This window comes from Rattus norvegicus, chromosome 17, assembly GCF_036323735.1.
Source record: "Rattus norvegicus strain BN/NHsdMcwi chromosome 17, GRCr8, whole genome shotgun sequence".
Taxonomy (NCBI): Eukaryota; Metazoa; Chordata; class Mammalia; order Rodentia; family Muridae; genus Rattus; species Rattus norvegicus.
Genome location: NC_086035.1, coordinates 7,327,494 through 7,399,582, shown reverse-complemented (window position 1 = coordinate 7,399,582; position 72,089 = coordinate 7,327,494). Strand labels below are relative to the sequence as shown.

At 45.9% G+C, this 72,089-nt stretch overlaps 1 long non-coding RNA gene and 1 pseudogene across 2 annotated transcripts; one reads left to right on the top strand and one right to left on the bottom strand.

Moving 5' to 3' along the window:
* The first annotated feature begins 13,253 nt into the window (after nucleotides 1-13,253).
* On the top strand, nucleotides 13,254-19,746 carry Ap3s1-ps3 (adaptor related protein complex 3 subunit sigma 1, pseudogene 3; annotated as a pseudogene).
* Nucleotides 19,747-35,737: 15,991 nt separating this feature from the next.
* On the bottom strand, nucleotides 35,738-36,216 carry LOC134482766 (uncharacterized). Of its 2 annotated transcripts, none has more exons than XR_010059312.1 (2): nucleotides 36,128-36,216; nucleotides 35,738-35,993 (listed from the first exon to the last, which is right to left on the bottom strand). It is a non-coding gene; the product is annotated as an uncharacterized LOC134482766 (long non-coding RNA). The 2 variants fall into 2 exon arrangements; XR_010059311.1 differs by having other exon boundaries at nucleotides 36,137-36,216.
* Nucleotides 36,217-72,089: the final 35,873 nt, after the last annotated feature.

Genomic DNA, 72,089 nt, shown 5'->3' with positions numbered 1-72,089 from the left:
AGACAGGACCCTTTGGACCTGCAGTCATGATAGCTACTGTGTGTGTGCTGGAAACCAAGTCTGGGGCCTCTATGACGGCACCCTGTGCTCTTTACTGCTGAGCCAGCTTCTCCAGCCCTGAGATAAAGATGTTCGGTAGCTGAAACAACCCTGAGTAATAAAAGAACCACTGGAGTTATCACCTCAAATTGTACTACAGGAATATCATAATAAAAATAGCACAGTGTTAGCACAGAAACAGACATGCCAATCACTGGAATTAAACTGAAGTCACAGACACAAGTCCACAGAGTTGTGAACGTCTGAGTTTTGATATTAAAAAGAAAAAAAGAGAGCCAGAAATATATACTGGGGGGAAAAAAAAGACAACATCTTTAACAAATGGTGCTGGGCTAAGTTGATAGCTGCATGTAGCGGGATCCAAACAGATCCGTACTCATCACCCTGCACAGAGCTCCAAAGGCCTGGACTCTGAACCTGGAGGACGAGAACTCGCAGAGCAGCCTTGAGCTCACTGGCACAGGAGAGGACTTTCTGAACAGAACACGCCATTCGTACAGGCACTAAGACCAATGATAAATGGGACCTTGTGAAACTGGAAAGCTCGTGTACGGCAAAGAGACAAGCAGCCATTGGACAAGCAGCCAGCAGCCTACAGAATTAAAAAAAAAAAAAAAGACGTTTAGCAACTACACATCTGGAAAAGGACTGATACACAAAAAATATATGAAGGACTCGGAACAAAAACCCTAGATATCAAGAAAACAATCCAATCATTAAAACGTGAGTTACAGATCTAGACAGAGAATTCTCAAAAGAGAAAATTCAGATGGCTGAGGAGAAGTGTTCGTCACTCCTAGCCACTAGGGAACGCAGATGGAAACAGCCTTGAGCCTCATCTAACACCCAGCAGAAGGCTGCGGTCAGTCTCACGGGGATAGGCCATGCTGGTGAGGCAGCGGAAGACATGGTATCCATTGCTGGCGGTAACTCGAACTTGAACAGTCACTGTGGAAATCAGTGTGGCAGTTCTTCAGGAAGATGGGAGCTGATCTATTGCCAGATCCAGCTGTCCCACTCTCGGGCGCGCTCCTAAAGGAAGCTCCATCCCACCACAGAGACGCTTACCCGACCATGTCACTGCTGCTCTGTTCATAACAGCCAGAAATTGGAAACGGCTCAGACGCCCCTGGGTAGACACATGGGGGAAGACAATGCGGTACATCTAGACAGTAGAGTATTACTCATAAGTTAAAAAGCGAAATTAGTGGGTAAATGGACGGAATTAGGGGAAAAAATCATACTAAGTGATATAACCCAGACCCAGAAAGAGAAATGTGACATTACCCACTCATATGTGAATGTTAGCTGTTAAAGCAAGGATAAACAAGCTACAATCTGTAGAACCAGAGAGGTTTGGTGTAGAGTAAGTGACAGGCGGTGGCATATAGGTCTCCCTGGGAAATGGAATTATCATCTACAGCTTTAGATGGGATTCAGTGGAGAGGAGGGAAGAGGGGACAGGAGGGTGTATGAATGCTGAGAGAGGCAGATTGACATCATTATGCAGGTAAAGGCAGGTACAGGATAGAACGCAGCCTGTCATTGGACAAGAAGGAAGGACAGGCGAGAGAAAAGTTTTAGAGAGGAGAGGAGACTGGAGCAAGAGGAGAGAGCGGCCGAGAGAACATGGCAGCGGATGTTAAGATTCCTCTCTGCACATTTACAGGTCGTTATGACTGTTCTTAAGGGGTGGCCGTGTACAGGATTTTATATGTCTAGATGAGCAAATTATATTTTATCTAGGTGGGCGGTTTATATCTTGATCGATTGGTTGTAAGTTAGTTGTGTGGATGGATTGTACATTGAGCATGTAACACACCAATCTGGTTTTTGGGTTCCAGTTTGCTGAGTAATGACTTCACTGGGTTGTTGGGAGTGTGAACAGAGTCCGTGACAGAAAGCCCTGCTAAGCTATAGAGTGCTTGGGCTAGTGTGGCATGGGGCCATGCTAGTTCGGCCTGTGGAACAGGATGTGAGTCTCAGGCGTGGTAACAACCCGCCAAGGGGATAGTGTGTGGAAGCGGCTGACAGAGAAACAACTAGAGCCAGCAGGGAACTAGGACACGCATGCTTTTTTCTATTATACCGTAACAGGGAGACAGCTAGCATTGGGGCCATTTGAGGGGTGGTATGGAAACCCAACATAGTAGAAGCTTCCTCAAATATAAACAGAAATGAGGTCTCCAGTTACTAAACAAAATCTCTAAACAATGCGAAGATCACCCCCCTCAACCCCCACTGGACATCTCTTGTCACCAAAGGAAGCTCCCAGTACCAGAATTTGGGTTTGTATCTCATTGAGTTATTAACCAGGGTGGTCCAGTGGAGCCCCCAAACAACTGATGCAAGGTCCTATTGCTGACGAGAACCCCTGTACAACTCATTGATCATGGAGAAGCCGGTCTGGTGGCTACACAGTGCCTCTGTTTCCCATGCGTTAGCTTCGTCGTTGGTCCAAGGAGGCACTCTGTGTGCCACCAAAGGAGAAATATCAGCCCAGCCACAAACTCTTTGATCTACAATGGCATCCTGTGTTCAAGAGACGCTAGGGCAATGGTAACACTGTGAGAGTAACCAGCCCGTATCTGATTTGACTTAAGGCCCACATCACAAGACGGAAGCCAGACCAGATACTGCTTGGACGACTAGAAAGCTCAGGAACCGATGTCAAAACCAAACACCGCAGAAGCAATACAATGACTCCGAACGACATTCTGCTATAATCACACATCAGTGCCTTTGTCACCCGTCGTTAGAGAAGCTTCCTTCTGTGTGGCTTGATGTCTAGATGCAGGTGAGGGCTGGCACCAGTTAGGTCAAGGCCATGATTGGACAGTAATAATGTGGGGCGGTGGACTGTGCCGCCAGACAGAACTGGTAAGGTAGTAGCAATGTTCAGAATCCCGATACAACTCACGACTGAGAACAGCAGGAGTTTGAACTAGCTAGGGCCAGGTTCCTGTCCTGGAACACGTGATCACGACATCTGACTAAGAGGAGAACCATGACAACCAGAACTTAAGAGTTCTCCATGCTAATGAGGTACCTAGATAGGCCCTGACGTTTTAGCTAATGCGCCCTCTTTCTAAGCATCCCTTCCTACAGAGGGTATCCAATCTCTGGTTCACCCTGAGTTCGCATCCTCATGTGCTGTGGGTAATTTGGACAAGCAAGGACTGTCTCCTTCATCAAGGACCGCCATCAGGGGAGACCTCTGACATACAGAGCCACTCCTAAGTCTCCTGCAGAAGATTCTTCCAGCCCCTCTAAGCTTCTGGCACTTACTCAGAGCTAAGCTGGTTCCCCTTGCCCCAGGCTCACCGTAGGCCCACGGGCCTGTTCCCAACTCTTCACAGGAGTGAGAAACACAGCCTCCATCCCAGTCCCGGTCAGAGAAACAAGGGCTGGGACCCCTCTCTTAGACTGTGTGCCTCCTTTGAGCAGTGTGCTAGATGGCCTGCACTGCACGGGCAAGGAAGAAACGCAGCCTAGCGCCTCCCTCAGGAGTGAGGTGGAAATGCAGACCCACAGGGATGGAGATAAGGAAATAAGGCCTTTTAAATCAGGGCCAACGCGGGGCTGGGGATTTAGCTCAGTGGTAGAGCGCTTACCGAGGAAGCGCAAGGCCCTGGGTTCGGTCCCCAGCTCCGAAAAAAAAAGAACCAAAAAAAAAAAAAAAAAATCAGGGCCAACGCACACATGATCTAACGGACCTGGGACAGCATGCTCAGTGCCTATACCAGTCTGCAGCAGTTGGGGCCCTAGAGCTGAAGGGAGAAGTGGGCACATACCCCCCATCCCTAAACCAGAAGCAATCTCTCATTGAGAATCACTCGCAAATAAAAATTTAGCTTCCTCCAAGGGAGATTTGCTGGGGAAATAAGCTACCATTAAGGGTGGGCTGCAGGCCTAGCAGTAGACTGCAACAGAGAAAAAACTCAAGAACATCTTCGGAAGGTCCTTGTCACATGACGTTGGATCAGAGCTCTTCCTATTAGAAATGTTTACTTTATTATTTATTATTTTTATTTTATTATATTTGTTCTCTCTTTTTACCCTACAGGTCCTTTGCATATATCTTATAGCTTCCAGTTCAATGTTTTTTTAAATGAGATATCTGAGCTTGAGAATGAACAGGTCTCTGTTTCTTGTGCCTTCTCCTGGGTTCTTCTCCTTCTGTCAGTTTGTTTTGTCCAACTCCAATGGATTTTGCTTTGTATGTTACACATTACGTTATATATTATGTTACATTATATTATCACTATTCCATAGAGCTGTTTGGTTTCTAATGAGAGGCAGAAATGGGGCAGGTAGAACTGGGAGGAGTAGAGGGAAGCGAAACTGTAATCAGGATATATTGTATAAGGGGAAAAATCTATTTTCAATAAAAGGAAAAGGGTTTCTTTTTCAAGATTTAAATTAGGGAATAACTAGATAAAGTGTCCAAGAGAGATGTAACCATGCCTGACTCTGTCTGTTCTGCCTTACCCTTAACTCACATGTGGGGTTTAATGGTCTCCCCAAGAGCTCAAGACTTTGGAAATGCTTGGGTTTCAGTCTGTGCCGTGTTCTTTCCATAGGAGAAGAATGGAAGGAATCTCGGGCCACAAGGAGGCTCAGGATAGAAGGAAGCCCAGGGCACAAGGAGCCACTAGGCGAGGCTAGGATCCGGGTCACAGTCACAAGGGTAGATGACTGGTGCCCATGAGTAACACCAGTGTGTAGATTTGGTTTTACAAGTTATTTGGCTAAATGAAACAAGAGTCACACAGGCAAGTGTCATTCAGTTTCCTGCCAAATTAGAGTCTCCCCAGAGTCCCCAAGTATAGCCCAATGTGGCTACCCCTCCCTTCTCAATGTTGACTCGAAGGCTTCGTGTACCAAATGCCTTAAACTCATCCTTAAGAAGAGCCGTTTTCCTGTCGTGAACATGGGGAAAATGTCTTCTGGGATTTCCACTTTCGCATTTCCTTCCTTCTGGGAAGTGATAAAGCCAAATCACATTATACGCAGGTTCACACAGACATAGCCCAATCTCGAGACAGCACGTTTCCTGTTTTCTCGGATACCTGCAAGGGAAATAAAACTGGTAAAATGCTCTATAAAGCACGGCATCATGCAACATTGGGATCCAATATTACTAAACCAGCATGCCTCTGGTTTACAACTCTGACTTTCCTGAATTCACATTATGGAGTCTAACTAAGCTTTCCCATCATAAGGATGTGCTGTCCGGCCCCTTTGCCTTGGGTTCTCTGTAAATTGATACCCAGCTTCCGTGATCAAAGTCTCCATTGCGTTCGGAGAAAAGTAGATGTTGGAATTGGAACACATCTGGTTTGGAATTCTGGGGCATCGAAGCTTAGTGTTCTTTGTTCTGAAGCCCATCTTAACGCCGTGTTTCTTCAACTGTATAATTAGAGAGATTAACTCTCTAATTATTTCTGAGGACTGACCAGTCTTGTGCACAAAGTGGCTCCCTTACTGTCCGATTTGTGGCGAATGTAAGATCCGCCGTTTCCTTTGTATTTCTCTGGTTGACTCGGGTAGCTGAAAAGCTGAAAACCATATTCCCTTGGTTAGGGCAGGAGGTGGGGATATTGCCTGGGCTTAGATGCTAATTGGCAAACACTGAGAGGCAGTTGCATGGGGGAAGGAAGAAGGGAATGAGTGGCCATAAACCAAACCCTGTTCTGGGAGAGCAGCAATACTACATGTCTCAGAACCATAGCCACCCTGGACTTAAAGCAAACTGGATCTGGATGGATGGCTTGACCACATTACAGGAATAACGCTAAGAACAATACAGAAGCCAGTTGGTCTTAAATCATCTTCCAGCAAACCCAGAATCTCCGTTTAAAAAGTTAGACAGAGGGTTCGCAGTGGGTAAATCTTGACGCAGGCTTGTCATGAGACATACATGTGTTTATATCTTTAAAAGTTTTACTTTATTTTTAATTATGCTTATGTATGCGTCTCCCCTTGAGCCCAGGAGCCCTTGAAACCAGACGAGGGGATTAGAGATAGTTGTGCCACCTGACTTGGATGCTGGGAACCCAACTTGGTCCTCTGTAAGAGCTGGAAACACTCTTAACTGTTGAGCCTTCTCTCCAGCTCCGGTCCTGAGACTTTTACACACCCATCTGTAACTATGTATCCACTAAGTAGTTAACCCCTCACATAGGTCAAGGGGCCCTGTCAATCCCTTGTAAGTCTTCATCCATAGCACCTCTTGCACATGAATCAGCCATCGCTCCTGCGTTTGAAGTCTGCTCTGTCTTATCTCTTTTATAGTGGTGAGGGAATGTGGACACTTCTAGAACCTTCCTTCTTGTAGCTGCACTGAGGTATCTAGTTTCAGAATCTCTGCAGGCACAGGGGCGGGGCTGGGTGGGGGCGTTAGCTGTCAGTACAAGGGATGTCGGGTCTTCCTGGCATCGGGAAAAGAGGTTTTAGTCTAGGCTTTCTTCCTGTCAGCGCCACACAAATAAACACCCAGTGTGCTTGTTTGCTCCCTGCCTTGGTACACGAATCGATTCAGAAGGGGCTTTGATCAGACACCAAAGGCTCTTGCTTGTAACAAGCCCACACCGAGGATTCCCCACCAACCTCGGTGTCAAACATTACCTCAGGTTTTCACGGCAGGAGTTCCGGATTTCAGCTGTGGAAACAGTCGCCGTGGTTTCGCCCTGGTTGGGGTGAAGGGCAAGGAAGTGGCTGCAAAACTGACCCGGGTCGGAGGTGTTGAGGTCTTGGTACAGAACAGAACCAACCTGGGCAGAAAGAAAGGTCATTGAGTCTGAACAGGAAGTGCACCATGCGTGTGACTCTTCTGCCCTCTAGCGTCTCTGGGTGAAATTGAACCTGAGACGTTTCTTCTTATCCACTCAGGGTCACGGCTGACACACAACACTACCTCAGCCACAGCAACCAAAACGCAGGTAGACAAAATTCAGTGAGCGCCATTAGCGGCTGGACAGGAGGGAAACTGATTACCAGAAAGAAAGAAACTACATCATTCTGCCAAAATTAGCCACAGCAAGTATTAATCAGTTTACCCACTCATTTCCTGGGGGCCTGTGGGTAAAATTCACTACATGCTCTATTCTTCCCTCAGATTGTTTTCTCTGAGGTTCCTGAGGAGACGTACGAGCCGGTTCTCTATTGGGTCATTGTTCCCACGCCCTTCGAATCCCCCAGGGGCAAACGGAGATTCCCCCCTTCACTTCCTCTGCCCACTTCCGCTCATCTGTGCTTCCTAAGCGCTCTGCAGAAAGTGGTCTGGTTTTGTCCTAAATCAATATTTGTTGGATACAAGACTCAATGAGTGAGCGGCACAGTGGTTTGTTGGAATATTTATTCAACAATCATAGTTCATTGCTAATTAATTAACGACTTATTCATTAGCCGTGCCTGCTATTTCCAGTGCTATGGGTCTCAAGCTTGTTCAGATGGCACAGTTCAGGCAAGGATGGTTTCGGAGAAATTCTCTTCCAGCTTCTACCACTTGAAGCCTGCTCGATGGTTTAGTTTAGTTTCCAGTTGCGTTCTTTGCAGAGTGTGGTCACTTTTTTTATACAGCGTGTAACTGTCAGTCACTCCGGGTTGGATCTCACAGTCCTGGGGTCACTCCTGAACACAGGGAGGGGCTTTTTTCCTGTAATCTCATTGGATGGAAGAGATCAGGTTTCAGAGACTCCCAAGAAAGAAGAGGGGCCTAACAAATGACCCTGAATTTGCGGCTGACCCCTCCACCCCCACCCAGTCCCATATAGCTTTGTACTGTTAGGCCAACCTTCAAAAAGGAAGAAATGAAGCCGGCGCCTGTCTGCACTGTGGTGATGTGCCTTCCAGAAGTTATCTTCAAACCCCTGCTGGAGGAAAATAATGTACCCAGAACTTCAAACGATCTTCAAAGTTTTAAGAACATGAGCCTCGTAATCAACCAAACTGTACAATTGTGATCTTATCTCCCCAGCCACCGGGTGTAGACAGCAGGGGTAGATCTTGGGGGATCTGAATACACAGCTCCTGTCCTACCAGGAGCACAGGGACGGGCATGTTAATAGTATTTAAATATCTATTTAGCATATCTAGCAATATCAAGACTTCAAGTAAATATATACTGTGAGTACATAAAAATTTCAAAGTGAAAAAAAAAGTGAAATAAACCCTGAAGTTTGTAGTGAACTAAACCAGAATTTTATTTAACTTTGGGAGAGTAAGAGGCAAAAGTGTCCTTAAGCTGAAAGGAGATCGTGTTTAATAATACTATGTCGGGGAATTTAAATGTACACAAATAAGTCCATACATACTTATGAAATTTTATATTAAAATGGCACTTTAGTACACTTACCATGGTCTTTGATATGTTATGTTAAATTAAAATAAGTAATAAAAAGATCATTAGGGAATTTTAATGTAGGTAGAAATTTGGCAATATTCTAAAATTTCATTAGAAAAAGGAATTTGAATAAAAATAAAAACAAACAAGTGATAAAATACTATATTAAAGCTTTTGAGATATGGCTGGTGATTTAGAGGTTTGAGTGTCATTCTGAGTGTGTATTTTAGTAAAAGGGAGCCTAAAGTGTTTATAATTTAGCTATTTCAAGCAGCGGTGGAAAAGGGCAATTGAACCCCAGAGAAAGAAGAAAAAAATGAAACAATAAAAATAAAAGCAGAATGATTGAATTAGAGAGAGGAACAGACTGAGCAAAGTCAGTATTGTTTCCTCTGATATTAACAACACAGTACTGTTACCAGTGACCCAGGAAAGGAAGAGAAAGATACACTATCATCAGAGGTCAGATGGATGCCAAACTTCAGTAAGGATCAAGAGTAAGAATGTATCGCCAACAGTTTTACATCCATCTTCCCTCCAGAAAGAGCTACAGTAGCCTTACTTTTGGTTTTGAATGAGTGAGCTTGCTAAGCAGACAGCAAACAGACCTAGAATACACAGCAAGCAGCAGGTAGAGCGTGAACACCAAGCAGATGCTTACAACATCCACCAGAAAACTCAGGGGAAGCCAGACTTCTGGACGGAGAGAGGAAGAGAACTCTCTCATCATGGAGGGTTTCTGGCTTCTTATGCCTAAGACAGGTCCTTGTCTATCATGTGATGGGTGATAGCAGCCACGGTTGGGAATGGTTTTCCTTCTAGCTGTTCTCAAGAGTGCAGTTTCTGCTGCTCTGAGCTGTTTGACCGTGTTACAGGCTCGGTGGACAGCTTGACCCAAGCGGGACAGAGAGCATCAGAAGACACTGGAGTCGGACATGCTAGACACTTTACAGTATAGTTTACATTACTGAGAACATGGCCGAATTTAGGATGTTGCAAAGCGAGAGAAACCATAGACCTTATAACCATTGAAGAATGGACCATGCAAATGTCAGCAAGCAGAATCCAGCAAGATTCGTGTAAATATAAATGTATGTATTACAATACATGTTATACGTTATATTAATATATAGTATTATATACAAGATTATAATATTGATATAGATTAATTATAAATAATACAGCAAAAGAAATGTAACTTGTTTCTATTTGCTTGCATTTATTTAAACTCTGTCTCTGTCTCTGTCTCTCTCTCTGTCTCTCTGTTTCTCTCTCTTTTTCTTCTCTATGTGTCTATCTGTCAAACAGGGGCTCGAGAGTCTTAAATATTTTCAAAGTAATCAGTGTGGTTCACCACACTAACATGAACAGAACAAAAAGGGTCACATGATGTTTTCAAAAGATAAAATGATAAAATTCAAATCATTTATGTTTCTCAGATCTCTAAAGAAACTTTATTATTTTTTTCAAGCATCTACATGTTTATATGAAATGGACTGAGAATCCTAGACTGGGAAATGCAGGACAATAAAGAGGTGAAGCCATAAAGGTTTGAGAGGAAGAACTTAAAAATCTGGCGTGTAGACAACATGCTTGCTAATTACTAGGTGTAAATGACCCATGATGATTACAGGACACAGGGTCAATAGCCCACTGTTCCTTCTGTGTCTACAGGCATCCCATAAATAATTAGGCAACCAAATGTCAGAACATATTCACAGTGGCATTGAAGATATATATTAGGTAAGATTTTAATGAAAGTTACGTAATACCTCTACTCAGAAAACACCATAGTTCAAAGAAGAAATACATAGACTATTCTTCCATGTCCTTAGATTACATGGCTATTTTAAATAAGTTATTTCAATTTGATTTACATACATACATACATAATGAAACCTTAGAAATATATTGATTGCATACATCTTCTTGTGGAAATCGATAAACATGAAAATGTATATGGTGAGTGAGGAGATGAGTATAGCCTGAGAAGTTTTTCTGAGGAGCAGAAGAGCCTGAGGTGCAGCCCTGGACAGCCAGCATCAATCACAGCACTCAAACCAGCAGGGGCAGTAGACGAAGGAACAGACTCACAGATTTAGACACACGCCTCTGGGAGAAAAATGAAACACAGTAACACTGAAGAAATGAGTCTTCACCATGCTTCCGGGTGCCCAGCATCCTTAGCCAGCAGGGGGATGCAAACGGAGCTTCCCTGAGATCGTCCTAATGAAAACAAATGAACCCCTGGAATGCCTCAGGGAGAAGGCAGCCCATTCAGTGCTGGTGAGAGTGCAAATTAGTTTAACCACTGTGGAACCGGTATGGAGATTCCTAAAAAATAAAACTAAAAATACAAACTATCACACAACCCTTCCCTGCAACCTCTGGGTACAGGCCCGAGGGATTCTCAGTCAGTATACCACAGAAACACCTGCTTATCCATGTGTACTGCAGACCGCTGTTCCTAACAGACAAGCGTGCCTGTCTGCCTGCGTGCCCGTCTGCCTACATGCCCGTCAACATGAATGGATAAGGAAACTGATTATATATGTGTGTAAATTACATATACACATACATATACATACCTGTAATTATATGTGTGCATGTATGTATATATGTATATGTGTAATAGAGCTTTATTCAGTCATTAATAAGTAGAATGAAATGATGTCATGGTTGAAAACTCTCGTAACTGGTGATCATTAAGCAAAGTAAGCCAGGCTCAAAGGAACCAACACTAGGTTTTCTCTTATTTCCTAGGATTTTGTAGCTACGTAAAAACACGTGTACATGCACACGCACACACACACATACACAATGCACACACACATACACACACAAATATATTCACATATGCATACAAACACACAGAGAGAAACAAACACACACACACACAAAACCATGCAAATGTATACAAACATTCAAATACACATATACAAACACACACATACATACACACAAACCCACACAGTGCACATAATAAGGAGACAAGGAGAAGGAAGGGAAGAGAGGAGAAAGGGGGAGTGGGGGATGTTTCAGAATGCAAGCCACTCTTGAAGGAGATTACTTTATGAGAGCCATCACCATGTACAATGAATATATGCCAATAAAAAGAAAACATATACTTTAGACGGATTATGTATGAAGCCCTCATCAAATATGCGTAAATATTTTTTAAAAATGTAATATAGCCTACTATTTAGGGATTTGGGCTCTGGAGTCAAACGCTCACATTTAAATCGCAGCACCTGACAGCCCTCCCGTGATTTAGTATTTTCAATCTGTGAATCGAGAGAAAGGAGAGTAAAATATGCTCTGTAATAAAATCCTTGATAAATTGTTCTTCATTAAGATTATGGATTTCCGAGGCTGGAGAGAGGGTGCAGAAGTTAGGGAAACTTGCAGCTCTCGAAGAGGGTACAACTCTGGTCCCCAGCTCCCACGCTGGTCAGCTCAAACCAGCCTGAAACTCCAGCTCGAGAATCCAACACTTTCTTCTGGACTCTGAAGACACCGTATGCATGCGGCATGCGCGTAAATAAAACATTTAGGAGATAAAATTGCAAATTTATGTTCATCAAACATGCCACTGGGGGGGGATAAAATGGCAAACCACAAAGTGTAAAGAGGACATGTGTGCATTGCATATGAACAGTGCAGTTCCCCTATCTGGATCTTAAAAAGTCATAAGAGAAACGACTCAGAGAAAGTAGATAAGCAGTCCCAGAGGGACCTCTCTAGAGACGCCCGGCGGAAAGACACCCGGTAAGAACTGAAATCATAGTATGGTCCTACTGTCCCACTACCACACTTGCTGAGCTGGAAATGACTGTTTTATTAAAGAGACCAGGGGCCACACTGAAGAAATGTCACACACTGCAGGCAGAAGTGCACACTGGCACATCCACTTAGATAAACTGCCTAGCGCCATCTAAACAAATGTATGAGTGAACGCAGAAAAACCGAAACGTCTATACCGAAAGATGCAGAGGTGCATGAGTAGCTCTCAACTTCTCGTGAGATGCGGAAAGCGTCAACAACCTCGGTGGCCACAGCCAGGACAAGAGGTGGTGTGTGTCACTATGGTATTTTCACACATGAACGCCAGCTAGATGGTCATGGAAATGCAGATCGTCGGTCACCAGCCACATCTCAAAAAAAGATTACACAGTAAAAGACGACAGACTCAAAGTGTGAGTCACAAGGCTCCAGATGTGATGAGGCATGGGGCCCAGGAGGACTCATCCATGTTTTTGACTGAGTGGCTGGTGCTGTGCTGCCTCTTGATCTGTGTTGTGGTCGCAGCTGCCTAACCAGGAGTTTGTAGGCTGTTTGTTTGCTTTTCTGTAAACCACACCAGCAGTATTGCTCGGGCGAAAGGCATTACTGTAACCAATTGTCAGGAAACAATGTAACCCAAAGCTGGAGGTGCCGGTTAGCAGGAAGAGCCTTTGTGTTCTTGCAGAGGACCTGCAGTTTCCAGCAACACATAGGGGTTCAAAACCACCCATAACCTCAGTTCCAGAGGAGCCTTCTGACTTCTGCTGAGTCCCCCATGCTTACGGTGCACGTGCATAAACCTAGATGCATGCACGTACACACAAAAATGTTTTACATAGAACAAAGCAATCCGGTTTCTAACCTTTAATTTGGGGATTTTACTCCATAAGGTAGAGATAAAGTAATTAAAGATGTACAGAAAGGTAGACTTACATATGGGAACGTTAAAGACAGCATTGTCTGCTACAGGGAAAATGGGAATTGTCTTAGTGAGGAACAAACGATAGTGTGTGTGTGTTTGGGGGTGGAGGGTGGAGGGGCAGTAGGGAAGCAGCAACAGCTCCTGAAGGTGAGGCTCTCAAGCCCACCCTGGCCCCAGCACCCACCAGGTCAGCCCTGCCCAGCTATGATCAAGGTCATCCTCATCTTCAGCAGCCACAGGAAGCCTCGGGGCTCCAAGTTCTGCCCGCCCCGTAATGAAGACGAGCAACGGCCAATCATTAGGAGACGCTGCGTTTTATATCTAAACGAGATGAGACTGGGTAATTCCCCGCGAGGATTATTAATCTGAGGATCTGGCAACAACCTGATTTATAGACGTTATGGGGCATTTTACTATGTCTTCTGTGTGGTTTCCTCAGAAAGTGAACTTGGCGTTTTAGATCTCACTCAAGTATTTGTTCAACGTTAGACAAATGTTTTTTTGAAAATGTCTGTGAACTGGGTTTGCTATTTCATGTAGACAAGGTTCACAATATTTTTGCAGAAACGCTGATGAGGGAGACGAGGTATTGGAGACCAACATGAGTAAGATTGTTGGAAAAACTGATGCACAAAATTAACTGGAGAAATCCGAGGTCTCTGGGCTATCCTGGTTAGCCAGGCAGTGTGGGGCGTGGTCTTCCTTTTGTCACGTGGGCCTCAAATTAGATCAGTCATTGGTTGGCCACGCCCACAAGTTCTGTGACATCATTGCCCGAGCGCCTCCTGCAGGCAGGGCAGATTGTAGGTGGAAGGTTTTGTGGCCGGGTTGGTGTCCCGGTCCTACTACATGAAGCCTTACCTGCAAACCAGGTTTCTAAACTGTCTCCTCTAAGGACCTTGGCTAGGGTGAGAGAAACTGTGTGAAGACGGTGGCCTCTAGTGGACAAGGAAAGGTGGTTGGGTTTTAATTTCTTTGTTTTGATGGTGGATGACACCGAGAAAACAGAATCTTCTAGAAACAGCAGGGCAGGTAACAAACTCACAAAGATAGACAATGAGCACAAGACCAGCACAAGTTCAAAGCAGACAGAAATTTCAGCACTGGAAATGGACACAGAGCCCATCCCTAACCAAGAAGCCGTCTGCAGGTGATACCCACCGTCTAAGGAAAATCCGTTTTCTCCCGTGGAGTGTCACAGTATACATCAACCACTCCAGGCCGGGCCTATGCTCAGGAGTAGCTGGCTAACACAAAACAAACTCCCTGGTTCTCTTGTGGGGAAAAAAAATGGCTTAATTAATTATATTACCGCAAACGTGAAATGTGAAAGTAAATGTTTTGACTTGAAAAGCTACAATTAGATACCAAATAAATTTCTTTTAGGATTCTAATTATATTAAATAAATTTGTCAGACCATACGTGTCCAAAAAAGAAAATTCTCTTCTTCTGAGTGGTACATAGGATATTTTAAATTTTGCTTTTATTGTTCTAATTTGTTGTGCTTCTGGAATAACAACCCGTTTAGGCATGTTCGATAACTCAGGTCTGGCGTTCTTTTAAGAGCTGGGGACTGGACAGTCCCTGTAACTGGCCTGACATGGGACCAGGAAGCTAGTGTGCTCCCATCATGCCTCTGTGATTTAGAAACCTGGGTGGGTGGGTGAATTACTTTCTGCCTTTTGGCTACCCTAATCCTCAAGTCAAGGAAACCTCTTGGGTCTAGGGACTGATTGGTGGCCGGTACCCATGTCCACTAACAACTTTTCCAAGAAAAATAGTGCCCCCCACCTTTTTCTGGAACAGATTCCTACAGGAAGGCTTCACAAGCTGGGTGTTTGGATGTCCTGTAGCCGAACTGGATGGCAGGGGAGAGTAATGACAGACTATTTCCTCTGGGTTTGAATTTTTATCATATATGTGTATGTATGTATGTATGTATGTATGTATGTATGTATGTATGTATTTTGGCTCTATATGTCTGTGTGCCATCTGTGTGCCTCGTGCCTACAGAGGCCAGAAGCAGGCATTGGATTCCTTATGGAGTTGTCAGACAGTCGTGAGATGCCTTGTGGGTGCTGGGGCTCAGATCGGGGGTCCTCTATGAGAGCGCCTGAGCCATCTCTCCAGCCCTGATCACTGGCTGTTTCTAATGAGAGGGATTCTGAATTTGAGGACCACTAATGTGAAAAACCTGATCTCTGCAGCTCAAGTGACGTTTGTTCTTTGCTGGAACCTCATGCTACTGTCATCTGTCTGTCAGCTTAAACTTTTGTATGTAGGGACCTGGGCATCAGAAAGCTTTGCAAAAATCTTTTAAAAAATAACCCTTGTTGGGGGGTGCCATAGAGTAGATCAGAGGACATAAACCTCCTGCTAGGATAAGTGCACTCAAGAGTAACTATCGTTCCTTTTGAAGGTTGCTAACTGTGTGTGTGTGTGGTGGTGTCTGAGATATATATGCACATGTGCATGTACGAGTTCCTGGCCATGTTTGTGTGTGCCTGTGTGGAGGTGAGAGGTCACGGTGACGTGTCTTCCTCAGTCGCTCAGGATCTTTCAGTGAATCTAGAGCTCTAAGGCCGGTGAGTGTCAGTCTCTCTGAGATTGTAGATGTGAGCCACTGTGCTCGATTTGTGTCCCCGAGGATTTCAACTTAGGTCTTCATGATTGTTCCTCTACTAAGCCATCTCTTCCACTGAAAACTGCCAGGAGTTTTAGATTTCCATATTACAGAGACTGACAAGTACATGAGTTTTTGCGTGGCCTGGGAGCTGGGTTTCATCGGACTGTGCTGTGTACCTATTTCAAAAGGTCACGTGTAGGTGATTAATACACGCAACCTTATTTTGTCAGTTAAAGATAAAAAGAGAGAACACTACCTCTTACTAAGCGTTTATCTGCTTAAAACTGGCTTGTTCATTTTACAGCCTTGTTAGGTTGGGAGTAACTGACTTGCCTAAGTTCCTGTCTGGTGACTGTAGTGTGTCCCAGATCTCTCCGTCGGGGTGGGTGCTTCTTAAGTGTTCAGTGGTGACTCTGATGTTTCTGATCTGGGACAGTTTGAGGGGAAGGGATGAAGTCACACAGAGTCATTTCTGGTGTCGGCTTCCTCATTTAATCATGACAACTGCTGGCCAGTCCTTTGGGAGCAGGTGCTTGTCAAGGTACCTAGCACATTTCCGGTAATCACTGAGTGCTTGCCACCTGATTCCCAGTGTGTCTTGATGACAATCCTTGTTCTTATTTTGGGCGTCCATCACCAGCCATTTTGAGGGTAAACACCCCCAAATAAAATAACACACACACTTGAAAAGTTTTAACCAAAGTCTTCTAAAAGGTCTCAGAGTAACCTCACACCTGCTGATCTCTGTCAGAAGTTTCCCGAGGTAGCTTAGTCACGTTCTTGCCGTCTGATATGACCTGCTCTCCTTTAAAAATTTCATCAAAGACTGTGCAGACTTTTCTACTTGTTTCCACACATCTCTAGGACATTCGGTGCATACTGCCTTTTCTAACATCCTACACATTTTGACCTAATTGAAATCTCTAAGCTTTGTGGTTAAGTGGTTCCACTCTAGACTCAACGACTTAATTTAGGCGTTTTCTCCACATTGGGATGGTCACCTGGGATCATTTAAAGCTCTCTTTCTTGATACTTAGTGCCTTCCACTTATAGGCATGGTGTGTGCATGTGTGTGCATGTGTGTGCACATGTGTGCACTCTCAGGCATGTGCAAAGAAGCCAGCAGAGGACATCAACACCCCCTTGGTCACTCTTCACTTTGTTCTTTTGAGACAGGATTTCTCACTGAAGAACCTGGAGTCTGAGGTTTGGCTTGGCATGCTGGTCAGCAAACTCCCACCATCCTCCTGAATCTTTTTCCAGTGCCGGGGTACCAGGCACACAAAGCCATGCCTTGTTTTATGTAGGAGAGACTTGAACTTGGGCTCTCATGTTTGTTCTGCAAGCCCTCTTACCCACTGAGCCATCCACACAGCCTGAGAATCTTTTATATACACACCTCTTTTACACATTTTGCTTCTCTACCCCTTAGGATAGACTCTAGAAGTATGGATGTTAGATCCAAGGTCTGTAACCTTGTTGACAACTCTTGATATTTTCTGGCAACCCCCTCTATACAATGTATATCACATGCACTACTCTAAGAGAATCTTAGCATTTTATGTGAGGAAACCTGAGCCTCTGCCACATGCAAATGCTCCAGCTGTGTTTTCACATCCAGTGCTTATAAAGGCCTCCTGGGTGAGCACAGGCACGAAATCTCTTTGGGGATGCGTGTGTGTGTGTGTGTGTGTGTGTGTGTGTGTGTGTGTGTGTGTGTAGCATTGGCACAACCTAATTCAGATACCAAATTTAGCCTTTGCATTTCTTTTGCTTAATGCTTCACCCATCTCCTTTACATTGTCCATCCAAAATTAGCCTCCCTCCTGATCCCCACTTCAACAGCAACCATTGTCCCCAAATGATTTTTTTTTTTTGTCTCCATAAAGAGAAAACTAACATTAACAACAATTTCACTAGGGAAAAAACCAACAAAACTCTCAAGGAAGCTATACCTCCAAGTTGCCAGCAGGGGGCACTGTGGGCCTTATTCTACTTCGGAAACAATCAGGCACAGTCAGGTTTTGAGATGGTTCCTCCTAGGGGCAGGGGCTGTCCGCTGAAGGAATATTAAACTAGTAGCCCATGTACAGAGCCCTTTTCCAATGAGACTCATTGGGTTTCTCTCTGCATGATTTATCCACACAAGTGAACAATTGCGTTTTATAATGAATGTGGAGCCATGATTTTAAAAGACATTGAATTGTTTTAGGTGGGTATGTTAGCGTCGCACTCAACTCCCATGGAAATAAGGCCAAATCCACGTTTTCCTTTTAGAGGTTAATAGAGCTGGGAGTCGGCAAAGGTCACGACGTGGCTCTGCCCATTGGTACACTTTGTTCTGTGGGAACTGTTAACGTATGGTCACATTAGCTCAGGCAGACGGCTTGCTTATGGACTCTGAAAATGCCCCTCCCCGCTCAGAGCTGAGATCGCCTGACCTGGACCATGGCTGTAGCTTCCTTAATGATGTTCCCTGCACCACTTCAATTGTTCCATCTCTATCCTCACCCTAGCCTGTACTGCTACTGCATCCGGATTGAATGAATAGAACTAGACCCATCTCATCCCTTGTGCGAAACGCGCCAGTGGCTGTGTGGGGGAGAACAAAGGCCTTCGTTCTGTTTTGTCCTACGCTGCCCTCACAGTCTAGCCTCTCCTGGTGCTCCCTGACAGGTGCCATGCGGTGCTTCTTGAGGCCCGCGCTGCTGCTATGGCCCATGAGCCCTCATTTTCTGCTGCCATCTGCGTGGCCCCTCCAAAATCGGTGTTAGGAGGTGGGGCCAGGTGGGAGGTGGGGCCAGGTGGGAGGAGTTCGGTTCACAGGGCCCTCCTCTTGTGTGTAGATTGATACTGTTATACAAAGGGGCCAGGAGAGACAATCCCTCCCTCCCCAGTCTTTGGTGTGAGACATAGTTTTCCTTTTTCTCTGGAGTTTGCAGCAGAAGATGCTGTGTGGTACCAGGGACTGAGTCTACTGACACCAAGAACTTACGCTTCCCAGCCTCCCGAACTGCGAGGAATAACAGCCTGCTCTTCATAAATAGCCTGTCCTCCTCTTCCACAGCGAAATGGACGAGATGCCCTCCCTGTGATGTGCGCTGTGCGCTCTCTTACGCCCATTGCTCACGTTTCTCCAAGCTAGCACATGCTTCTTTCCCAGCCTCAGAGCTAGCATAGTCTTATTCATCCTCCAAAACCCAATTAACAAGTCACTTCTGATTCACACCCTCCCCAAATCTCCACGTTTGATCTACCAGATCTTCACAGAAGCAGAGCCCTTAAGGAACCACAGACGCCAGCCACAGGGCTGAGTTACTTCCAGTTGAAGGCTTGGAAATCTGGAGGGGGTTAGTACTGAAAACAGAGGACCACAGGGGTCGGGCTATAATTAAACAACATGGCGCTGATATAGCTACCCGGGATAAATTAGCTAAATCATACTAACGGTGGATAGTTTGGGGCTAAGAACCAGCATGAGTTAGCCGATATGTGTGTGTGTGTGTGTGTGTGTGTGTATTCAGAATGCCACTTATGTGCGATTCTGTATAAACATGGCCTTGAGGTCAGAGGCCTTTTCCTGAGTCTCTGCCTCTGTCAGCCTGCCTGTGAGTGTGTGGCTGTAGTCCACTGTGCCCACCTCTGTGCATCCTGTGCGGCCATCTGTGCGTGTGTATGTGTGTGCTTGCTTCTGTGCGTATGCTTGCATGCCTGCCTAGCAACCTTCGACAGAAGTAAATAAAGCACATCTTATCTGCCCACAGTTCCTCAGAATCTCTTCACCCTCCTAGATTCCTGTGACCATCCTCCCTGCCACCCTCTTCCCTATGACCGTCCTCCCTGCCACCCTCTTCCCTGTGACCATCCTCCCTGCCACCCTCTTCCCTGTGACCATCCTCCCTGCCACCCTCTTCCCCGTGACCATCCTCCCTGCCACCCTCCTCCCTGTGACAGTCCTCCCTGCCACCCTCTTCCCCCTGTCCACCCTGCCACCCTCTTTCCTGTGACCGTCCACCCTGCCACCCTCTTTCCCGTGACAGTCCTCCCTGCCACCCTCCTCCCTGTGACAGTCCCCCCTGCCACCCTCCTCCCTGTGAAAGTCCTCCCTGCCACCCTCCTCCCTGTGACAGTCCCCCCTGCCACCCTCCTCCCTGTGACCGTCCTCCCTGCCACCCTCCTCCCTGTTACTGTCCTCCCTACCACCCTCCTCCCTGTGACCGTCCTCCCTGCCACCCTCCTCTCTGCCACCCTCCTCTTTTCCTGGCATGGGAGTGTGAACTCACAGAGTGCACTGGTGTGAGGCTTCAAGTCCAGAGCCTTGGAAATCCTGCCTCTTTTAAAAATTAATCAACACATCTGATGGTACACGTTAATGAGATTCAGTGTGATACTTACATGTATGTAACTGGTGTGCAGTGATCAGACTCAACCTTTCATTTCATACCTTTCTTCCCCCTCTACCTTTCCTATTCTATTAGCAGTCGGCATTTTCCCTTAACCCGTGGACGTGAAAGAGAACAAATTGAACCTTTGTATGCCGTGCTGGATTCTTCCATTTAACACGATGTGTTCTACTCCTGGGCACTGTGCTGGGAATGGCTGGACCTCATTCTTGACTCTGTATTTTATCTACTCATGTGCTGGTGCACACCCAGGCTGACTCTGTCTCAGCTATGGCAGAGTATGTCCATGAGTGTGTGTATGAGCGCGCGTGCATGTGCATGTGTGCGTGCGTGTGTGTGTGTGTGTGTGTGTGTCTGTCTGTCTCATTGGTATGTGATCTTATTTCCTTTAAGTGTGTGCATATCTATGAGTGGTATGGCTGAAGCATAGATCTATTGATTGTGGCCTACGCTCATCTATTAGGAAGCATCCTGGATCTATTGTTAGTGTGCGGAAGGACGTCTATGCCACTGCCAGAAGCAATCGTCCTAATTCATATCCCCATTACTGGCCAGGAAATTCCCTTTTCTACATATCCTTAGAATTTATCATTTTTTAATTAATTAATTAATTTTGTAATTGCCATTTTGACTTGGGAGGGATGGCTAACGCTAATAGATGGTTAGCACTCCTGAACCTTTTCTGTGTGTTCATGGGCCGTTTGGGTTTCTTCCTTTGAGGTGCGTCTATTCCTGTCATTTCTTCATTTTAAAATCTGACTACTGAGCTCTTTTCATGCTAAACCCTGCGAATTCTCAATATTCTAGATTTTTAACACTCGGCCAGGTAAAGAGCTGCCTAACAGCTTCCTGTGCCGTGGACTGCCTCGTCAGGCCATTGATCGCTGTCTTTTCGGAGTCTTTTAGTTTCCTGTACCTGTCAGGTTTCGCTTTCAGTTTTTCCTTCTTGTCCTTTTGAGGTTCTCCCTGGAGACCACTGCCCAGAGCAGCGTCCATAAAACGTCACACCTGTGTCTTCTTTTAGCTGTTTCAGAATTTCCCGTCTGACGTTTGGGTTTTGATCCTTCTTGAGTTGACTTTATGTGGAGTACAGGGGCAGAAAGAAGTCAAGTGCCTGTGGTCTTCATGGGCATACAGTGTGCTCAGCACCGTTTACTGAAGGCGCTGTTTACTGCAATGTGTATTTTTGTGTCTTTGTGGGAACCGTCTGTGGAGGTGTGGGTCTCTGCAGTCTCTATTCTTTCCCACCTGCTCGCGTGTCTCTTTCTATGCCTCTACCTTGTTGCTTCGGTGGCTGCAGCTTTGCAATATATTCTGCAGTGAGGAAATGTGCAACAAATGTCCTCCTTTGTTCTCTCGGCTCAAGGTTGCTTTGGCCATTTGTGGTCATTTGAATCAGTTTGGCTCCCATAGATTTATGTATTTGAATGCTTGACCACACAGAATAGCACCATTAGGAGGTGTGGCCTTGTTGGAGGAGGTGTGGCCTTGTTGGAGGAGGTGTGGCCTTGTTGGAGGAGGTGTGGCCTTGTTGATGGAATTACATCACTGTGTAGGCAGGCTTTGAGGCCTCCTATGCTTAAGCTCCACCCAGTGGGGGGAGAGTCCTTCCCCTTGGCTTGCCTGCAAAAGAAAGTCTCATCTTGGCTGCGGTCTTCAGATTAAGATGTAGAGAACTCTCAACTCCTCCTCCAGCACCATGTCTGCCTATACACTGCTACGCTTCCTGCCATGATGATGATGATGGCTGAACCTCTGAAACTGTAAGCCAACCCCAATCGAATGTTGTCCTTTTTAAAAGTCCTCATCTTTGTGGTGTTTCTTCACAGTAATGAAACCCTAAGACACCGTTCCGGGTGTCTGTGGTTGCATTCCGATTTTAACTTGGTTTCTCCAGCTCTGTAAGGAATGCCATTGTATTTCGATGAGGGATCCATTGAATCTCTGAATTATTTCTGACAAGCAGACATTTTTAACAAGATTAATTCTCCAACCCATGAATTTAAAAGGATTTTCTTTCCTTTTGTGTTTTCTTTGATATTTTAAGATTTGCTTTCTAGAAGACTTTTCTTTCCTTGGTTAAGTTCATTCTGAAGCACATTATTGACTTAGCTAGTAGCTACCACAATGATATATGGTTTCATGCTATTTTTTATTAATTAACTAATTTATTTACTTTTATTTATGTATATAGCATTTGGGGCTGGAGTTACAAGCAGTTGTGAGCTATCATGTAGGTGCTGGGAACTGAGCCCTAGTTTTCTGCAAATGCTCTTAACCGCTGAGCCACCTCTCCCTCTCATCTGGTACTACAGTTTATGACTCTTTTCCCATAATTACAATGTCTGTCTTGTACAGTGCAGGGCGTACTCATACTTAGCTCATACTGAGCCAAGCTGAGTTTGTAAGGCAGCTGCCTGAGTTCCAAAGATGGGAGTAGCCCTTGGAGCAGTCCAGTCTCAGACTGTGGCTCCTCTCAAGATGGCACCCTGGGTGTCCAGGATGGGCTGTAAGACCCTTCATGACCCCCTGCACGGCACTGGATACATTGTTGCACTCATCCCTGCTGCTGGATACATCTTTGCCTGCAACATCACCTTCCATCAGGTCCCACGCTGCACACCACGCATATTTGCTAGACAAAAGCTGACAGACTGAATTAGCGATCAGTCAGGTTTGTCATACCACCGAGAAGGCAAACAGAAGACCACTGGACCCAGAAGGGAAGTGGGATTACGTTTGGATACCTATCCCTCTGTCTACAACTTCTGTCTCTGCCTCCAGTCACAGAAATGAGTATTACTGAAAGACAATTGCCAGCTTTTTATAACTGAATATTTTCAACAGAGCAATGGCTTCTGAGTGGCCACACCAGCTTGAAGTATGGAAAAGAAACATTGTTCCTGCAGAAATCCTGGGAGCTTGACACTTCACAGTATACATCATTTTGCTTCCATATCAAACTCTGTCTGCTGGCCCTAGGTTCACATAAGGAGCCATGGCTGCTGCCCCCCCCCCAACCACAGGAAGATACAAGCACAGGCCCAAACATGGGGCCCCACCCACCTGCATGCCACGAGGAACATAATTCCGTTTTCCTGCTGATAGATATGATTCCTGCATGCCATGGACCATCTGTCTCCCAAATGGCGTCTTTACTGTTTCACACACATCTCCAATAATCACTTCCCCTAAACACATTAGTGGGAAATGATGTAAAAAATAATTAAGCATGACTGCCCACTGCATTAGAAACTGATGGTAATCTATGTTTTATGAATTAGAGACATAAATGAAGATGATTGTTCACACGGCTGCTACACACAGGTCTCCTGTCTTGCCGAGGTGGAATGCGTCCTGGTAAGAAGAATGTTTGGGAACTTGGTGGTCAAAGGGAAGAAGAAAGAAGTGAGCGCTTTTAATAAAAGTTAGAGGTACTAATCAAACTGGTAGAGACAGGGCAGGGGAGATGCCCCCATGGTTAACAGATCTGACTGGTCCTGTTGAGGGCTTGGGTGACTTTCAAACTGCTTATAACCACCTGTAATTCCAGCTCCAGGGGGATCTGAAAGCCCCTGGCCTCTGTGGGCACTTGCATGTACCTGGTGCACATAAACCCACGCAGGCAAAACACATACATAGGAACTGCTTTTTTAAATCAAAGAGATGTGTCTACGAGGGGGCGATAACATATGTAGGACTATTAGGGACTGGAGAAAGCCCACATTCTTCAAGGCAGAACATCTCTGGGATCTATCTGTGTTCTACAGGATTGGTGAATAGATGTTAGATTAAATTAAAAAAAAAAAAACAAAACAAAACAGACCACCCTTAAAGACAATGGACTACAGGGAAAAAAAGGTTCAGTAAATTAGTTCGATACTTAATAGAATAGTAAGAAGCATGGTCTTCATGAAACAGAAACAGATTAACTAGAATATATATATATATATATATATATATATATATATATATATATATATATATATATGATTAACTAGACCGAAAATCTAACAGTCTAAGTCAAGGAGGAGGACTGATAGCACGTGACCTGTAGAATGAGAGGGTAGGGTTAAGCCTCTGCAGGCATCACTGAAGATTGGAAATCGCTAAAAATCCAATTTAATGTTACAATAATATATTTTAAAATATTTAATTAATTAGAAGCCGTAAAGTGGTACAACCACTTTACAGAGGACCTAGGCTCCATTCCCAGCACCCACATGGTGGCTTGTGACCCCCTGTAATCCCAATCCCAATGCATCCAGTGCTTCCTTGTGGCCTCCATAGGCACGGTACACACATGATACACAGACGTAAATGCAGGCAGAACACATAAAACAAAATAATTAGGGGAATGCAGCAAGTGTTTAAAACGGAAATAGTAATAAATACAGGAAAAAAACAGAAAGCAGACAAGCCAGTTAGCATTTTTAAAAGGAAAACACACAGAATCCCCGATATTTAATCAAAGGTAGAGAATTTAACAAGAGAAAGTTCTGCAGAAATATGTTTTAATCAGAAGGGATTTTAATGGCAAATACAGAGGCAAGGAAACATATTCTCCAGTGGGATAAAAGAATTTCACTCACATCTAGATAGAGCCATGAAATAAATCCATTTTAATTGTAAAATAAATTTACACACATACTGTTTTATGTGATTCACGAACAACTCTCCTCAAACACCCCGCCCCCTACACACACACACACACACACACACACACACACACACACACACGTATTTGAATAACTCTAAAGTTTCTTCCGTGGCACTGAACTGCAGAGAGTAAGAAAGAGCTAGAGAAAAACTGGTAACTGACAAATCAAATGTAAAAGAACAAGAGAACACTCTTGGGTACTGTGATGGTTTGTATATACTTGGCCCAGGGAATGGCACTGTTGGTAGGTATAGCCCTGTTGGAGTAGATGTGGCCCTGTTGTAGTAGGTGTGGCCCTGTTATAGTAGGTGTGACTTTGTTGGAGTAGGTGTGGCCTTGTTGGAGTGGGTGTGGCCTTGTTAGAGTAGGTGTGTCACTGTGGGCGTGGGCTTTAAGACCCTCACCCTAGCTGCCTGGAAGTCAGTATTCTGCTAGCAGCCTTCAGATGAAGATGTAGAACTCTCAGCTCCTTCTGCCCCATGCCTGCCTGGATGCTGCTATATTCCTGCCTTGATGATGATGGACTGAACCTCTGAACCTGTAAGTCAGCCCTGATGAAATGTCCTTATAAGAGTTGTCTTGGTCATGGTGTCTGTTCACAGCAGTAGAACACCAAGACGGTTACATGCGTGTGAGATAGGCTATACATGTATTTATGCTCATAAGTTCTCAGAGAAATCGCTTCAGTCAGCAAAAGAATCCATAATGGGAACTTGAGATGTTGCAGAAAAAGCACACAAATTTCTTCTGCCAGTCACAGTCTGTCCCGGAGAAATAATTTTATATGTGTTGATTTATTGCAGTAAAGAAATTGAAGCCGCGTTGCTTTAACCAAATACTGTAGACAGATTAACAGGCGTCATCTCTGAGAGAGACAAACAGCCTTCAGGTCTTCGCCCATTGCAGCCCGTTAGGAAAGACACGGAGTCGAGACAGTGCCTATGATAATATCTAAGGGACCGGAACGATGTGGGTGTGCAGCAAATGTTATCTGTAAGAACGCATGGAAGAGTAGGCTTGAGAAAAATTCAGCATGAGCTCCTGAGAACCTCTACACGGGGCTTAGGACTGGCCTCTGTGCTTCTCTGTGATTTCAGAACTTTCTCCATAAACCTCCAGGACCGGTAGGCAAGGTCTAGCGAATTATCGTTGTGGAACATCAAAGGGTTTTTGGTTTTTTTTTAAGAAATTTCTAATGTTGTGATTCATAACCACGACACAATTTCTGAAACCCCTGGAGCGATGCTGAGTGCTTCCAATGCCAGCAAGTTACCCTTATTTCATATTAACCCTGTGCTAGTAGCAATGGTGACTCCTTTACTTATACTCCTTCATGGCCAAGTACAGCAGCCTACAATGGTGTCTCGTGTCTCCTAAGAGCAGGTGTAAAACAGCCTTTGTGTTTATTTGTACAATTGGAGCCTTTCCGTGGGTTGGTGGTCAGGACATCTGCTTTATGGTGGGATAGATCATCCTCAGTGCCCAGGAACACACGAGGAAGGCATTTGCGGAAGCGCTCACAGTGCCAAGTGGGGAGAGCCCGGCAGAGTCGGCTTTCAGATGTGATTCGAAAACTTAAAAACTGGATGATTTCAGGCAAGTCAATTAACCTTTCTGAGTCCCTTCTCCTAGAAGTGGGCTGTAAGAATTTAATTAGATGATACATACAGAGTGCCTGGCACATTGCCTGGCACATCAAAACCGTTCTAACTATTGATTCTCTTTCCCACACCCTTGATGGCTTCAATACCTGAGCTGCTGATCCCTTCCACACCCTGACCTTGTCATATCCCCTGGGCCCCACTGCTAGACGAAATGGAGCAGCATTTGTTTGCCCTAAAACCTATCCAAGCGCCCTTCTGCATTCATGCTTTCTGAGCGCCCAACCCTCCTGCACCGTTCTTAGGGGTTTTCTGCGTCTTTGTGAGCTGGCTCTGATTTCTCCCATTCCCCTGCCTTTTGCCATTCTCCCAGAGCTCAGCAAGGCTGCTGGGGAGCGGTAGGCAGCTTCTGGTAGGGAACTAATGCCCATGCTAGCTTGGTATGAACATAGACCCCCTTGCTTTCTTTTCCCATTGGGTTCAATCCTGTCAGACACTTGCTGATCAAGAGTGTGGGCTGAAGTCTTTTTTTATGGTTTTCTGAACAGATCTCAGGACAGGGATAAGGTTTAAGGTTGGCTCAAACCCAATTTGATCCTAAGCTCCTCTCCTACCCAACTCTACCCTCGTCTCAGGGATAAGTGAGGATGATCACAATCCCAACATTGGCCACCATGGCCTCCCTGTTGGAAACACCTTATTGCCTCTACAGTTCTCACACGGTTAAAACCCACCCTCCATGCCTCATTTACAATCCCAGTCGGCCAGGACGCATTTTCACATTGCCCAGCCAGCGTGCCCCACTCCCTACCTGCCTCACGTGGTACCGCTCTCTCCGCTGTCCACAAATGAAGACTCCAGTCAGAGGCAGGAAAGAGCTGACTCTCAAGCTTCTCACTAGTTACATTATCTTGGTGATGTAATTATTTTCTCTTTTTGATGTTTGTTTTTGGGGGTGGGGTGGGGTGGTGAACAGGGTTTCTTTGTGTAGCCTGGCTGTTCTCGAACTCCTTCTGGCTGGCCTTGAACTCACAGTTGCCTCATTTTTGTCAAATAGGCACACTGATAATGTACTCTCACGGGCGTGCTGTGAAGGTTAAATGGAACAGTCTAGAAACATGACTTAGAAATGCTCTTGTCGTGTAACAAGGCATTTCCAAAGCGTGTTCTAAGTTGCTCACAATCACCGCATGCTAACTTTTTAGGAGATTTATTTTACGTGTATGAGTGTTTTTCCAGCACATATGCCTGTGTGCCATGTGCATGCACGGTGCTCGCAGAGGTCAGAAGAGGGTTCCCCCACATCCGCAGAGGTCAGAAGAGGGTTCAGATCCTCTGAGACTGGAGTTACAGAGTTGCGAGCTGCCTGTGGGAGCTGGGAACCAAACCCAAGTCTTCTTCGAGAGCAGCCATTACGGCTGAGCCGTCTCTCCAGCCTCCACTGCGTGTGTCTGTGAGACAAGATGAATCATTCATTCAACCATCTAGCCCTGGATACCCCAGGATAAATCCAAGCCAATCGTTTCCCTCAAGGTCCTGACAGTCCTCCGAGGGACACAGAAGTGTAGACCGCTTTGCCGTGATGCGACATGTGTGATGGGCTGAGGGCCTTTCATTTAGGAACCGGCCAGGGGTGGGTATGAGAGCAAAGACTCCCCTTTGGCTGCAGTATATTTCTGCTCACTGGAGCCTCTGGTCCCAGAGACAGAGTCAGGAGCTATGGCTCCCTCTGGAGGGAGCCGAGCAGTGTCCTGGTTTCAACACCACAGCAGAGGTCCTCTCTTGCCATAAGGGAAGTAGAGCAGCTTTTCAGCTCAGACTGGGGGAAGCTTCCAGGAACACAGCCAAAAGTTTAATTGATCCAAACTAATTACCGGAGGATGACGATGAGTTCCAACTTGGAACAGCAGAAGTTGAAGGTCACCTGATACCTCCTCGATCCTTTCCACCCTGCAGGGGCTGTCTACGCCGCCGCGAACAAGGGGGTGGGGGGGAGACGTCATTGGAAGACATTTAGAGGATGCGGTTTCACAGATGTCCTTTTCAATATGAGATTAATCATAATACCTCTGAATCATCATGCAGATTTTTGAAAGCATCTGGGTGTAGAAACAGTGTCCAATTAGCTCGAGGGATTACAAGAGCCCGCGAGCCCAGTCTTAGTGTGGGCCGAGAGTCCCATGTAAGCCAGCTGGCCTTTCTCTGATGCCAGCGGACCCAACGGTGGTGGGACAACATATGGTCTTTGAGGACCATGGTAGAGTGTGGGCGACTCTTCCTAGCCTGAAGGACTACAACACAAAGGCAGCTTCTTCTCTCTCCGTCTTTGGTCGCACCACGTGACTTTGCCCATTGGCAACCGGCTGCCTACCTGGTAAATGCCAATGATTCTGCCAGGGCATTGCTTGTGTCTCTGGGCCTATTTTCCTATTTTGTAATAGATCATCTTCCAGGGCCTCTATTCACAAGACATTTTACGGTTTGTTTATTATCTATTTCAGCGTCTAGACGTCGCTGTGTTTTATTAGTCACATGCCAGTCTGAAGCGTCAAGGGCAGAGTGTCTTCTCTAGCCCCACACTCAACGCAGAGTCCTTTTAGATCCTGGCTACCTGCCCTTGCTTTTCCTTAATTATTCCATGGTTAAATTTCCTCTTATTTCTGCTCTTAGGCTTTCAGCATTTATTTTTTCACTGTGTGGTATGCCACTGTACATTAATGTATTACACAGAGATAAGAGCTGCCCATAAGCCTATCAATATATACGTGGTAGTGATAACGTTTAAGCCTATTTCATCTTTTAGGGTATCGTTTCTTTAATGTATCACTCATAAAATGTAGCTATGCTTATAGAAACATATAATTTACTTAATTGTAAATGTATACGTCCATGCATCGCCCACAGTGGGATTGCCTTTCAGTGAGGCCATGGGGGTGGTATATGATAAACTAAAAATGCACGGATACGCCTAGGCTACAGAACGCTGGTGTTTATTCCCATCACCCTCAGCCGCTCTACAGAGAATCCACTTTCGCCCCCCTGGTCCTGTGGTTGACCTTGAGCTGTGGTTCACTCCTGAAACCTAACAAAGGGAGGAGTTATCATACAGCATGCTGCCAGCCCGGGAAAAGACAAAAGCTCAAACTCCCAAGTAAGCCAGTCTGCCCCCCAATCTTAGTGTGGCTGCGTTTAAGAAGCGGCTTGGTAGATTGCCAAACACATGCGGGATGGCCAGCTTAGATCACCGACCTGGACCTCTCCGTGCTTTACACACCAATGGTATGTTTTACAGGAGAGTTTACATTCCAGCTGGAGACTTCAAATTGTCCAGACACACTCACGAGCAAAGAAATGTGGCCATCAGATCTGCTGCTCTGCCCGTACAGGGGACTGGGGGTTTTGAGTCTACAACATTTGTAAGTGAGGCATGATTCTTAGAAGCAACAAAAGGACGGGTTCTGTTTTCTAATCCAATACGCTAGTAAGTTTCTTCTTTTTTATTGGAGGAATTACTGAAAGGTGTACATTAATCCCTACATCTTGTTGACTTTTTGGTGTCTTTTTACGTCTCTAATCATTGTTGCAGGATAATTGATTGCACTGTGAACCCTGAGGTCGTATCCTGGAAAAACCCATCTCTAGTTGTGGCATGACCCAGCCCTAGTGAACACTGTTAGTCCAATGGTGTTGCAGGATATTTGATCACGCTGAGATTGTGTACCGGAAGAACCTGTTCAAACCTGTTCTAGTTGTATGGCTCAGCCCTAGCACACATCTTTAATCCGAGAGCACCCTGTTGATTGTAATCAAGATTGAATAAAGTCAGCCATAGGTCAAGGGGCGAATCAAGCAACCAGCTGACAGGGAGTGAACATAGGAAAAATGAACAGAGGGACAGGAAGTCAGGAGGACAGATAGAGAGATGAACAGGAAGTGTAAAGGAGGGACATTCAGTAGGAAGGGGTTTTTAAAACAGTGTGAAGGAGAGCTGTTTTTCCCTCCTGGTAGTCAGTTGAGGAGGGAGGTCAGCTGGGGCCTTCCTCTGCCTCTCTAAGCCAGCAGGCTTTCCCCACAGCATCTGGTTCCTGAGTCTTCATTTGGTGAATTGAACAATTGGGAATTTTGTTTAAAAAAGCAGCAAGTAGTCTTAGCACTGTTAATTTATCCCATGTGCCTCCTGGGTGTATTTATCTTTCTCTTTAAACTGAAGTAAACTCCAGAGAGATGGCTTAGTTTTCTATTTCTATTTAATTTCTATTTCTATTAATATTTTTAATATTTCTATTAATCTATTATTAGTCATGGGAAGCTTTCATTTATCTTTTAATTTTAATGGATAGTTTCGTTGGGTATCATATTCCAGGCTGATAGTTGATGTCTTTCAGAACTTGGGGTTTATCTTCCAGGTTCTTCTGTTGTTAAAAGTTACTGATTCATCCTGATGGGCCTCACTTTACCTTTCATGCAACTTTTAATGCCATCTTTTTATTCTGTGTTTTTAAAGTCTTAAGTATAATATGTCGTGGAAGTTTCTTTGCTGGTCCTGTCTATTTGGTATTCTATATGCCTGCGTGGTGTGGAAATGTTCTTCTATGGCTTTATTGAAATTATTCTCTATGCCTTCAGGATGATGATGATGATGATGATGGTGGTGGTGGTGGTGGTTCTTCTTCTTCCTCCTCCTCCTCCTTCCCCTCCCCCTCCTCCTTCCCCTCCTCTTTTTCCTCCTCCTCTTCTCCCTCCTCATCTTCCTCCTCCTCCTCTTCTTCCTCCTCTTTCTCCTCTCTCTCTCCTCCTCTTTCTCCCCTTCTCCTCCTTCTCTTCCTCTTCTTCTATGTCCATCATTTGAAGGCTAGTTCTTTTCTTAATGTCCCAAAGTTCACCAATGTTTTACACACACACACACACACACACACACACACACACACAGAGAGAGAGAGAGAGAGAGAGAGAGAGAGAGAGATCTATAGATAGAATTGAATTTTACTGAATAATCCAATTCTTCTATTTTGTCTTCCAGCTTTGACTCTTTGTTTTCTGTATGATCTGTTCTGTTGATGATGCTCTCCACTAAATTGTGTGTGTGTGTGTGTGTGTGTGTGTGTGTGTGTTGTTGAATTCCAGCTCCATATCAGATTGACTTCTCTTCAACAATTACTTCTCTTTATTGAATTCAATTTTCATATATTGGCTTGTCTTCCTCGTTGTATTATGTTCTCTGTCTCTCTCTCTCTGTCTCTCTGTCTCTCTCTCTCTCTCTCATTGCTTGTACACAGTTATTCTTTCAAATTCTTTGTCTGGAAGATATTTCAGGTTATTCTCATTGTGGTTCATTACTACAGGACTAGTGACTTTGAGAAGGATGCATGATCTCGACTGTTATCTTGTTCTTTCATTTGCCTCTACCAAAAAGAGAAAAAAAAAAAGGAAAGATATAACTAACAGTCTGCAGTTCCTTAGGCAGAACCAGCCTAAGGTAAAGACATTTACCAGGGTAGACTTCTTGGTAATAATGTAATAAAAGGTAGACATCTTGGTAATAATGTAATAAAGTAGACTTCTTGGTAATAATGTAATAAGGTAGACTTCTTGGTAATAATGTAATAAGGTAGACTTCTTGGTAATAATGTAATAATACCTTGTTAATATTTGTATCTTTAATTTGCCTGACATGTCTCATATTTATCTCAGTCTCTTCAACCTCAAAGGGAGGAAAGTTGGCTGGCATGACAAAATTATGGCATCTCCATTCCCTTCCAGGTAGGAGGCATTGCTTATCTATAATGCCTGGTGTACTCTGCTGTGGCCTCAGAGCTCTCAGGGCCATTCCCTCTTCTTTCTCCTGTGAGAGGCTGTGGTGATCACAGTTCTGTTTACCTTCTCTGAGGTAACGTGGCCAGAGATGAGGGAAGTTGATCGCATTTCAAATCATATCGGTCAGAAGGGATGCCACCAAGCAGCATGACCTCTCTTCGACTCTGAGTGGTCCTGAATGTTTCCCTTCTTATGACACCTCTATCTTAACCTGTGTCTTCCTGCTGGGGACCCTGCTCATCGCCCTTTCTCAGTGGGATGATCCCAGCCCCACACCCCTGCTTCATCTGCTTTCTCTGTACCAACGACGGGTCCATCAAGAGAAAGAACCGATGAGCACAAGTTGGTTAGCTAAAGGGAACTTTGTTGAGGGGGATCTTACAAAAGCGTAGTCAGGATTTAAAGGAAAAGTTAGAGGGGCAGTCCTCCACCCGGGACCAGAAGTGCCTCCACTAGAACCCAAAAGGCGAGTTCTATGGACAAGCCATTTGGTTCCTACTCATGGTCCATTCACAGGAATCCCAGGCAACTTGTAGTGGCACATCAGAGAGGGAACAAGAACGTCTGATCCTGCGGTCTGGTCTCCTACAGGGGAATTCCACTGGGCTTGACTCAACTGACACTGGCTCATAAGACACCATCATGAAACAGAGCTCAGAGTTAAAAGGGGACAGGGCAGGGTCACTGGGAGGGCTGTGATGTCTCTCAAGCAGCAGAGAAGTAGTCCAGGCCACTACCGTCTAGCCATCCTCCTGACTATGGGAAAGAGAAGAGGGTATTTTTTTTATTCCAAGCAAAGTCTATATACCCACAGGCTTTTCCTCTTCAGTCTTACTTAACCTGCAGCATGATCTCGAGCTAACTACTTAATCTGTATGCATCTCAGAGTCCACCTTTGCAAACTGGCGACAATGACATGTATTGCACGGGGTTTTAGGAGACTGTTAAGACAAGTACGAAGCCCATGGCATGCCGCTTAGCACACAAGAGGCCTGTGCAAATGACAAACACCCTTCCTGGGGCCCATCTTTCTCCTGTGTCCTTAATCATATCTGTTCCCTCTTGCTTTTACAGTTTCATTCTCTCAGAGAAATGGCTTCCTTTTCTCAGCAGACGTGTCTGGGCAGCCTTTTTACTAATTCAGTTCAGACAAATAACGTGGTTGTTGGCATTTCATACTGCTTCTTTCTGTTCCCAGGGGACCAGACCTCAGGGTAGGGTGCAGCCTCCAACCAGAAGCTAGTTCATTTGGGGGCTGGGGGATGGATAAGCATTGAATTACTCTAGTCCTCTGCTTGGATCCGATGGCAGGAGCCCAGATGTGTGACGTGCATGAGCCACATAGCATCCAAATTGGGCAGCTACTCTAGCCACATCTGTTTGTATTAGGTCATCCACCAGAAAGGGCCATGGACAAATCTGGAAGCTACTGCCTGACTTTGGGAATGACTAACCTTACAGGATAAAGGCTTGTGGTGCATTGACCTTTGCCATGGGTGTCAGTCACTTTTGGCTGCTATGGTAAAAACACATGTAAGGGAAGCTTACAAAAGACAGTTTGTCTGGGTTTATAGTTCCAGAGGAGGCATCCGAAACGACAAGGAGTTGGAGCAGGAAGCTGAGAGATCACATCTTTAACCAGAACACACAGCAAAGCAAACTGGAAGTGAGGTGAGGATTTATATCCCTATAAGCCTGATTCCCACCCCCAGGCTCCACCTGCTAAGAAAAGGTTGCACAATCTCCAAACATCACCAACAACTGAGGACGACGAAATGTTCAAATTCCCACACCTATATGGCACATTCCTCCCTTCAAACCGTGGCATGGGATGTTCCCAGTGAGGTGAGAGATGCCCTTCACTGATGCTCTGCCGAGATCACAGCCCTTTGTTAGCTGCCTCCCTCCCTTCAGAATGGGCAGCGGGTGTGTAACATGTGCGTGGCACACACCGATTCTTGGATTAATTTCTCAGTGTTTCCATAGCAAAACATCATGGAGTAGAGGCTTAAAGGAAATTGTATTTTCATAGCTGTGGATCCAGAGCTCTGAAGTTCAGGTGTCAGGGTGGTAGATTATTCTTCTGTGCTGAAGTCAAGGTCTGATCTGAGTCAGTCTCCTTGCCTTGTAGAGAGCTCCCTTCCCTCATGTCTCTTGGCAGAGTCTTCCCTCTCGCCATCTCTAAGCTCAAACCGTCTTATGAGATCTCCAGCCAGCGGCCTGCTTCAAACTGATTGCTCCTGGAAACTTTCCACCCACCCCTATAAATGATCCCGTTTTCAGGCACTAGAGATTGGGACTTCGAGATTTACATTTTGGGAGGACAAAGTGAAATGCCTCTCACCCTTTCATTTTTTTTTTCTTTTTTTTTGGAGCTGGGGACCGAACCCAGGGCCTTGCGTTTGCTAGGCAAGCGCTCTACCACTGAGCTAAATCCCCAACCCCCCTCTCACCCTTTCAAATGGCTGAGCAAGGCACTGATCTGAGAATGGCAGAATGTCATTAGGAGCTATACTATTGTTAAATTTTTTTAAAGTAGTATTTCGTTTTACCCTAAGTCTTTGGGTTATCTGCTCCCCAGTTCTTGGTCACCCAATCAGTGTTGAGTATGGGTTCCATCTTGTGGAGTGGACCTTAAGTCAAATCACAGGTTGGTTTGGTTACTCCTCAAGCTTTGCACATCACTGAGCCTGCGTCTGTTGCAAGTAGGACACCATTGTAGATCACAGGTTTTGTGTCCGGGTTGGTGTTCACTTTCCTCCATTGGTAGAGTGCAGAGTGCCTTCCTGTACCGAAGCAGTTAGTACACAGGGATAAAGGCTGTATGTAGGCGCCATCTTGACTTCTCCTTGTTCAATGAGTTTGTTTGGCATTGCCCTCAGCAACGGACCCTTGCCATTAGTTTGTGGAGAATAGCCTGTATAGTCATGGCAACATCCTGGGTTATTTGGGGGATCCTTGTGACTAAAAACCCAACTGGATATAATAAATCCAATCTCAGTCCCGGAGGCTTCATTTGGTGACAAGAGATATCCCATGGGAGCTCTGTTTCCCTCAATTACTTGATGGCTTTATTTAGATTGCTTTCATTCATGTATATATTTTAGGAAGTCTCTACTGTATTAGGTTTCTATACTGGCCCTCAAAAGTCCCTGGATTTTATATGTCTCCTCCCATATCCCTACCCTTGATAACCCTCCCCTTCACCACCTGATAATCCCGTTTCAGCCCCCCAGTCCATTCATAGCTATTTTATTTCTCTTTCCTAGGGAGATCTATCTGCTGTCATTCCCCCTACCCCATGCTCCAGTCCCTTATTTTAGACCTAACCTCTGGCTCTGTGGATTGTAGCTTGGTTGTCATTGACATAGCAGCTAACACCACATGTAAGTAAATACATGTCATATTTCTATTTCTGGGTCTGTGTTATATCAGGATGGAATATAGATAGATAGATAGATAGATAGATAGATAGATAGATAGATAGATAGATAGATACATAGAGATATTACCCATTTGCTTGCTAATTTCATGATTTTTTAATACTTCATTGTATAGATGTAACACTTTTTCTTCACCATTCATCTGCTGAGGGACATCAGGATTGTTTCCAAATTCTGGCTACTATGACTACGGCAGCGGTGACATGGTTGAGCAATTGTCTGTGGTAGAATGAAGTGTCCCTTGGGTATGTGCCCAAGAGTTGCTCGAACTTGAGGTAGATCTTTTCCCATCTGTTGAAGTTAGGTCTGGTTCTTCTACCCAGCCTCAGGTTCCTAGAAATAAGACTCAGACTCAAAATATATTTACAAATACCTTGGCCACATTGCTAGGCTCTTCTCTGACTGGATCCTAACTACCACAACCCACTTATTTTAACCTACATTTTGCCACATGACTGGTCACCTACCCCACGTACCACACGTCTGTGTCCTCACATCTCCCCGGGCTGATCTTCCTATGCCTGTTTTCCTGTGCCCGGCACTATCCCAGAATCCCTTTCTCCGCCCGGATGTCCCACCTCTATTTCCTGCCTAAGCCACGGGCCATAGGCTTTTGAGTTGACGGGTGATGCGTCCGTAGCCTCTACACCCATCTTCTTGAGGGACCACCATACAGATTCCCACAGTAACAGTTTGCACCCTCAGGAGCAATGGATGAATATTCCCCTTGATCTACACTCCCGTCAGCATGGGCTATCACTTGTGTTATTGATCTTAGCCATTCTGACGGGTGTCAGATGGAATCTCAGAGTACTTTTGATTTGCATTTCCCTGACGGCTAAAAATATTGAACATTTCTAGGTTATTTTCAGCCATTTAAACTTACTCTTTCAAAAATTCTGTATAGATCAGTGCCCGGTGTTTTGATCGGGTTTATTTGTTTCCTTGGTGTCTGCTTTTTTCTTTTTCTTGTTTGTTTTAATATCAGATACTGATTGACAGTGTCCTTTGCCGTGTAGAAGCTTCTCAGCTTCGTAAGGTCCCATTTGTTAACGTTGATCTTCGTGCCTGTGCTAGCAGGGTTCACGTCAGAAAGCCTTCTCCTGTGCCACTGAGTCCAACCAAGGCTAGTCCCCATTTTCTCAACTATCAGACTCATTGTATCTGGTTTTATGTTGAGATCCTTGATCTAGTTGGAGTCGAGTTTGTGCTGGGCGAGAAGTATGGATCTATTTGAATTCATCTACATGCAGGCATCCAGTTGGACCAGCACCCTTTGTTGAAGACACTGTCTTTTTATTTTCAGCCCTTTCTTCTTTATCAAAAGTCAGGCATCAATGGGCATAGTGATACACACACACACACACACACACACACACACACACACACACACATATGTGTGTATGTCTGTGTATCTGCATCTTCAATTTGATACCATTCATCCACCTGTTTGGTTTTGTGCCATGCCATGCTGTTTTTATTTCTATAGCTCTGAAGTACTCTTGAAATCAGGAATCGGGCCTCCAGCAGTTCTACTATTGTCTAAGATTGTCTTAGCTATCCTGGATGTTTTGTGTTTCCATATGAAAAAAATTTTCAAGATCCATAAAGAGTTGTGTTGAAATTTTGATGGAGATTGCACTGAATCTGTAGATTGCTTTTGGCAAAATGTCCATTTCTTTTTTCTGTATTAATCCTACTGATCCATGGGCTTAGGAGATCTTTCCATCTTCTGATAATCTTTGATTTCTTTCTTCAATGACTTGAAGCTTTTATCATATGAATTCTTCACCTGCTTTGTTAGAGACACTCCCAAGATATTTCATATTATTTGAGGCTCTTGTGAAAAGTATTGTTTCTCTGATTTCTCAGTCCCTTTGTCATTTGTAAAAAGGGAGATTTAATTTTTTGTGAGTTAAATTTTGTATTTAGATACTTTGCTGAGAGTATTTATCAGCTGTAGGAGTTACCTGGTGGGATTTTTAGGGTCAATTATGTATAGTATCTTATCATCTGAAAATAAAGAGACTTTGCCTTCTTCCTTTCCAATTAATATCCTCTTGATCTCCTTCAGTGGTCGTGTTGCTGTAGCTAAAATCTCAAGTATTATATTGAGTAGATATGAAAGATTGAACAATTGTGTTCCTAATTTTAATGAAATTGCTTTGTGTTTGTCTTCATTTAAGTTGAGGTTGGCTGTAGGCTTGCTGTAAACTGCCTTTATTATGTTGAGCTAAGTTCCTTTTATCCCCAATCTCTCCAGAACTTTTATCATGAAGGGGTGTTGGATTTTGTCAAAGGTCTTTTATGAATTAATGAGATGATCAAGTGGGTTTTGTTCTTTCATTTTGTTCATATGCTGAATTCCATTTTTTAAAATATATTGAGGCATCCCTACATCTCTGAAATGAAGCCTTCTTGATCATGGTTGGTGATCTTTTTGATGTGCTCTTGGATTTGGTTTGCAGGTATTTCATTGAGTTTTGGTTTTTTTTTTTTTTTTTGTGACTATGTTCATAAGGGAAACTGGTCTATAATTTTCTTTCTTTGTTGAGTCTTTTTATTTTGTGGTTTGGGTAACAGGGTAACTGTGACCTCATAAAATGAATTTGAAAGTATTTCTTCTGTTTCTATTTGTGGATGAATTTGAGGTGTATTGGCGTTAACTTTTCTTTGAAAATCTTGTAGAATTCTGCCATAACACCATCTGACTGAGTTGTTTTTTGTTTTTGTTTGTTTGGTTGGTTTATTGGTTGGTTCATTGGTTGGTTGGTTGGTGAACTTTTAATTACTGCTTCTTTATCACTAGAGGTCGTGCAACTGTTTAAGTTGCCTATCTGATCTTGATTTAACTTTAGTAAGTTAAATCAAGTAATTGAAGTAATTATCCATTTCTTTTAGATTTTTCCAATTTGGTGGAATATTTTTTTAAAGTATGATCTCATGATTCTCTTGATTTCCTCAGTGTCTGTTATGTCTGCCTTTTCATTTCTAATCTTTTGAATTTGCATATTCTGTCTAAGGTTTGTCAATCGTTGTATTTTCTTGAGAGCTAATTCTGCTTCATTGAGTCTTTGTTTTCATTTTATTTCTGTCATATTGATTTCAACACCGAGCTTGATGATTTCTTGCTGTCTATACCATTTATTTGTGATTTATTCTCTTTTTAGTGCTTTCAGGTATGCTGTTAAGTTACTAGTATCAGATACCTCTCTCTCTGTCTCTCTCTGTCTCTCTGTCTGTCTCTGTCTCTCTCTCTTTGTCTCTCTCTCTCTCTCTCTCTCTCTCTCTCTCTCTCTCTCTCTCTCTCTCTCTCGGCACCTAATGCTATGAACTTGCCTTCTGGAATAGCCTTCATTGTCTCCATAAGATTGGACATGTTGTATATTCATTCAGTTCTAAGACGTCATTAATTTCTGTCTTGTATCTTTTTTTTTTCATTCAATACCAAGTTGTTCAGGTTCCTTGAAGATGCTGTTTCTGTTGTCGTTGAGATCCAGCTTTAACTTGTGCTGGTCAGATAGGATACCCAGTGTTATTTTAGTTTTCTTGTGTCTGTTGAGACTTGCTTTGTGGCCAAGAATGTAGTTAGTTTTGCAGAAAGGTCCATGATGTGCTGAGAAGATAGAGTCTTTTGTGTTTGGGTGAAATATTCTATAAATAACTGTTAGGTCCATTTAGTTTATAACTGCAGTGAGCTCCAGCAGTCTGTTTAGTATTTGTGTGGCTGACTGGTCTGTTGGTAGAGTGGGGTTTGAAGTCTCTCATGATCAGTGTGTAGGACCAGTATGTACTTTAAAATGGAATAGTGTTTCTTTTACAAACGTGGGTGCTATTGTGTTTGGGGCATAGACGTTAAGAATTGCACTGGCCTCTTGGTAGATCTTTCTTTGGATGAGTATGCAGTTTTCTTCCCTGCCTCTTCTGATTAGTTTTGGTTTGAAGTCTGTTTTGTCAGACACTAAAATGGCTACTCAGCTTCCTTCTTAGGTCTATTGGTTTAGAATATCTTTTACCCTGAGCTGATTCTGTTCTTGATATTATGGGCTGGGTTTTTGGATGATCCAGGTTTTGCATCTATTCTGTTAGTCTGTGTCTTATTATTGGGGGGATTGAAACTATTCATGTTGAGAGATATCAATGAGCAGTGTTTGTTTGCTCCTGTTTGTGTGTGTGTGTGTGTGTGTGTGTGTGTGTGTGTGTGTGTGTGTGTGTGTGTGTATGAGTGTGTGTGTGTGTGTGTCCCTTCTCTTGATTTGCTGGTTTGGGATATTTATTCCTTGCGTTTTCTTGGATGTAGTTAATCTCTTTAGGTTAGAGTTTTCTGTAAGGCTAGATTTGTAGATAGATATTGCTTGAACTTGGTTTTATCACAGATGTTTTATTTTGTCTATCTCTTGTAATCAAAACGTTTGCTGGGTATAATAGTCTGGGCTAGCATCTGTGGTCTCTTAGAGTCCACATGAACATGAAACTTCTGTCCAGGTTTTTAAAGTTTCCATTGAGAATTCAGGTGTTATTCTCATAGGTCTGCCTTCATATGTTCCTTGGTCTTTTTTCCCTTGTAGCTTTTTATATTCCTTTTTGTTCTGTATACTTAGTGTTTGGATTATGATGTGCTGGTGGGGGACGGGGTGTATTTCTTTTCTGCTCCAGCCTATTTGGTGTCCCTATATGAAGCTTCTAGTACCTTAGTCATTTCCCTTTTTATGTTAAGCAAATTTTCTTTTATGATTTTGTTGAAAATATTTTCTGTGCCTTTGACCTGGGTTTCTTCTTCTTTCTCTGTTCCTATTATTTTTAGATTTGATCTTTTCAGCGTGTCCCAGATTCCTAGATGTTTTGCGCCAGGACATTTTTAGATTTAATGTTTTCTTTGACCACTGTATCTATTTCTTCTATTGTGTCTGAAATGTCTGAGATTCTCTCAGCTCTCTAGCAGACAACTTGCTGATGACTCCCCTCTCTCCTGTCCCATGTCCAAGGGTTCACACAGGTCTCCCCTTCATTGGCTCACACAGGTCTCCCCTCTAGGGACTCACACAGGTCTCCCCTTCAGTTTCTCACACAGGTCTCCCTGTCAACCTCTGTTTTCCCCTTCATTGCTTTACCCCAGTCCCCAGCCCCAGCAGGCATCCCCTGGGAACCCGTGGACCACCCATGTGGGCCAGGAAAGCACGTGGCCTAACTTAGGATCTTCACCATTCTCTCCTCTCAATCCAATCCCCCAGTCTCACCCTCCTCTTGGTGTCAGATCACTGGCTTCCCTTCCTCTCTGACCCCTCTCCAGAGGCTCCCACAGATCTCCTCCAACTCTGTTCTCCAGTCATCCTGTTAGAGCGGACCCCAGCTCTGGCAGGCATTCCCAGGGGACCCATCAGCCAAGCCTGCCACAGAAACAACTAGGCCAGGGAAGCAGACGGGCAAGCCTCGGTTCTTCACTCTCTCTCCTTTCTTCCAAATCCACCCCTCAGGCTCATCCACAGCTCTATAGCATCCGGCCCCCATTTCTAGGCCTGTGGTGAACTCTCCTCACTTCTGGCCCCTGTTCCCAGGGGACTAAACAGATCCTTGTTGAATCCTGCTTTCCTTTCTCATTGGGAGCCCCTTAGCCCCCGCCCCCAACCCACCCCCATTCCTAAGTGTCATCTCTGAATACCTAGAGACACATTTACCCGGAACCCTTAGTGGCCATACCTAACAGGATCCCCAAATAAGTCCCTCCCAGGCAGCACACCCTCCTAAGAACCAGAGAGGACAAACAGAAGCCAAGGAACGCAGTTCCTACCCAAGGCAAACAAGACTAGATATTAACACCTGGTCTTAGAGTCTTTCCAAACCCAAATACCTAGATGGCGGTATGAAAACACAGTAACAATCAGGATGGTAGGTCTCCCCTAGAGCCCTGCAACAGTACCACAGCAGGCCCTGAGAACCACATCACAGCTGAAGCACAGGACAAAGACCTCAAAACGTCCTTATGAACACAGTAGCAACCCTTAGAGAGGAAATGAATAAATCCCTTAAAGAAATCTATGGCAACACCAGCAAACAATGGAAGGGAATGAATAAAACATTTCGGGACCTCAAAGTGAAAGTGCACTCCATAAAGAAACCCCAACCTGAGGGAAATACTGGAATGGAGAATTTAGAAACTTGAACAGGAACCCCAGAGGCAAGCCCCAACAACAGGACAGGAGATGAAAGAGAGCGTGGGGGTGATGTTAGCAGTTGAGTTTGGAGGAGGGTGAAGATTCACAGGGGGGGCTGGTGTGCCATAATTAATTTTCTAACCCAGAATTCCTACTAAAGATGGCATCCTCTCCTATCTCCTCCTGAAAGGCTTTTGTTTGTTGGTTTGTTTTTTGGCTACTGTCCATGTATATTGTCTTAGTTTGGGGTTTCTATTGTTGTAATGAAACACCATAACCAAAAAAGCCAGCTGGGGAGGAAAGGATTTATTTACACTCCTAAATCCTCCCAGGCCATCATCACAGAAGGAAGTCAGGACAGGAACTCACACAAGGCAGGAACCTGGAGGCAGGAGCTGATGCAGAGGCTATAGAAGGATGCTGCTTCTCACTGATAAGTGGCTATTAGCCCAAATGCTTGAATTACCCTAAATGCCTAGAACAAATGAAACTCAAGACGGATGATCAAAATGTGAAGGCTTCACTCCTTCTTTAAAAGGGGAACAAGAATACCCTTGGCAGGGAAGAGAGAGGCAAAGATTAAAACAGAGACTGAAGGAACACCCATTCAGAGCCTGCCCCACATGTGGCCCATACATATACAGCCACCCAATTAGACAAGATGGATGAAGCAAAGAAGTGCAGACTGACAGGAGCCAGATGTAGATCGCTCCTGAGAGACACAGCCAGAATACAGCAAATACAGAGGCGAATGCCAGCAGCAAACCACTGAACTGAGAATAGGACCCCCGTTGAAGGAATCAGAGAAAGAACTGGAAGAGCTTGAAGGGGCTCGAGACCCCAAAAGTACAACAATGCCAAGCAACCAGAGCTTCCAGGGACTAAGCCACTACCTAAAGACTATACATGGACTGACCCTGGACTCTGACCTCATAGTTAGCAATGAACATCCTAGTAAGAGCACCAGTGGAAGGGGAAGCCCTGGGTCCTGCTAAGACTGAACCCCCAGTGAACTAGACTGTTGGGGGGAGGGGGACAATGGGGGGAGGGTGGGGAGGGGAACACCGATAAGAAAGGGGAGGGGGGAAGGGGGATGTTTGCCCGGAAACTGGGAAAGGGAATAACACTCGAAATGTATATAAGAAATACTCAAGTTAATAATAAAAAAAAATAAAATAAAAGTGACCAGAAGAAAAAAAATAAAAACAAAAACAAAACAAAAAAAAAAATAAAGGTCTGTTTAGCCCTTAAAAAAAAAAAAAAAAAAAAAAAAGAAGGATGCTGCTTACTGGATTGCTCCTCATGGCTTGCCTGGACTGCTTTCTTATAGAACCCAGGGCACTAGCGCAGGGATGGCACTACCCACCATGTCCCAGGTCCTTCTCCATCAATCATTAAGAAAATGCCCTAGATCTGGATCCTATGGAGGCATCTTCTCAACTGAGGTTCCCCTCTTCAGATGACTGGAACCTGTGTCACGTTGACATAAAACTAGCAGGCACACATGCCAAATAAATTGCGGGAATTTCACACAATTTGACTACACCTCTTTCCTTTGCACAGAGCTCTGAATGAGCTGACAGAGAACTCAGCCTGAGCCTGCCCTACATCTGTCTCTGTCACATCCTTGGCTCAGACTTGTCTGAGAGTCATTATTTGTCCTGTCGACGGAGACCAAGAATAGAACGTTAAGTCTGAGTTCTGTGGACCCTGCTTTTTCTCTGCCGTGTCCTGTGCTTTGTGTCTGGAATTCCAGGGCACACCTGGCATCTTCCCTTAGGGCAACAGGAAAGAGGTTGTTTTTCTCTCCTGGGCTTGGATGCAGATTGGCTCCAGGCTTCTCAGGGTTCAATGCTCTGTTGCTGAGAGCTGACATTTCTCTAGGGCTCAGGGGTGAGCCTGAGTCAGAAGCAAACAGGGTGGAAACCATGGGCACTTTCTCACTAATGTAGAAAAGCAGCCTTGCAGGAGAGCTGCTGAGTTAGCCCAAGAGAGACAGATAGCTGTGTGGCAAAGCTCATTAGGGATGAAGTCCCAGGAAGGCTGAGCAGAGGTTGCCTTGGAATTGTGTAACCTGCATGAAGTGGACTCCATCCCATTTAGGGGTTGAGCCTTGGAGATTCTCCTTGCCTTTGGGTTTCTGCGTGATTTTCATCTTAGTCCCATGATGAGACGTCTGAGGAATCTAGCTACATCATCATTATGGGCAGCGAGGGACTTGGAAGGTGGGCCCCGTTTGTGAAAAGACAACCATTTCTCCCTTTCCCAGGGTCCTTCTGACCAACTCTGAAGAACAGGGAAGGGTGCTGGTTTTAGAGGCAGCCATGGTAAAGCCACTCATTCCTAAGAAGTAGAACCCTTGGGAAGAGAGAGCTTGGGGCTCTGTTCGTAGCCGCTGTCCTTCCCAGTCTTACTCCTTTCTCAGCACTGAAACTGACATTTCAAAGGCAGAGTCTGATCCATACCTTACTTACTGCGGGTGATAGGGAAATAGACAAGGACACCTTCAAGGGTGGCTGGCAGCACCAGCTGGGGGACAGGAGAAGGATCATTCACTGACAGCAGAGATGTTGGAATAATGTCACCAAGACTCAGCTCTCCAAGCAGGCAGGGGAATTCTTCCTGATAAAGGCTGTGCACCAGATAAGCTCCGGTACAGTGTGGCCACAAATGCCATGTTAGTGAACGGTTCACGACAGGAAGCTTGGGGACCAGTCAGCTGCAGTTTGAACCTGTTGGCACCGGCTTTCTGACTATGGTTGGTGCTAGGTTAGTTTTGTTAAGCCTCAGTGTCTTGATCATACTATATGGAGATTGTATAGTTGCCCTGGAAGATCTCAGTAAAGTAACCTCTTGTGGATTGTTGTCCTGTTGCTGTGATAAAACACCCTACAAACAGAAAGAGAGGGGTTCCTTCTGGCTTATAGTTCAAAGGCTCCGTCCATCATGACAGAGAATTCAAGGCAGCACATCTTGGCACATCGTATCAGGAGCAGAGAAAGATGCCTGGATTCTGCACAGTTCCCTTTCTTCACTCCTATAGCCCAAGATCCCCACCAGGGAACAGGATCGCCCACCATGGGTAGATGGAATGTTGCACCAGCTCAAGGAAGTCGAGATAACTGACCACAGGCATGTCAGAGGCCCTTCTCCCAGGTGATTCTAGATTCTGTTGACCTCTAACTGTCACCATCAGAAGTGTTTGGCATCATTGCCTCATCCACAACCCAGAGGTGTGTGCTAATTTCTGGCAGTTGCCAGCCCACGCCTCAGGCACAAGATGTGTCAGTAAATAAAACCAACCAAAATTCCCGCTCCCACTCAACTGTCCACCCCACCTCCACTACTGAGGGTAGGGCCACACACTTGAATGCAAGCCCTTCAAAGGTTAACAAGGTTTAGCATTTCTCAAATGGCATTTGGGAAAGGAAGAAAAGGGGGACCAAGGAAGTAGGGAGGTGGGGGCAAGGGATTTACAGCAAAGCCAGCAATACAAGGAAGCCTCGGATGACAGGACATGCCAGCATCTGAGTGGCCTCAGGACCGACCATGTCAGGTCAGTTCTGGCGCACGTAGGGGAGTGACTGGCCAACGACATAGCTCGGAAGTCCTTTGTTTGAGGCCAGAGAATTCTGCTGTGGAGTCTGAGTTTGCATTTGAGTGGGCCCCTGGCAACCAGGGGAGAAACCTGAAAAGCCCTAAGATACCTTTCCAGTTCTCACAGCCCTGCTGTGATCTCACAAGCATTTTTCTGCTTTCGATGGGAAGAGCACAAGGAGGAGGACGAAGCGAGTCAGGATGTTAGCCCATGTTGCTGTGATAGAAAATTCGACAAGGGAATTTTAAGAGCCATAGACACCCCAGCTGAGGCAGCCATCCTGTGGAAAATTCTAGCGGCGCGGTAATAAAACATTTCCGAAGTCAACTGAACTAAAGGCCCCCACTGCCTCAGAAAATTGGGTCACCTCCTCGAGCTCACATCTCAGGCCCCCTGCCGTGCTGAGCCTGCCAGTATGAGAAATGCTTTCGGGGGACTTATCTGAGGAGACTATCCATTTGTTTCTGGCTTAATCAGGTCTCTGTAGGTCCTTAACTAGACACCTCCCGTGGTCATCTGGAGAATTCCTCGTGCAAGCACGTTCATCAGCATCCTGATACCTGGCGGATCATAGAACATAGCGCTCAGGGTGGTGGCGAGTGAACCCCAGCACCGTTGCATTCTGTGTGACAGATGCTGGCACTGTTTACCGTGGGGCAAGAACTGTACGAGGAGTTATGTAACCTGGCCTGGCCCCGGTAATTATGGATAAAAATTGTTAAAAACAATTATAGAATATTGGTGAGAGTACAAGTTACTGCTAAGACTTAGGCATAAACGTTCTAAATAGGTTTAAGTGTCGAAAACCTCCTCTAAGGTAGGTGAAATTATTAATTCTATAATACAGGTATTGTGGTTGGTTTTGGGGGTAAGTTGACCCAGAACTAGACGTGCCTGCACGCCTGGGAAGAGGGAATCTTAGTTGAGGAAATGCCTCCATCAGATTGGCTCAAATACAAGTCTGTTGGCCATTTTCTTGATTAGAGGCTGCCCTGACTTCCCTCGCTGATGGAGTGCGACTCTAGAATTGTAAGCTAACATAAACCCTCTCCACCCTGAGTTGTTGTTCTTTTTCATGGTGTCTTTTCATAGCAATAGAGGAGACTCTAGTCAGAAATGGCAGGTTAGGCGACCGAGAGCCTATGAAGTCAGCCATCTTGTTCAAAGCAAGTTACAGAAAGGTATTTGGCAAGCAGTTAGCAAACTTACAGTTTTGTTCTAATCTTAAGATGTGGACAGTCAGACAGACAACCAGACGAGCAGCAGAAAACAGTGCAGCCTTTATATCAGGGGGAAACCTGCAGAGGGGGGTCTTTGTAAGAGTCAAAGCCCACCATCTGCTCACAAGCGAGGGGCTACAGGACAGAAATGGGGGAGGGGGAGGGTCAGGTCAAATGGCCGTCCCCCTTCCTTTACCCAAGATTGTCCATTGCTAGGCGTGACCAAGGTGAGTTGCAGATAGAACAAAGTAAATGACAGATAAGGTATCTTAGCAGCTCACAACTAGCTGTGGTAACTTCAATCCCAAGGTATCTGATGCCCTCTTCTGGCCATGGCGAGTACTGCATGCATGTTATACATACACTCAGGTACCCGTGTACATAAAACTGATACATCCCTTTTTTAAGTTTATAATGCAGAAAAAATTCAAGGTAAAACATGGTGAAAGATAATAGGGTGAGAGGTGTACCTAACCTATCAAATTATAAGAAGAATAATTAAAACTGTGGGACTGCAGATGTCAACAATAGACTGTTAGAATAAGACAGAAGTCAGACATGGTCCCATGCATACACAAAGCCTACGGGACAGATAGGTTTCATATAAGCAGATCAGGAGCAGACACGTGTGCCTTGGCTGGAGAGAATGCTCTCCCAATGCTATTGATTTGAGAAAATTAGACACTCACAACCCTCTGGCTCACATTTCAAATGAGATGCATTTTTTAGAAAATCTACATTTAAGGCAGTAATATGCTAACTTGAATGGGGATGTTTTGATGCCCTTGGAATAAATTAAGCCCTTAGGTAGATAGAGTGCAAAATGTCAGGAGTTAAAAAAAAAAAAAAGCACTGTTTACAGATGTGTAACATATAATTAAATTACAGACAAAAGCTGCTATAGAGAAAGCTAAAAAATTTTTCAAACTGCTGGGTATTTGGAAGTTTTCATAATAAATTTCTGAGGCAAGCAAGCAACGGTCTAAGAGAAAACGCCTGTGATACAAACCATAGCAGGATTAATATTCTAAATCCATATGAAATCCTGTAAATTCTAAAACACACAAAACCAGAGAAGGGGTGCAGATGAGCAATTAGCATAGCAGCAGACTCTAAACGCATAAGGTTGTCCACTGTGACTAGGAACCAGGGAAAGAGAAAGCGAACCAACAACGAGTTCACATTTGAGACCCACTGGATAGGAAATAATTAGACATATTGATCTCGGTCCATCGCTGCTGAGGGGAGAGCATTCTCATGCTTCTGTTGGGGTGTTTGCTGCAAAGCCTTTGGGGAGGACAGCCAGCATTTTAAATGTTTACCACATGTAGCCCACCCATTCCGCACCTTAGAATTTATCCCACAGTAAATCTTATTTTTATCAACATTAATACCTCTCTCGGTAGAGGGACCATTAAATAAACCACTGCTATGCATAAACTGGTGGTTAGCAAGAATAAGATGTGGTCTGTGTGTGTAACACAATCGTTTGAGGGCATTTTCTTTTGTCAGTGAGAGAGGCCATTGGGAAACCAACTTCCGGAAAATGGTTCTCATTTTGAAGGTTTGTGTGCTTTCTTATTGCATGTGTGCGTGTGTCCTATGGTGTGTACGAGTGAACACAGGTGCCCCTGGGGCCGCAGATGTTGGATCCCTCTGGTCTGGAGTTAGGGATAGCTAAGCTGGCTGGCGTGAATGCTGGAAACTGAACTTGGATCCTTTGGAAGAGCAGCGGGTGGTCTTCACTGAGCCATCTCCTCAGTCATGCCTCTTTCAGCGTGGTGGGTGGGATCCTGTCAGCTCCGACCATGACCGACCATGACCAATACTGCTGGAGCCAGTCTTATGCAGCCTCTGTGAGTTATGGCTGCAAAGTCATGCCACGCCTCCAGGACATGACTCCACCCCCTCTCTTCAGACCGGTACACCCTTCCACTCCCTCTTCCTCCCTCCCTGTTCTCTGGGATGGGTAATAACAGGTCCTGTTTAGGAACGAGCACTCAACTACTGCTTTTTCTCAGGACCTTGAACAGTCAAAGAACAGATTTAATTAATAAAAAAGTACGAGATACTTCAAAGAGGATGAAAGGGAATAATTTACAAAGGCTGTTCTGAGCTCTGCTTCAAGTGTTCTGAAGTGTGGATTAGCCACCACATCATGAACGGGCAGGAGCATGGTTGGGCCAATGGAGAAGAATCTAGAAAAGGACAGAACAGGCAAGAACACTTGGGTGCTCAGGGGAAAGGCTACTGTGGCTCCTGCAGTGAGGAATGTTCCGCAGATTAAAAACTCAGTAGAGTTCCCTGCCCCATGGGGGGGCTGGCTCCATGACTCAGTGAAGTTTTCGGGAGGGCTTGTGGCTGAGAGAGGCTTTACCTAATAACCCCAGTGATTTCTTCTTTGGCACAATCCCTCCCTCATCTTAATTATACCAATGTCCCTCTGTGACAGAGACTGTAGGTCCCAGCTTACTCTGCAGCTTTTGTGGACACGTCACTAGGGTAAGCCAATGGGGCTGAGAACAGAAGAGTAAGATGCTGACCTTGAACTCACAGACGTCTGCCTGCCTCTGTTCCCAGAGCTTATGAGACCGAGGAAAAATCTTCCCTAGCCTTTTACACACATACAGTCACACATGCACCCACACACACAAATACACATATGCATACACAGACTCACAGACATATGTATACACAGAGGTACATGCACACACACACGACTCACAAACACACATATACACACAAAAGAGAAAGACATGCATACACAGAGATTCACAAACACATACATACATATACACACAGATACAGACACACACTCTCACATACATGCATGCATACACACACACATACACACACATATACATACACACGTGTTGACACACACATGCACAGAGTGAAGACACATGCACACACAGAGACTCACAAATACACATACCCAGATAGGCATATACACTTATACAGGCAGACAAACATGCACAGATACACACACACACACACACACGCACATACATAGATGCACAGACATACATATACACAGACACGCAAATGCATACACAGACACATATACACATAAGCACACACAGAGACATACATATACACACAGAAGCATACATAAGCATGCAGTCACACACAGACACATATACACATACATACACATGCACACATAGACACACACACATATACTCATATATGCACACACACACACAAACACACACACACACACACACACACACACACACGTGCACGCACTTCTCACAGAATTAGGTCCTAATTGTATTCGAAGCTTCTTTCTCTACTGTATGATTTCATACCACATTCTGTGTCCCTCCTGTTTGTCATAATTGTTCACTCAAACTCTTCTCTGACCTGCAGGAGGGAGGGGCTGTGTGTAACGCACTCGAATGTTTGCAGCACAGGCGGGCACTAACATTTGTTGAAAGCATGACTCACCTGTACATGTCAGTGTTGAGAACTGACTCGATCTAACCGCCCTACAACATATAAAAGCACACTGCCCAATGCCGTGCTCTTTGTCTGATTTTAAAAGAAATAAAGGCCGCACTGAAAGAAATTAGTCATTGTTAGTGAATGGATAAATTAACATTCCCCATATCGAAATTGCTAGTTGGCGAAGGCGTTTACAGGTGACGTGTGGACTTCTTCGTGTGTACACCCTCCAACAGGTAACACACCTATCCCTGCTTTCCCTTTGCAGGGAGAAGGGACCAGATACTTGTCCTTATATTTTAGGGATGTGAGCACAAACCTTCCTAAGTATCCTTTCCGCACCGCTGATGTGTGAAACCCTGACTTACTGAAGACAACGGTGGGGGTGAAACAGTTCATCATTGTGAACGCTGTCACCCGAGTTTTATGTTAACAGCAGAACATCCACACCACTATAGATAAAGTAGAGGTAGGGTTCTACAAAAATGATAAGCAGTAGGAATAATTTGTCCTTGTGTAAACACAGATAGCGTGACATCTCTCGCATGGCTCAGAGATACCAGAGGCGTTACCTATTCCCACAAGATCATTCGACCTCTAGACGGCTGTAGCAGTCACATTATCACTGGGGGTACACTCCGAGAGAGAGAGAGAGAGAGAGAGAGAGAGAGAGAGAGAGAGAGAGAGAGAGAGGATGGGGGGTGGGCGGGGAGGGAGAGAGGGAGGGAGAGGGAGAGGGAGAGGGGGAGGGAAAGGGAGGGAGGGCGGAGGGGGCAGGGGAGAGGGAGGAGTGCTCCATAGCGAGACAGGAGTGTCTGGAGGAGGAACCTTGTGTGGTGAATCATGTGGTGGGGCTGGTCGGAGTTTGTGGTGGAAAAGAACGCACTTCTCATTGCTGTATTAACCTTCAAGGCTGCCTCTGGTAGTCTGGAATGTATCTCAAGCAAGGCTTGCTGGCCTTGAGCTTTGAGACAGTTCTATGGGAGACGTGTGGCGGGATAGACTTGTACGATGTCACTGAGTTAGTATTCCTGCACATGACTACCATGGAGCCGTAGAGGAAGGTCACCTGCCTAGCTCTCCAGTGCCAGCATCCCAGGGGTGGAGCAGGCACGGCGCGGAACTTGGAGTGATCCGTCATTTTGCATGCTGGTTTTTTATTCGTTTGTTTGGTTTGGGTTGGTGTTTGTTTGTTTGTAGTTTTTATGTGGAAATAAGGATGCTGTCTTCTGTTTGAAAATGACCAGTAGGTTTAAGAGAAAAGGGATGTGGGGGGAGGGTAGGGGTGTGGGGAAAGGGATGGGGTGGGGGCGGGGGGAGGGGTAAAGTTGGGGGAAGGGGGAGGGGTGGGGAGAGGGCAGTGAAGGCTGTCGAAAGTTTTTGCCTTCTCTCTGTTTCTTTCGATTGGCATGTTGTGTTCTCCCAAGGGTTTGGGCTCAAGTGTAAGTTTTGACCTGTTTGGTTTTAATGTCTGGGGTGTAGAAGCTCAAGAGAAGCAGCCCTAAGTTCACGACTCCTCATCTTGAGAAGGTTTTCATTTAGCATCAGGGTTCCTCTCTGTGTCCTTTGAGAAAAGTCAGGGAGGCCAGAGGGCAAGAGAGGGTCATGAACGCCAAGTTTTTCTGTTGTCCCGTTCTGTTGTCCTGCTATTTTCCTGGTGGAGCTCTGTCTCTCACTGTGTGGTGACTGCCCTGCCCTTCCTCCCAGAAACCCATCAACCCGGACACAGCCTGTTGAAAGGACAAAGCTGGATAGCTGCGACAGTGCTACACTGTAGCTCATCCCTGCAGCAGCAGGAGCAAGGCGAATCCTCCCCTGAGAATTTCACCTTCCCGAGAGCCAAAGCCTCTTCTGGGTGCTGCAGTTGGAAGGCCCTGTAGGAAATCAAGGGGATTCGTGGCAGGAAAATCCCAACCACAGCAGCTGTGCTGAGAGCTGGGCCGCTTGAGCGAGGGCAGCCAGCAGCCCGGGAGGGTGGAGTTCGTGCTAGAGCCTCTGAGAGTCCATGGAGCATGGGCAGGGTAGAGACGAGAACAGAGACACTGAACCTTAGATGCACATCCCCACGGCTACGTGCAGCAAGCGGCTGGCCCATGAGTGGCTATGAGATCTCTTCCTTACAAGAAAAATCCTGGCACAGTGCTTCTGTGACTACCATGTGTTTCCTCAATGTTTCCAGTCTCTGAAACACTTATAAACACAAGGAAGTGTTCCTCAGATAATACATGTAGTATGTAGCAGTGTGTGTGTGGGGGTATGGTGGGTGTGGGGGTGTGTGGTGTATGTGGTGTGTGTGTGTGTGTATGGTATGATATGGTGTGTGTGTGTGTGTAGTGTTTGTTGTGTGTGTAAATGGTATGGTATGGTTTGTGTGGTATGTCTGTCTATGTGTGTTTGTGTGTGTGTGTGTGTGTGTGTGTGTCTGTGTGTTATGCATGTGTCTATGTGTATGGGTAGTATTGTGCTATGTGGTGTATCTGTGTATAATATGCATGTGTGGGGTGTATAGTGTGATGCGTGTGTGTATGTGTGCATGCATTCATGTGAATGTATGTGTATGTGGTATGTGTGTGTGATGTGTGTGTTGTGTATGTATGTGTTTGTGGTATACATGTGTCTATGTGTGTGTGTGTGTAGTATCTATTGTGATATGTGATGTGTGCTGTTTGTGTCTTATGTGTGTGTGGTGTGTGTGGTATTTGTGTCTTATGCGTGTAGTATGTATATGTGTTGTGTGTTGTGTGTGGTACATGCCTACATGGAAATTCTGGGGCCCCTCATGCCAGGCACCCCATCTCCTTGCCCAACCTTATATTTCCAAGGCTCAGTTCAGTGCAACAGTTTCCTTGGCCATTCGAGTCACACTCAGAGGAGCTTCGTTTCTTCTTCGGTGACATTTCTCTGTGCGACCTTTTATACAATTGCTCCTGGGCTGGGGAAGGAGCCTGCCCACTGGCGTCAGAGGCTGAACCTTCCAAGGGCTCCCAAGTGGGCTTTCTGCCACCACGTTTCTCGGCTCCGGCTGAGGGTAAATCTGGGAGAGTCGTTCTGGCCATTACTGATGGGATCTGTAGAGAAGCATGCTCCCAGGCCCTCCGAAGCCTGGCTGAAGAGTTGTGAGTCGTTTTGAAAAAACATTTGCAAAGCCATTTTTGCACCAGTGCTTTGTCTGCTCCCTGGCCTCTGGCCCACAAGTACAAAATTAGCTTGAACCAGCAGATAGTCCTCTCGGCCTCACCAGTGGGCTTGTTGTCTCAAATCCTGTCTGGCAGGCAGTGCTTTGTGTTTGAGAAGGAAGGCTGTGTGGAGCAAAAATCTAGTCAGGCAGGAAGGACTGCAACAGTCAGGAGCATGGAGGGACCCAGCAAGAAACACAAGGGCACTGGTGTGTGTGTATGTGTGGCTGGTGTGTTTATGTGACTGGTGTGTGTGTGTGTGTGTGTGTGTGTGTGTGTATGTGTGTGTGTGTGTGTGTGTTTGTCTGTGTGTGTGTATGTGGCTGGTGTGTGTGTGTGTGTGTGGCTGATGTGTGTGTGTGTGGCTGATGTGTGTGTGGCTGGTGTGTGTGTGTGTGTGTGTGTGTGTGTGTGTGGCTGGTGTGTGTGTGTGTGTGTGTGTGTGTGTGGCTGATGTGTGTGTATGTGTGTGTGTGTGCTGCCTTTCCAATCCCCCTGCCCAGCCAAGCCTTCTTCATCCAAATCCATGCAGACTGATTAAGGCCGAGAGGAAGGAGCAGAGGCCCCAGTGATGGTCTTGGGATGAGGGAAACAAAGTTGCAGAGGCAGAGGCAGAAGCAGAGGCAGAGGCAGAAGCAGAGGCAGAGGCAGAGGCAGAAGCAGAGGCAGAGGCAGAGAGGCAGAGAGGCAGAGAGGCAGAGAGGCAGAGAGGCAGAGAGGCAGAGAGGCAGAGAGGCAGAGAGGCAGAGAGGCAGAGAGGCAGAGAGGCAGGGGCAGGGGCAGGGGCAGGGGCAGGGGCAGGGGCAGGGGCAGGGGCAGGGGCAGGGGCAGGGGCAGAGGCAGAGGCAGAGGCAGAGGCAGAGGCAGAGGCAGTAGCCTCTGTAGCCCCGGTGCTGGGTGCTGGAACTGGGAAGGGAGCACCCACCCACCGCAGGAACCTTCCAAAGCCTCCCTGCTCTCTGCACACTGCTTCCTACAAATAGCAAAAGCCATCCCCACCTTGGTGTTTACTCATCCAAGGTGCTGGACACTCAGCCACCACACCTGATTCCTCCTGATATCTACTAGGCAGGCTTTTATTACCTCCACTTTCCACAGGAAGAAGCAGACATTTGTAACATCGCACAAAAGAAAACCCCCATAAAACTGGCCTGGCATCAGAGAAGCCTAAATTTAAAGCAAGGTATCCTTGACCCTCAAACTAGCTGTGTCTCTGGCAGTGTGCCTGCTCTGTATGCTGCTGGCCTTGGTTTCCTGTTATATCCCCCATCCTGCCCTCTCTCTCTCTCTGTCTCCCTTTCTCCCTCCCTCCCCCCTCCCTGCCTCCCTCCTTCCTTCCCTCTTTCCTTTCCTGTTCCCCTTCACCTCCCCCCCCCCTTTGTTTCCATGCAGAAACTCTCCTTTACCCAACACTGCCACAGACGCCAGTGTTTGCTGGGCTCACTGTGCCCAACATGTTGTGTTTAGTGTTGGAGATTCTGTTTAACTCTGTTTCTTTCATGATTTCTGGGACTCTTCAAAATCAAAACTTCCAAGTAAGAATCTAATATCTACCAGGAACTGTAAATGGCTGTTAACACTCAAAACAGAGGTGGCAAATGTTGTCACTAGAGAAACACAACCCAGGGATCAAAGCCATGGAAAAAACCAGAACGAAACTGTTGTCAAGTCCCCAAAGAAAGGAATCCTGAAGAGGGAACCATCCCTCAGAGGAAAGGAGGTGTGGGTGAGCGGTTAGCGTGCAGCCTTTCTTCCTGTCTCCAGGCAGTGTTCTCTCTTCCCAACCCTAGGTCCTGGGTTTAGTTGGAAACAGGCCTGTCTCCTTCCTCTCACATCCTGCCTGAGCTTGTTAGACTAACTCAGATTCCTACTGAGTGTCTTACCACAGAGACCTGAGGAGCCCCAGTTTCTTTTGTCCCAGAGGTGACTTGCTGATCTAAGCCCTGGAGTTTTTGTGAACACACACCTACCCAAGACACCCTTTGCCATGACAGAACCTAGCAAGGTCACCACTAGAAAATGATAACATCTCTAGAAATCCTCAGGATGTGTACCGCTGGCTGCAGGAGAGAACAGCATACTAGATAAGTCTGCCCTAGCCATGGACGAGACACAGATGTCTGTCCCAGTCGTGCAGCAGACACGGCTGTCTGTCCCAGCCGTGGACTGCAGACACAGCAGGACCATCCCTCCCCGTTCCAGTGTTTTATTAGCTCAGCACCATCTGACTTAACTAGAACAGACAGAGGTTTATTAAAATATCATGCTGGCCGAGATGTAATTCTCAGAATAATGTTAACATCAAACAGGCAGTTGGAAGACAGCATTGCTCCAGCCTTGCAAGTGACAAGCACTTTGTAGGGTAAGCACGCTACTCGCTGGCAGGGCTTACATCCTGGAAGGGAGAAAGTGGATGTTGCTCCAGAGGCTGGTGCGCAGGCTCGGCAGTCAAGAGTGTGCACTGCTCTTGTGGAGGACAAGGGTCTGGTTCCCAGCACCTGCGCCAGAGCTCTCAGACTCCTATGAAAGAGTTGCTTCTCTGTTACTGCAATAAGATACAAAGTAACATGTCGAAGAAAAGGTTAATCTGGGCTTCTGGTTTCGGAGGGCTAAGAGTCCATCACCATCTCTGGGAAATGCTCGGAAGCAGACAGTCATGGAGGCTGATGAGGTAAGCTGAGGGATCGCGTCTTAAAACACAAGCAGGAAGCAGAGAGCAAACTTGGATGCCAGGAGACTTGGAAACCTCAAAGGCCACCCTAGTGATATACTTTTCCCATCAAAACCACAATCCCTAAGCATCTCCAAACAGTGTCACCAGCTGGAGAGGAAAGCATTCAAATCCTTGAGGCACTGGGACACATCTATCATTCAAACCCTCACAGACCACACCCGAGCCCCGTATGTCTTGTAGGCGTACCATAAAAGCAAAATGCTTTTAGCTCAACATCAAAAGCCCTCATGATCTTTTACAATCCCAATGGCTGTTTAAAATTCCAAAGTCTAAAATCTATTTGTAACCCACTGTATACTCAGAAGAAGCAAATGGCACACTTCTGATACACAGTGTGACACGGATTATGCATTACCGCAGTAAAAGCGAGGAAAGGAAGTGTAGTGAGGAAACATACGCCCCTGCAAACACCCTGAGACGGCACATTTCCTACCACAGCAGCGCCCCTAAACAAACCTGGGTTGGTAATGAGTGTACTTAGTATGCTGATTAATCATTTCATGGCCACAAATACGTCTTTACTCATCATGAAAGATCTGAAGCACTCAAGTTGAGTGTCTCTATGGGACAGGCTCCCATTCCCGGCAGACATCTCTAATTAGGCAGGCCCCTTTTTGAGTTAAAATCCAGAGTTTAGGCAAGCCTCGAGTCTCGGCACATAATCCACTAGATCTGAATTGACACATAGATTTCATCGATCGGCCATCCCCAATTTCTTTGAGCGAGGCCCAGAAGCCAACCTCCACAACAATAGAATTTCCAAATCTTCAGATATATGTTGTTGTGTTGCTGAAAAGATAAAGAGATGGGGGATATGTTCTATGGAGGTCTGAGGAAAGGGGGTGCCTTAGCAGGCCCATGCTGAGGCATTCCTTCCCCGTGAGGGACCAGCCACATGTCAGTCTGTCAGTCAGTCAGTCAGTCAGTCTAGTATAGAATAGAGTTTATTCAGGGCATGGGGGGAATTAAGAGGGAAGTAGGGCAGAGGAAGAGAGAGAGAGAGAGAGAGAGAGAGAGAGAGAGAGAGAGAGAGAGAGAGAGGTAGGTGGAGGCCAGCCATGAGCATGTGGAAAGAAGGGGGGAGGGGAATGGGGAAGGAAGGGACAAAAGGGGGAAGAGGGTAAAAGCAAGAGAGCAAGAGCAAGAGAGTGAGGAGGGGGCAAAGCAGCCCCTTTTATAGTGTCAGGCATACCTGGCTGTTGCCAGGCAACTGGGGGTGGAGCTTAGACAGAATTCGAACACATGTGGTTCAGGAGCTAACCTCTGGTTTGCAGCCTAACTTCTGGGAATGTTTTTCCAGGCATAAAACAGAATCACACAGCTTAGAGTAGCTATGAAGTCAGCGATGGCCATGCAACAAGCTCCCCCAGCTAGAGGAGGAGAAACACAGGGAGACATCCCTAAGATCCTGCAGCTCTGAGACCATGCAAAGGTATCAGGGGCTCACGATATAACAACAGCATCTTCTTGGGGGTCACTCAGTGGTTATGAGGACAGGAAAGATCCTATGTGCTTTCCAAAGTGCACACAGGAGTGACAATGCACTTTAAAATTCAGCTACTGCTCCGAAGCGGGTTCCTTTCGTACCACCAGGGTTGCCTCTGGGCCTGCAAAGGGGGTTAACTGGAAACTGTTCATAAAAATGACTGAGCCTCCCTCCCACTGGGTAACTTCAGCTCCCACAAGCTTAGACAGGGATGGATAAATTGTCAAGACCCACAGAACTAACCTTAAGTCTCTGAACCAAGTAAGGCTCCCGGCATCAGTGACAGCCAGCCTCAGTTCGTCCTCAGACTGTTTTCAAGAAGGACGAACAAGTATTTCTTTTATCAGAATAGGTGTAGGGAACCCCATGGTATGTTGGATCTGCCACTGACTGTGCTGAAAGCAGGCTCAGAGAAAGAAGGCTTGTGTAGGATGAAATTAAGAGTTAGTTAAAAGGTGGGGCTGGGGATTTAGCTCAGTGGTAGAGCGCTTGCCTAGGAAGCGCAAGGCCCTGGGTTCGATCCCCAGCTCCGAAAAAAAGAACCAAAAAAAAAAAAAAAAAAAAAAAAAAGAGTTAGTTAAAAGGACTGGGGGAATTGAACCATTGGCCAAGTCAGTGTGTGTGTGTGTGTGTGTGTGTGTGTGTGTGTGTGTGTGTACATGTGTATTGTGTGCACACACATGTGTGCGTTTGTTTATGTGTGTATGCATGTGTGTTCATGTGTGTATGTAAGTGTGTGCACGTGTGCTTGTAAGTGCGGATATACATATGTACATGTATGTGCGTGTATGTTATTTTACTTGAGGATTTTCAGAAAGTCTTAACTGAGGTTCTTACATCTAAAACAATGTTTCTGTGAAGAGAAGCCAGGAAAGGCAAGCAGGAAAGCCCTAACGGAAGACCATCCAGGCAGGTGAAGTCCTCTCAGTTCTAATCATTGGTTGTCCGATGTCCTTGCTGGGAGGTGTTCCAAAATGTCTACTCTGGTGTGCACAAAGGTAGCACCTGATTCCAGCTTTCATATCTGAGTACAGAAATGTCTACACTTCTCTGGGAGCTAGTTCATCCCACTTGTTAGCCCATCCCACTTGTTAGCCCATCCCACTTTTTAGCCCATCCCACTTTTAGCCCATCCCACTTTTTAGCCCATCCCACTTTTTATTATTTTGCCATGTTTGCTTTTATGTGTGGCGTGGCGTGAAGACCTTATGCTCCGTTCCCCCAAATCCTCTGATGGTGACTCAGTATTTCTCGTGCTTCCGCAAAGCCCTCTGAGGAAAGTGCTACTGGAATGCACTTCCTCAGAGGTTAGCATCCTACTGTTTTATGCAAGGCTCACTAGCAAGCAGCGACATGCGCCTGAGCGTGTTTGTCACGTGTCTTTAGCACAGCATGCGTCGCCGAAAGTGTTAACACACCCAGACAGCCGACCAGTGACGTTGCTGGTATTGAATGGGGAGACACTCTGGATAAAATATGGAGTTTCATCGCACTATTGAAATTTCACCAGAGGAGTAGCTTTAATGAATGTAATGATACATAGGACGACCTTTAATTCCATTTATCTCCCTTCACTGGAGTAGTGATTTGAAATCAGAGCAGCATTGTCTTTGAGTGGAAGGAAAGGGCAAACACAATCTCAAAATGACATCCTCCGTTTTAAGCAAAATACAACAGGAAATCAAGAATTTAAATCTTATTCCAAGAAAGGTCATCACAGGAGTGTGTGTGCAGGGAATGACGTATTCAGCATTAGGACGATGGCGTAGACGCTTTATATATTTTACCCCTGGACAAAGACTTAAGGAAACTGCCTTGGAATGACTGAGGGTGAGTCTGTGGAAGGGAATCCGCTGGGTCATCCCGGGGCTTGGAGCTGGGAGTACGTGCGCCTTGGCTAGGAGTGTCAAGTTATTCCAACTCCACAGTGATTGAATCTGGGCGGCAGAGACAGGGAAGAGAGAACAAAAAAAGGAAAGGAAGAAGAATTCTTCAGCTGAAGAATGAGAAGACAAATGGAGGTGCTCAGACCTGACGCATGCCTCTACAGTCTGCAGAAAGGAATCAGAACGAGGCTCCATTTTTTTCCCAATACATTTTATGTTCTTATTGATTAATTGGTTGGTTGGTTGATTGATTGAGACAGGATTTCTCTGTGTAACAGCTTTAGCTATCCTGGAACTCGCTTTGTAGTCCAGGCTGGCCTTGAACTCACAGAGATCCGATTCTCTCTGCCTCCTGAGTGCTGGCATTTAGAAAGTATGCCACCACTGTCGGCTAACTGAAAGTCCACAATTTATGCTGATTTCCTTAGTTTTACTTAATGCCTTTTTTAGTTCCTGAATCCCTCCCAGGAGGCTGCATGACACTAAGATGTCATGTGTTCTTGGGCTCTTCTGGACTGTGACAATTGCGTACTTTATTTGTGACCAGTTTGGCAGTTTTGGTGTGTACTTACCAACCGTCTTGTAGCACGCCCTGCCAATGAGATGTGTTTGGAGTGTGAGTTTGGGGAATGCAGACCCAGAGAGACCATGGGCTGTCTTCAGCAGGTCTTGTCCCGTGGGTCTTGTCGATGCAGGTGTTGACGCTGCCTGCACAGCTGATGACATCATGTTTATAAAGTTTCTTATTGTTCCCCCCCCCCAACGCCAGCCCCCGATCCCATGCTGTACTCTCAGAAAGGGAGTCTGTGCTGCCTCGTCATCTTCCGTTAGCTTGGTACAGGCTAGAGTCATCGGAGAGGAGGGAGCCTCACTTGAGAAAATGCCCCTATAAAACCTGGCTATCAGGACATTATCTTAATTAGCCACTGATATGGGAGGGCCCAGCCCATTGTGGGGTGATTCTTCTTCCCCCGGGGCTGACGATCCACCAAGCCACGAGGAGCAAGCCAGTAAGCAGCACCCCTCCATGGCCTCTGCATCAGCTCCTGACTTCAGGTTCCTGCCCTGTGTGACTTCCGGTCCTGACTTCCTTCCACAGGAACAGCAGCAGTGTGGAAGTGTCAGCTGAATTAACCCTTTCCTCCCCAACTTGCCTTTTCGGTTTTGGTGTTTCATCTTGCAATAGAAACCCTGAGTAAGAGACCCTGGGTAAAACCCCCCTGATGGAGTGAGAGTTCACACTCTTTGCTTATCTGCACCATTAATTTGGAATTTGGTGAGGGAACTCTGTCTCTTACCCATCTCTTCTCAGTCACTCCTGATATTTGTTTGGACTTGTGGCGTTGTGTAGATTCCCCCCCCCCCCCCGTCTTCCTTACGACCAGGGTTTGCTCAGATGGCTCCAGTTCTCACCTCTACGACAGCTCTCTCGATTGGCTTCTGGGTCCCTTTGCTCTAACTCCATCCCTGTATTGTATTTTATTTGTTAATATTTAATTGCTTGCTGGCTGGCATCATAACCAGCTCTGGTCCCCTACTGCGTTCTGCTCAACTTCACATAAGGATCAGCCTCTCTTCCACAGGGTCTTAGTTCTTTTAAATGGGTCATGGATCAAGAGCAGGGAGCTAGCTTGTTTATTGCTACTGAGGCACGGTCATTTCAAGCCCCTTTCCACAGATAGAACCAGGACACGCATGTGCATGAATGCAATGTCTGTAAAAATGCCCGCATTGGATAAGCATGAGGCTGACTGGTCTCTCCAATAATAACCCGGGGCTACAACCCTAAAGCTTATTCTTCCTCCATGAGCAGTAAACCTGGCCCTGACACTATTATTACTTTGTATAAGTGCTTCACTCCTTCTACATCTGGAGAACCATCGGTGACTGAACCGATCCTCACAGAAAAGCAACAGGCACACTCGTGTGCATCTGCTTTGCCTGTAGTCTTGGAGATGGCCACACTGTGCTGCGGGCTCAGAGCTCAGCACCACTGGACCCAGGTCCTGGAGGTCGGCAGCTTCCATTCTCTCTGCGGTTTCCTGTCTGTGGAACTGCCTCTTGCTATGATCTGGTTCCTTCCCAAGGCCTCGACCTCCCGCTATTTTTAAAGCATTGCTTTCATTAGGGTTTACTCTTTGTGCTGTAAGTAAATTCAATGGATTTAAAACTTAATACTTTGTATCTGCAATCACAATACGGAGAGCAATTGTAGTCTCCTAAGGACCTCCTGGGATATACATATTTACTCAGATTCCGCCAACTGAAGCCAGAAAACAATGTTTACCACCGCAATAGCACCACTGATTTTCAGAAATATCTGGAGCTGGAACGGTTTGGCCTGAAACCTGCTCAGCTTGACTTTTCTACTTGAGTGAAAGACTCATTGTCACCTTTCTATGGTTCATTCGCTCGTGGTTTTTGTCACCGAGTTGATGTTGGTCTGTTCATCTTACTTCTTACCTATGGATCCACATGTTCATGGCTTCCAGTTCTTGTCAATTCTGAACAAAGTAGCAGTATGCTTTCACTTACATCTGCCCCCCACCCCGGACTTAACTTTTCAAATAACTTTGGTAAGTGTATACGGGTGCGATGCTGACCTGTCTGTGTGTAGCTTAACCCAAAGAATCGGGTGCATTGTCCTGTAGCACGGGTTCTTGACTCTGGAACCAAGGAATGAGAGATCCCTTTGCTTTGGCAATGTTCTTTTTATCACTCGAGGGGGATATTTTAGCCGTCTTGATCGGTGTGTAAGGTATCTCATTTTGGATTAACTTTAGTTTCCTCTGACAAGCAACATTCTCTCATGTGGTTATCTTCTCTCCGCATAGGTCCATGATGATGACCCCAGCGAGATCTACGAATGTTTCTAAAGTTACATTGTGTTGTTTTCTCTTGTTACAGCTCAAGAGTGTGTGCGGTTTGCATACAACTTCTTTATCAGAGGTGGGTTTGGCAAATGTCTCCTCCAGTCTGTGGCTTCCTTCCCACTCCTTTATTGATGCCTCCCACAGCAAAGATTTTCATTTCCATGTGGTATGGCTTAGCAACCTTGTTCTCTATGGACCGTGTTGTGTCTAAAAATGCGCCACCAAGCTCGAAGTTACTGCGACGGCTGGCTTTAATGGCTGTATAGCATCTCCTGGCAAGAGAATCTCAGGGAGGGGTTGCTTAGATCAGACTGTCCTGCGGGCAGTTCTGGAACTGATTTTCTTCATTGGGTTCGTTGATGTGGGAAGACCCCTCAATTCCCTGTGAGCGTGGGTTGTACCATTTCATGGTGTGACTCTTAGACTGTGGAGGATGGAGAAGGGGCTGGACACTAAGGAGGCGTGTCTTTCTCTGCTCTTGGCTCTGGATGTCACGGGACTGGCTGCTTCAGCTTCCTGTGGCCTTCACGTCCCTCCAACACTGATTGTAACCTGGGATTGCAAGGTAAAATAAATCTTCTCTCCCCTGCTTTGCTTCTTGTTGGTATTTTTTTCACAGCAGAAGGAACAAACTTAGGACAGTCACCAGGATTTCCCCTTGGTCTTTCTCCTAGAAGCTGTGTAGCTTGTATCTTACATTCAGGACTACAGTACACTAATTATATTTTGTGAGAGATCTGAAGTCATTTGTATGTACCTGGGAGTTCATGCTGGTTTGCTTTTGCATTATGATATATAAATCTTCCAGCTTCGTTCATTGAAAAGATTATCTTTCCTCCACTGAATTGCTTTCAAGCCATTAATCGAAGGCCCATTGACTACATTCACCTGGGTCCAGTTCTGGACCTGCTATTCCAGGCTCATGACTTACGTATTGTTCCTTCACCAGTAGCATGCTGTCTTGGTGACTGCAGATCATTGTGAATACCGAAGTCACACAGTGGCCTCTTCTCCTTCAGTGCATATTCATTTAGGCTCTCCTGGGTCTTTTGCATTTCTATAGAAACTTTAGAAGGAACTCACTGATACCAAGATTATAACCCTGAGATTTTCATTGGCAACGTGTTGAATTTTTAAAGCTACTTGGGAAGAATTGAGGACTCCAGAATCTTTCTCCAACTATTCGCCTCAGCTACTTGTCTTATGAAAAGTTCTATGGTTTTCTAACATAGAGAGGGTCAACAAAGAAACCACAATTGAGATTAAATTAAGATCAAAGAGAGATTTATCTCACGCAGAGTTGATTTGCCCGTTGGAAACGCAGGTTTAATTAGACTGATTGTATGGGCTGCAGAGGGAAGAGGGTGGGTTGGATGGGACTTCTCAGAGCAGATGTGAATGCATCTTAGCAGTCTTCTGAGGAAGGATAACCAGAGGGAGGCCAGTCAGAAATTGATATAAACCGGGGGAGTACTGACCTTCCTACATCTATTGAAATGCTTGGGTCAAGGGGCAAAACTATTCAGGTTTTTTCTCGGCCCTTCCAACATATTGTTCAATTCCAGGAAAGTGTTCCCTCAGGCAGATTCTGTCACCGGCACAGCATCTGTGTGGCCGATTATCCCCCTCAGAAACCCTCTGAGGCTCTGAAAAGATTTTTCACTCATTTTGACTATCCTTTAGCCATTTTGGTTTTTTTGTCACCCAGGTCTTGTATGTGTCTTGGATTTATACCCACGCATTAAATATTTATGCTTCTCAAAATGGCGTTGCATGTTAATTTCACGATTCTTTGCAAAGCTTCTGTCCCAACTCTTAGTTATGACAGAGGCTACACAGAGGCCTGTAGTGGGTTGGCAGGCTTCTGTCATTTCCGCCTAGGAAAGATGGGGGTTCCCATAGCCTTCTTCAGTGGAGAGCAGGTGTATCTTAAAATGGCCCCTCTTCCTGCTGGAACTGAGGAATGATTTTCTCACTCTCAGATGGTTACAACCCAAGTCCAAGTAATGTAGCCCAGCTTCAGGAGCCTCTCGGCCTCAAAGACTCTCATGCAGCATCAAGTGACCCTTCAAAGCTTGTGTTTATGCGTTCCTTCTCAGTTCTGGCACCCGGGGCTTCCTGGCTGGGATTTCTGTGCCAACTTGTCTCTTCAGATTTAGAAGTCGTGACTCAAGATGTGACATTAATTCATCGACTGGATGGAGAACACTTGCTGAGTTTTGGCTTGTTTGGCTTCCTGTTGTAGTAAAGAGGGCAGGGAAAGCTTCCAGATTTCTTTACAGGTCAGAGCTCAAACTAAAAGACCGTAGGGGAATGAGACAGGGCACAAGTTACAAATTAGATATAATTTAGCTCTGAGTGTGTGTGGACGGTGATGGTGGGGAGTGGAGTGGGGAAGAAGGAGGGAGATGGGAGGGGAGGAGAGTGGGGGGCTCTAAGTGCACAGGATGTTGACTCTGAATCATGGAGAAGTTTAGACGTCCATTCACCCAGCTGGAAGGAACAGTCAAACATGGTAGAGAAGGGAGAATGGGTAGTCCTTTCTGGAGATGTGGCACAGGGGACCCAAAACTGGAAAACATTGTTCCCAACTCCTGACATTGTTCTTCTTTCTTTTTAAGCTTTTTAAAAATGCTAATTTCATTGTTTGAGACAAAGTTTCACCGTGCAGCCCTGGCTGTCCTGGAATTCAATATACAGACCAGACTGGCCTCTAACTCACAAGGTTTTCTTGACTGTGTCTACTTCTACAGTGCTGGAACTAAAGGTGTGTGCCACCACAACCAGCCCACTCACTCCTGCTCGCGCGCTCTCTCTCTCTCTCTCTCTCTCTCTCTCTCTCTCTCTCTCCACATTTTTAAGCCAGAAATTCGGCCACAGTTGTTATTGTTAGTAGTCTGTCTTTATCTCTCTCCATATACTGACATATTTCCCCTGAACCTTCTGAGAGTTACTCGCAGACATCTAGAAACTTAAAGAAGACATTCTTTCATAAGCACAGTTCTTACCGCCATGGGGAGAAAATCCCGGGTAGATGCATCAGGACCACACATCATGGACCACCATTTCTCTGGTGTCTCTCTCTCACAGTGCGGCACTAATCTTTAGTTTCCTCTCCATGCAGAGTCTTGTTTGAGGGGTTCCTTTGTGCTTGGTTTATCTGTGGAGTGGCTTTGCTGAGGTAGATGCTCTTTAGGAATGTAGACCCTTATTTCTTCAGAGTGCTCTAAGCTTGAGTTTGCATGGTAGTCTTTAAACAGCCACAGCAAGTGAAACATTTCAGGGAGAAATTCTGTATTTGATCATGACATATCGCGTGTGTGTGTGTGTGTGTGTGTGTGTGTGTGTGTGTGTGTGTGTGTGTGAGAGAGAGAGAGAGAGAGAGAGAGAGAGAGAGAGAGAGAAAGAGAGAGAGAGAGCGCCCGAAGTTGACACCTTCCTTTTGTTCTCTACCGTCTTTATTGGGGTGGATCTGTGGGATGCCAAGACCATCCTGATTGTCACAGGGTTTCCAGGTCAGCCACGTCTATAGTGAGACCCTCTCTTAAAAATTAAAAAGGCATTTGTCGGTGAACCAGGATATAAGGATACAAGTGTGGGGTGACCTGACCCTACCCCTAGTTTCCCTTGCAGTGGTGTGGATGAGAGACACACCCTCCTCCCCCCTCAGCAGTCATTACCTGTGGCACTTGGGGGACTAGGTCCTGGCATCGTGTCAGCTGCAGCACTCAGGAGAACAGGTTCTGCAGCTTGCCTGGGCAGCACAGGAGAGGTGGCCTTTCATATTTGGGTGTAGGTGAGCTGGACCAAGGGCATGAGTGTGGGAGAGCTGGTCCTGCCTCTTGTCTTCTGGGTGATGATGTGGAAGAGGGGAGGGGAAAATGCCTTCCCCCTCCCTCGTCCTTCCCCATCTATGGCAGGCAGGAGAGCTAGCCCTGAAGTCATGAAAGTAGGAGAACTGGCCAAGTCCTTCACTGGCAGTGACACTCTGGAGAGTAGGCCCTGCACCTTGCCAGGGCAGCAGAGTAGAGCTGGCCCTCAGCGGGGAAAAAGTGAAAGAGACTGTGGGCTGACCAGCTCGGTACCTCTCAACCCCAGATTCAGGGTTTGATTGGCTCACCCAACATCTATCTACCCTATCAATGAACTGCTGGAGTGCATGGACGAGCTGGACCTACAGATCTAAAACTACAGGATCTCCATGACACAGGGTGACAACAGAATATCTGAGGGAAGTCTCCAGTGAGGTGCCAGCATCAATAGAGGAGCAGAAGCCAAAGGCCTCATACCAGACCAACGAGTCATTGCAACCAACATTTACAAGCAAAGAAGTGTGGACAAAAGGGTGTGCTGTGGGGCCACTGTTACACAACACAGCTTCCACAACAGGATTTGTTTTTCTCTGTGGTGGGGGAGGTTTCAAAGGTGGAGGGCAGGTATGAGGGGAGGGGGAGACGAGTGGGATTAATCAGCACATGACATAAAATTCACTGAGATCCATTAAAAAATAAAATTAGAAAGGCATTATTTGACTGTGTTTAAATTTAATTCAATGTTCTTACATCAAGGGTTTTTTATTTTGATTAAATATGTAAGCCATTAATTTAAAATCAAAGGCTAAACTATAAAAGGGTATTCGCAGAGTGGTTCCGGCTCTCTTCCTAACCCCTGTACCCTACTCCTAGCTATTCTTACAGGTTCTCAATTAGTAGCTAATTAGTGTTTAGTGTAGCCTCTTCCTGCTCCACCATGGACACAGGCTCCTCCTCCGGCTTTTCCCTTTCTCCTTCTGCTTCTTTATCAGATATTCTCTCTCTCTCTCTGTCTCTCTCTCTCTCTCTCTCTCTCTCTCTGTGTGTGTGTGTGTGTGTGTGTGTGTGTGTGTGTGTCTGCCTCTGTCTTTGTATCCCTGTCTCTGTCTCTCTGTCTGTCTCTGTCTCTCTGTCTGTCTCTGTCTCTCTCTCTGTCTCTGTCTCCCCCTCCCCCCATGTTACATTTTTATAAAAGTCTCTAATACCTGCAGGGCAGTTTTGGGCTCAGGGAAGAGCTGAGAGGACACCACGGATCTTCTCATTCAGATACAGCGTCCTTCCTTCTCAACGCCTCCCAGCACTGCTGATGCATCCCTGCATCCGTGCATCTGTCCATCCGTCCATCCCATCATCCCAAACTGTAGCTTTCACAGGGCTTGCCTTCTGTGTTTTACACTCTGTGGGTTTGCACACGTGTTTAACGGCACACATCCCTCCTAACAACGCCAGTAACTGAGTATTTCTCATTGCCCCGGAGAGTCTCTGTGTTCTGCGTAGTCACCCCCCCCCCCGATCCCCATTCTTGGCCAACACTAATCTTTTTAACATCTTTATCGTTTTCCCTTCCCCGGGTGTCATTTAGCTGAAATGACGCAGGACAATGTCTTTGTAGGTCTGCTACTTCTTGTGGTTATGGAATGGTGGAGATGCTATCCTTTATATAGGAAATGTTTCTTTGGCTTGTGGTTCTTGCTGTGAGTGTGCTGGCATCTGCTTTGCTCGTGGTGAAACTCTGGTTGGATTAACTCCTGGCAGGAAAACAAAAGGGCAAAGGATGGTGCATAAGAGACCGCACAGTGGGAGAAGAAGCAGGCTGTGGTAAACCTGGCACAAGGAACATTGGCCCAGAGCCCAGGGCCGATTCAGACAGGAGGCAGTAGACTCAACATGGGATAGGAAACCCCTTCTTGTTATTACACCCTCCCTTTCCTTCCTCTTCCTCTTCTCTCTCTCTCTCTCTCTCTCTCTCTCTCTCTCTCTCTCTCTCTCTCTCCTTATGAACATACATGTGTGTATGTGTGTGTATGTGTGTATGTGGTGTACACACTTACAGGTGAAGGCTCGACATTTATATCTGGTGCCTTGATAAACTCCCCCACTTAATTCTTTGAGACAGTGTCTCTCCCTGAACCTGAGCTAACCAGTTCAGCTAGACTGAGCACCAGACAGCCCTGGAGATCTTACCAATCCTGTTGTCTGTTACACCCATGCCAAAAGTGCTTTTTACATGGTTGCTGGGATCTGGGCTTGGGTCCTCATACTTCTGCAGCTCCCAACCTGGGAAGCATTTTAGAAATGCTTATTCTGGGGCCTGGTCTAGACTCAGAATCTGTCAAGGACAGGTGGTTGTGAGGGCCCAGCAGCTCTCCAGGGGTCTCTAAGCCAGAGCAGCAATAGTACCATGTGTAAGAGCAGAGGGACTTCCTGGTTGGCTCCTGAGTTGTTGGGTCACCTTGTCACCTCACCTTTGGCTCCCTGGTCTATCTGACTCGGGGTTCACTCTCCTGTAGAGATCTCCTGGGCTGATCCCTGTGACTGCTTTGACATCTCCACGAAAACTTAAGTTAGTCACGTGCACAGAAGACACCAGAACGGAGCCCAGGTGGGACGAATGTTCATAGCTGTTTGTCAAACAGAGCTAAGCCGCCGTCGGGGGACTTGAGGTGATGTATGTAAATCGAGTTTGGTCCCATCATAATTGCTCAGCAAATATTCACAATTGCCACCGTTAGAGACAACAGTTCTCTAACAAATTGTTCTAAAGTCCCAGAGCCTGGCAATCCTGCGTCGAGAAACCCAGGAGGCCTGGGCTGTCCCGGTAAACAGCATTCTGTGAATGCAGAGGAGGAGCACATGGATGAGGGAGGGAGTGGAGGGAGGAGTGTGACGGCCCCGCTGGGTCTCAATTGAAAAGGACACACCATTTCAGCTGGAGACACTCAAAACATCATTACGTGGGAATCACCAAGCAAATTCAGTGGCTGGCATCACTGTGTTAATGTGTTAATAATAATCCCGCCGTTAGAAGGGAGCGGTGCTGTTAGCATTCAAGGCCACTTAAATTTTAAAGAGTCATTTTATGGAAAGTTTTAATTAGGTCTGGATTGTAACTAACGTTCTCTTTAAAACGGTGGTGAGCGTCTGATTAGGTCTGGGTTTCAGAGATGGGATGGGAGCTGGATTTTACACATGTCTTTCCTGTCAGGTCCAAAGAGCCAAAGAGGTTTTTCATTTTGTTTTGTTTTCGTTTTTGTTTTTGTTTTGAGGTGGGGTCCTCTACATGAGTTTTATGTTGTGGGTACTGGACCCACTAGAACATTCCAGCATGGGTACATGGGTATCCTCTGGCCCTTTGTGTAGGGAGAAGGCAAGTGAGTCCTCCAGGAGGAAGACTCTGATCCTGAACCCAAAACTGCAGTCCTTGCTTCTTTCCTCTCAGAGTCCCTGAGTTCCAACTGCCCTCAGCAGTCAGAGACCTTCAGAGACAACTGTGTGTTTCTACTTCCCCGTGCCTCCTCCTCTCTTCCTTAGAGAATCCCACCAATGTGGCAGGCCCAACTGCAGCTTCTGTCTTTCTTGTGGTATGAGCACGTTGCATCCAAGTCAACGAGGTTCACAAGGGCCTACGTCAGAAAGCTGGCTTTGGTGTGTGAGCTTTGTTCTTTGGTGTGTGAGGCCTGTTAATCTTCCAGACTCTGTTTCTTCGTGTATAAAACAGGAGCAAGACATACTTAGCAATGTCACTGTGAGGAGGTGAGCTCATCTAACAAGTAAGTGGGTCATACAGTAAGTGGGTGTGTAGTAATCCTCACCACCACCCATCACTTCTGCTCACTCCAGCCTTTAGTTCTGTTCTTCCTGTGTTCTCCTTTACCTAGTCTGTGGTTCCTTCCTTTAGCCCTGGGATTAAGGACTTAGCTAACTCTGAACTTTCTCCATGCCCCCAACTGTTTCCTTGCATGGTGACAGACAACCCCTGTTGACATACAGACTTACACCCTACCCTGTCATGCAGGACACTTAATACCTTGTTAATGGTTCAGTCAGTACCACTCATCTCCTGGGCTGTGGCTCACAATGGAGCCATAGGATATGCTCTGTTAGTATGTTATTTAAACAAAAAGGCAGTGAGTCCAAATAGACACATGGGGCCTTTTTCCTGTGGTGACACCAAGGAAGCAAGCCTGGGTGTGGGATGTGGTTTGTATGGGCCCTATTGCTGTGAGTTTCTTGAGGGTTGGGAGGCTGGCAGGAAGCAAGATTCTCAGGGACTATGGTGCATCTCACCCACATTCATGACTGGGCAGGAGGGAGCATGGAGAACAGGATGGTCTCAGTCAACCATCCTAAAGGGAACTTTGGGCTTTCGCTGACAAAACCAGGATAGGGCTACAGAAAGATAGGTACCATCAAACCACGCTTCTGTTGGGTGTCTTCAGAGGAGTTGACTGGTCTCCGTGTATGCAAGGACTGCCTCTAGGTTTCCTGCTGTACTCAGCTACCTCACAGGTCATGTTGGTAACACTGTTCCTCTGTAGCAGGAGAGGAATCCCTTAGGATCTAAAGTTCTGGCCTTACAGATTTTGAATTCTGGATGCCTACCCTGTACCAGGTCCATAATGGGGAAACAACATGGAGATATTTTTCCCTTCCTTTCCTCTCCCTCCCCCTTCCCCTCCCCTCCCCTCCCCTCCCCTCTCCTCTCCTCCTCTCCTCTCCTCTCATTGCCTTTTGTCTACTCAATGGGCAAAAGAAAACCCTTCCTTCAGTTGCAGGTGCCTTCAAGGCACCTGCCACCTGCCACCTGCCACCTGCTACCTGCCACCTACCACCTGCCACCTGCCACCTGCCACCTGCCACCTGCCACCTGCCACCTGCCACCTGCCACCTGCACCTGCCACCTGCCACCTGCCACCTGCCACCTGCCACCTGCCACCTGCTGGTGGACAGTACAACCTGATCATGTCTGTAGCTATCAAATGTCCTGCTTTAGAAAACCCAGCCGATTGTTGGAGGAATGACAGGCAAACTCTGAATGACTAAACTATTTCCTAGCTAATTTAGTCCTGCCATCTTTAGCTGGTTTAATCAGTTCTCATTTGCCAATGGATAAATTGTCTTCATCATAGACTTAACCACGCAGCTAATACGGTTTTGAGATAGATTGACTAACAAAGCCCTAATTGAGGGGAAATAATGAGATGAATTCAGAAGTCCGAAGGCCAACGAATAGACCAGAAATGCCGGTGGCAAAACTCAGCTGCCAAGTGTGTCTACAGCTGCGACAAACGCCTGTGCTCCTGCTTTGTGCACGGTGGGGCTAGAAATAATTCTTTGTTGAAGTTGGGGACTAAGTGAGCACCAGCCCAGCAGTGACCGCCAGGATGGAAAAGTACTGAGAAGTTCGCCTGCCTTGGAGATTGAGCTGAGGTGTGAAGTTTAAGGTAAGACAGGGACAGTGGTATCAGAGTCGGAGCAGAAGACAAAGCGCTCAGACCGGACAGCCTGCGGGATCGAAATCGAGAGCTCTGGAGGCTCCAAACTGACAAAGGCAGGTACGGAGCAAGAAGGGAGAGACCGAGACCCAGCTCTGATTGCCATGGGTGTTGTCCACTTCTTGGTTGAAAGTTTCTGTTGTTCCGTTTCAGTCCGTGATGAGGTTTGCTTTTCCATGTGTTAGATTTTCATCTCTGTGATCGCCTACCTGAGAGAAAAAAATGTACTGGGGAACGATTTATTTTTAAGAATGTTTTCATCGGCCTCGGCCCACTGGGGTGGGGAGGAGTGCTTGTATTGTGGTGGATGTGTGTGTGTGTGTGTGTGTGTGTGTGTGTGTGTGTGTGTGAGAGAGAGAGAGAGAGAGAGACAGAGACAGAGACAGAGACAGAGACAGAGAGACAGAGAGACAGAGACAGAGGCAGAGACAGAGGCAGAGACAGAGACAGAGACAGAGAGACAGACAGAGACAGAGAGACAGACAGAGACAGAGACAGAGAGACAGACAGAGACAGAGAGACAGACAGAGACAGAGACAGAGAGACAGAC